General features: G+C 39.7%; 2 protein-coding genes and 1 long non-coding RNA gene across 3 annotated transcripts; 1 reads left to right on the top strand and 2 right to left on the bottom strand.

Annotated features, from left to right (window-relative positions):
- Positions 1 to 15,012: 15,012 nt before the first annotated feature.
- On the top strand, positions 15,013 to 27,719 carry LOC135484923 (uncharacterized). Its single transcript, XM_064766629.1, has 9 exons — positions 15,013 to 15,085; positions 15,192 to 15,260; positions 17,606 to 17,842; positions 19,828 to 20,064; positions 21,891 to 21,965; positions 25,463 to 25,653; positions 25,839 to 26,120; positions 26,705 to 26,866; positions 27,473 to 27,719. Exons 2-9 carry the CDS (start codon positions 15,200 to 15,202, stop codon positions 27,635 to 27,637), a joined length of 1,410 nt encoding a protein of 469 aa, XP_064622699.1. The 5' UTR covers positions 15,013 to 15,085; positions 15,192 to 15,199; the 3' UTR covers positions 27,638 to 27,719.
- Positions 27,720 to 37,098: 9,379 nt separating this feature from the next.
- On the bottom strand, positions 37,099 to 40,525 carry LOC135485623 (uncharacterized). The gene is made up of 3 exons (XR_010446591.1): positions 40,419 to 40,525; positions 38,815 to 38,906; positions 37,099 to 37,309 (listed from the first exon to the last, which is right to left on the bottom strand). It is a non-coding gene; the product is annotated as an uncharacterized LOC135485623 (long non-coding RNA).
- Positions 40,526 to 47,786: 7,261 nt separating this feature from the next.
- Positions 47,787 to 65,441, bottom strand: LOC135485705 (uncharacterized). The gene is made up of 9 exons (XM_064768099.1): positions 65,366 to 65,441; positions 65,155 to 65,223; positions 57,812 to 58,048; positions 56,231 to 56,467; positions 55,092 to 55,166; positions 52,992 to 53,182; positions 51,365 to 51,643; positions 50,110 to 50,271; positions 47,787 to 48,031 (listed from the first exon to the last, which is right to left on the bottom strand). Exons 2-9 carry the CDS (start codon positions 65,213 to 65,215, stop codon positions 47,867 to 47,869), a joined length of 1,407 nt encoding a protein of 468 aa, XP_064624169.1. The 5' UTR covers positions 65,216 to 65,223; positions 65,366 to 65,441; the 3' UTR covers positions 47,787 to 47,866.
- Positions 65,442 to 72,089: the final 6,648 nt, after the last annotated feature.

The raw sequence follows: 72,089 nt of genomic DNA, 5'->3' as shown, positions 1-72,089 counted from the left end.
ATTTTGTTTCTCATAATTAGGAACCTGAAAGACTGTTTCATTTATTCAATATTTGCTACTGACCCCAGATATATCATTGATATAAGTTAGCAAGCAGCATGCTTTATTTTATTTCAGATTTTCGGGCTTGTAAAATTTTTAGAAAAATTCATCCAGTATCTCTGCCTCTTAAAGCCCATCCTTGACAGATACTCCAGTAATCGCATAAGGTGCTTGTTGCTAAAATAATGATAACATGGTCACAGTTTTGTATATAGGTCTTGTCAACATAATGTAAGCATAATGTCTGATCATGTCACTCCGATAGTAATTGGCACATGTCATTTTCAGTGTTAAAGATTTTACCAGAGGTATAGGCATACAAAATCAAAGTAATTCACATTGCAGAGGAAAACAATTAAATCTTGTAGGAAAAATATAAATTTTGACCGAGTTTGTCTGCAGTTTGGCAACATGATTATGAAACTTTTTTGGCCACGGGCTGCGCAGTCATCAGACATGATAATTCTAACTGCTGCTCTAGTTGTTGGGGACATTTAGTTTGGGACATGTAGAGTGGATGAATCATCTGCCCTTCCATCATATCCCGACCAGTGCAGTATGTCATCAGACGGCTTTCAGCCGGGTGTTATTTGGTGTAAATTCCACCGCGTAAATACGCCATGCGTGCGGGATAAGGGCAGCAATCTCGCAAAGAAGACCCCCATATCCCTTCGAACGTCATTCGATCACCCCCCCCCCCCCCAGCCATTGGGTTTGATGTGGTATGGAACAGTTTCTAGAACTGTTGAACTGTGCTGATAGACTTTGGACAGTTCTAACAATAAAATAGAATGGAATGTTCTGTCACTGTTCCAACCAACATCACATTTCAATGGTTACCAAGCCTGAAATGATTGCGGGATGACAGATAAATCACGGTCATGATCAATTATAAACTGACACGCCTGCATCAAAGGGGTCTTATCCACCGAATACTACTACATGCACACACTACAAAGTTTTCACATGTATTACTTGTAACCTTGTTGTTTAGAAGTATAAAAGGAAACTAATCAGAGTAGATTCTAGTTTTAAACACTGTGAGTTATTATTGCTAATTTCCATGTTACTCCCCACCCACTGGATTTGCCTTTATTTCTGACTGATCCTTCCAGATCGTGTCATTTTCCTGGACTATGAATGGGCCGGATTCAGCTCAGTGGCATATGAAATTGGCCACCACCTTGCCTCAGTTTACTCTGGTAAGATTCATTCATTCAAGTTTTCTTTTTTGACTTTTGCACAGTTGAAAGTCCCTAGATATAATTTTCCCTGCATACTGTAAAGAGATAAACCTTTATTTCGTCCGCCTTGAAACCAGGATTTTGAAAACATCCTACTTCTCCATGCACGGTGTCGACGAACTGCTTTTGTAACTTTTGTCAACGGTTTTATTATTACTGAAATCCAGGCGTCAAGAGAAAAAAGCGTGGAATGACACGCAACGCTCTCGTGAAACATACTTACAGTGCTCTTGCATGTACGATCGGAACTGGTAGCCGCCAATTTGAAACTTACGTTCTACAAAACTGCCATCAACAATTGATTCAAAAGGTCAACATCCTTGTGAAGGACTGGATGGGGTTACGCTGGCAACAACAATATATTAACAAAGTGTGTGTGGGGGGGGGGGGGGGGTGAAAAAACAAATACCTGGCACTGAAACCCATCTGTCTTGCCTAGTTGATATCACGGTCGATTTGTGCTCTTTTAGAGTAAAAACCACCTGCAATTTTGTTCATTCAATTCAGCTTTCACCAAAAAACCCCTTTTTTTCTCAAACAGGAACTGCTAAGGATCTGACCGGTTTAATGCCTACAGATTCATACGTCAGAGAGTGGGTAAGCAAGTACCTCAGGAAAAAGGCACAGATTGCGGGCAGTGGTGAAATGGTTTCCGAATATGCTATCAGTAAATTACTCCATGAAGTGGATGTACTAATGCCGGTAGGTTCTAGGCTAAGTCTACATAGCAAAATGTTAAGTAGCACAATAATGGTAACCCCCTGTGAAGTTAAGGACTAACATGGCTAAGGGGAGAAAAACTGTCGACAATGCCACATTCTGTAAAAATGTGTTATTTCAGTTACGTACATTGTAGTCATAGAAGCTATGTATCTCTTGTTTTATCCTATAAAAATCGGTTGGTACTGGCGATCAACTCACTGGGCAACTCAATAGGCACTGCTGCCTATTTGAGTGCAAGTTGCAAAACCCGATTTCAAAGCAAAGATGAGGGTTTGCAAGTTTTTACACTCTTATGCCATTTAAAAAACCCTGAGTTAAAGCAGGGTAAACAATGTATAGAGTGGCCTTTATGATTACATGATTCAATTATTTGTCATCTCGATGCATGGAACTCATTGAATTTTACTCAGGCGCCCGGACAGGCACGTTAAAGGGGGACTATAGGCAGGAGGAGAGGGGCTAATTCGGCCTTCTTCAAGTGACTAGTATACACAGTAACGGCCATTGATCATGTCAGACTTAGCACTAAATACATCGCTTGTACAAGCGTGAATCATTTCGACCCGACTGTGAGATGTGAGAGACCCCTATAGGCGGCTCTGTGTAACTTTATCTTGCCTGCCTCGCTGCTGCCTATATTGTCCCTTAATAGCAACCTCTCCATCCGGGGACTACTTGATGAGCAATTCAAAATGGCTGCACCATAGGCCCTGGTAGAATAAAACACCCCTACCTCACATGCTGTGTCACCACCAGATTCTGGGGGTGACCAGAGTCTTTCAAATAAAGAGTCAGGTCACAGCATGTTTCCTTTGATCAGACAGCTCTCTCGGGCAAATAACTGGAAGCCATGATGAAGCCAATTTTAATTCAGCTGCAAACTGACCTGAGGTGCAAAACAATAATTGAACCACCAAAAATTCAATGAAAAAATAAACTCTGTACATGCGGTATGATTTAGTTTGTAATCAATGTCAAACTTGTGACAGGCACATACTATTGCATCTTATGAAATGACTCAAAATATACACATCATAAAGCCAAATGGCAAATATTCAACAATATTCGAATGTACGTATACCTCACACCACTTCGCCAAAACAAGCTCGTTTTCTAATCTAAAAAACCCAGAAAACTGGGCTTCAAAATCACAAAACAATCAAATATCCTATTAAATAACAGTGACATCAAATTTGAAAATGTCAATGAAAAATGTGATTTCTAAACATGTTAACGTTTGACCACAAAATGCGAGACATTTTGCAATTGTTCACACTTTTTAAATTGTTTACCTCGAACGCGAAATGAAACCTGCTATCGGTGTCGTCGGTCAAATTGACAAGATATGAATATTCCATTAGATGACAACAAAAGGAATCACATGATACCACTAGATGGTCCATTTAGCACCGACAACATACTAAACTGCTAACCACAAATATATGTGATGAGGTGGAGTAGAAAAACGCTTTTCGAAAATTATTCTTAAATCAGTATCATCACTACTTCTCAAAACTGGCGAAAAGTAAAGGACGAAACATATCGCTTTTCATATCAATGTTGTCTTTGACACTATATCTAAATAGTTTTACAGAAATCAGTGAATTTGATTAAGCTGACGTTTGCTTTAAAACGGATCATTTGGTATGGCTATGTTGAGGTGATCGAAGAATTGTACAAGTTCTAGTTGTGCGGAATTGTTTTGGTCAACACGTGTCCCGAGAGAGCTTTGGTTCCCTAGTTGCCTGACTCTTGTTTTTGAAAGACTATGGGGCGACGTAGTATATCTGACCCCTGACCCGTCTACTTGGCCGTTACGTGTCAATACTGTTTCTACACGACAAGAACATTTTTGTGTCCCACCAAATAAGTTTTAAATTGAGAACACGTTTTATGGTAGACATAAATTAAAATACCTGGCACGAACACTAAAAAAAATTCTTTGTCGCTTATCGTGATATAATATTTTGCCACCTGCTTAAAACAGTACCACCATACAAATAAATCCACGTGGCTGTCATTTGATCATGATAACAAGTTTTTGTTGCAGTTAATTCACAATAATCATGCATCAAATGGTAAATATTAGTCATTGATATTCTAGATAGTATCGTATGAAATATTTTAATACAATTCATTGTTTTTTGCCTTATGGGGGGAAGTTAATGCTTTTAATATCAACCAAATGTCAAGAGCGAGAATTCAACACATAGGAGGTGTAGAAATCTTGGGTAAATTTCTTATCAGAAAAATGACTACCCCATCCTGTTGTCCATTCCACCTTTTATACACCCCCAATCTACCCTTTTGCCCTTACCTCACCAGTAGTTCAAAATTTGTTTCAAGGTGAGCAATAATTTTGCTATATTTTACACTCCCCTCAATCAGAATTCAGTCCCTGATTTGACCTGCAGAAATTCAATATACAGTGTCCCTTTAAACACATTAGCATTACAGTACTATCCTGGATTTAAGATCATATTTTGTGGTTTAAGTCTGAAATGTCAAATGTATTGACCTCCCGAGTATCGTTTTGGAGTTTACAGTATTATGTTTGTGTACACTGGTCATGCATACGTGCATGTTGAGTATTGATTTTTCATGTGTACAGTTGCGTCGTGAGGTTCGCATCTCTAAAAGTACTCGTAAAGTTGTAAACACCTAAAAAAAAAAGTCTAAATTATGCTTGAATCTGAAAGAGATGCACTGATTTTAATCATGTACTATTGGAGTACGATCTTGTCTTCTTTTCCGTAACCATTGTGGTCTGAAATATTAACTTTGAAGCGAATTATCGAACTTTGATTGAAGTCCGATGTGTCCGAGTTTGATTCTGCACGGCGCTATGCCTCCCACGGTAACGATCTTTCGAAGCTTGAAAGATCACACTTCACGTCAATATCATGAGTTAGTAATGCATCCATTAGGTTAAATATACATATATTTGTCTTAGGTATTAGTATGAGCATGATTCATGTACGAATTCTAACCTTTTTACGCGAAAATCCAAGGCCTGTACGATGTCAACACTGCGATCTCCGTCAATATGGCCGCACGTGGTTTGGAACCACGCCTTCTGTGTTCTGCATCGGTGATTCATAGGCCGATTATTCATAAACTGTACATACGAATCCTCTTATATTTTGATATAATGTGCTCCGATGATTGACGAATATGATGTATGTATCCATTTGTGGGTGTCGAACTTAGAAATCGGGAAACTTTGAGAAAGTTCGCGGACTTTTTGAGAGCGTGTCTTCACGTGGCCGGCAGCCGCGACGCAAGGACGTTGTAGTACAAAATGTACGGGGCGCTAATCGCGCATAAATTAACAAGGTTTCGAAAACGGAAGTGGTACGACTTTCGTGTTTTCTCCAAAACGTTACATACGAATTTCGTCAAACTTCGGGAACTTAATCTTTGATCTCTTATGAACTTAGTTGTGTTTGTGTGATTAGGGTGTCGAACCTGTGACTTTGAGAACTTTGAGCCGATTTTTGGGTGTGGCCCTTCGCGTTCTCCGTTCCGACGTCCAACGTCATTGCTAGTGTATTTACATGTGGATTCTCCATGTATCGTAAAGTGCGATACGGCCCCCGGTCTTGCACATCATGTGTAGAATATTTCTCATAACTTTTGTTGCAAATCCGACACCCTATACGTATTTTGTATGTATAATATTTGATATCTTACGATGTGGATATCCAAATGAATATATTTGTTGGAATAATTCAACTTACCCATATTTATTGTTAAGAGACACCTCCTTATTGAAAAACAGCCAGAAATTTCATGGGCAGGCCATTCTGCCTTTAGTTACGGTCAAATATATGGGCTGCACAATTCACACTTTCGGGTAATCCATGAGGTGGCGCTAACGTCAATTAAACAGAAGCATGTGTCCATAATTTTTATTGTTGAAAATGGTACACCTTGGCCATGGTTGTGCCCTACAAATGTTGAAACCAAGGAATGACAGTTCTGTTCATCAAAAATAAATGCAATCGAAATGCTAAGGTTGAATCACGCTACAAATTGCGAAACTGTATAAAAATTTATCTCAGGACCGAAATTTGACAACAACAAGTTAAAGATTCCGATCCGTGTATTTTTTTCCTTCATAATAATTCATTGGCATGTTTCAAATATTTTTTTGGTCAGAACGAAAGACACGGCAGGATTTTTTTCCTTCCGAATTTTAACGACCACAGCACTCACGTGACTCCTGCCAGAACGCACGTGACCACTTAAACTGCTGATGTCATATAATCTACTTTTCTCCACTCCCGCACTTTTTCGAAGTTGGCGATTTTGTTCTGCATCATGGCATCAAATCGAGCAGACGAATTGGACAATTTTTTTAATTTCAGCAATTTTGAGGGTCTCTTGAGAGATCTTCGGAGGAACACATCCGGTTCTCCGGATGGTGTTCGCGACCTTGTGTCGAGAATCGTGGATCAGCCTCATGTTCATCGTCTGAGGTCACATGATCACTGGCAGGGGTCACGTGATCACTGGCAGGTGTCACGTGAACATAAATCAGCCAATCACAGTACAGGAATTCTGTTCTAGACCATTAATCGACCAAGCACTGGCCAGGAATCTAGACCATTATTCCTGGTCAATGATTGGTTGATTACGGTCTAGAACAATATTCCTGTTCTCCTATTGATCAAATCATATTCTAGAACACTAATAATTATGTTCTAGAACATAAATCGGCATTTATGTCCACTACGGCCTACCATAGACGATGAAGGTAGTGAAGATGGGATGATCCTTGGATATGAATGACGATATTGAGTGATTTCAGGTTTTTGTACTACTTGCGAAGGGTCCATGCATTTTGAGTTGTCGTTTGACCAAAGAGGCATTAAAATTGTTTTGGTTGAAATCAGAAGCTGTTTCCCTGTAGGTCCGTTAATCGCAGGCGAGGGTTAATGAATGTCATGTCATTTCTATAAAGTGACATCACCATGGGATAACCATTACAATGTACGCCTTGGACGATTTCCATGAGCATGTAACCCTAATCAGGCCTTTCATAACTTGGCCTGGAATGTGTATATTCAATAACCTGCATGTTTGACAAGTTGGTCGTGGTGGCCGGATAAACCCACAAATACGTTTTGTCCTGGCTAATTCGTGTACAATAAAATGCTATACCAAATAAATCTTACCATAAATAGTCCAATTTACATAGTTTTAACCCCATTGTGCGCTGATAGTGCATTGCATTTTCTGCTGGGTCCTACTCTTATTTCGACATCTCACTCCAATGCCATGACGGCAGCACTAGCCGTCCAGCAAGTTTCGACACAGCGGTAGACATTCGACATGAAGCTTAACGTGCAAAGGGCCTACACAACTCGGCCAACGTTGTCAATCTTTTTCAAAATAATGATCGAATTCGAATGAATTGTCGATAGCGTTAACAATATAAAACATAACATTACCTGCTATATTTGTTTCAGTTTTTGAAGGCAAAGTCCTAGTTTTATGCCAACACCCCCGTTCTTTCGCCATGTTGGATTTTCCCTTAATCCAAGAGAAAGCATTCTAGCATGACACACGACTGGTCCTCAAAGAGTTTGGCCATTCGAATGCCTAATTTCTTAAATGTATATGCCTCATTAGCAGTTAGTAGTTCCACTAATTGCCCTGCAGTGGAGCTGATAGAATTTAGATGGTTTCCTGTTTTAGGAAGATCACGGATTAATCACGGGTATTTCAGATTGATCAAAGACAATCCAGAAAATTACGGAAGATCTACAATGTGCCCTTTCCCAGATTATTGTAGTTACAAGTGTACTGATTGGCTCACACTTGTTCGTTTTCAGGTTATGATAAGTTAATGGACGGTCACTGTCCTAATGCCAACCACTGTATAGCTTAAACCTGTCGGTATTTTCAATTTGTAGAATTCGAAGCTGATGGACAATGGTTGTCATTGAGAAATAACTGATCACTTGGACCAACCACCTTACGTCATACAGTGGTTGTGCGATCGATCAATTTCTATAGTACAAGGTCTAAAGGTGAGCAATCACCAGTAAAACAACTATAATAAAGTGAAGTCCTCGTTGACCTGCCATTCTAAACCCCTATGAAATTGACGCAAACGCGAAGGAGTAGAACATGATGACATAACTATTCGACAAATCCGTGATGACGCTTACCCATTGTCCAACCAGACTGAACAAGGTTGAATTGGCATCGAACAACAATGCCCATGGAGGCTTTTGCCGGCGACTTTCCGGCGCTGAACCATATTGACCCTCAAGCCTTGGATCCACTCCGGTCCGCTGACCCAGACTCCGTTACACCAACCCTTGACGCAATTTGCCAGTATAAGTTGGTTCTGTTATTCCTCACTAGATCGCACGCTACCGCCGATATTAACCATTCAGAAGGCCTGTAACAAGAGCGAACTTTGATCACGATCTAAACAACCTCGATTCTGGTCTTCTACGTTCAAAAATGCTGTGTCGAAAGTGTATACTGGCAGCATGCCAAGACTGGATCGGAGGCGAGAATAAATATATGACTCATTCATGAAAAATCCACAATTTTTAAAGCAGCGTTCTGATCAGCGCACGAGATACAAAATTATGACATGGGGCTTGGCTTTCATATTCAAAACCGGTCTTAGATCGGTGAGTCTAGATAGAGTATATTGCCCGAGAAATAAATTTGATCGTTTAGGGCGGGAAACGCGATACTTTCTTCCATTATAATTTAACGAAAAATCGTACCAAAATTTTGTACAACATAAAGGCATCGTGTGCAGCGCACGTTAGTTTGGACTTTTCCCGTGGCCGAATTCAAGTTCAAACAGACGAGAATCATGCCGCCATTATCCAGTGTGATGACGTTGGTCGATCAAGGGTCTACAACGAATTGTAAAACTGATGCACTTACAAAATTGCTGCCAATAACTACGCTACAATAGAAACTACCCTTGTAAACACTTACGGCGAGATAGGGTTATTTTTATCTGTGACGGATGACGAAAGAATACGTCGAAATAAAAAACCTTCACAAAAGTACGACGAAATGATGATACGTGTACTTCAAAGTACTTACGGCTGCCGTGTATGCTGAATGGTGAAAGTGTTTTCATCTAATCAACATCTGGTTAAGAGAAGTGATGATGCATCTGTTGCAAAGCCGGTGAAATATCTGTTATTGTCATGATGGATGGAGAAGGTGCCTTCATCTTACCAAACATTTTAAATAAACTTGGATGAAAACAATGTAAAAAATCTTTATTTATAGTATAATTGTGCTGAAATTAGTTTACCAGTTATTGATACTGTACAATGTAATTGTATAGCACTATCCGTACAAAGGAAACAGCTACTGTAAATATAAAGAAGTCTTCTCTCATAGCATTGTCATCAAGAACCCGCGATAATGATCTTGACGTCTTTGATATAGTCATGCCAAGTAGGAGGCTGACCCGTAATAGCTGTCGTCAGCAGAATACTTTCGCACACGAAAATCTATTTGATCGAATCTAACAACTGAAGTACTATAATAAACAAGATGTAACATGTACACGTATTTTGCAAGCGTATAATCAAAGCGTTTTTTGTTTCTAGTGATTTCTGTAGATTTAGTGGTGTATTCCTGTTTCGCCTATTCCTGTTCCGCCTATTCCTGTTCCGCCTAATCCTGTTTCGCCTAATTCCTTATTCGCCTATTCCTGGTTGGCCTACTTCCTGTTTCGCCTAATTCCTGTTTCGCCTATTCCTGTTTCGCCTAATTCCTGTTTCGCCTTTTCCTGTTTCGCCTATTCAAATGTATTGCTAACCTCCCCACAGACGTAGGAATATGAACCGTCCCTTACTATAGTGTTAAAGGCTATCATTAAGAATAAAGTCTGAAATAATGGATTCAGCGACATGTCAATTATTTCAGTATTATTCGGAATAACTTTGGAAAACTATACATAGCTTACATCGGCTTATGTTTCAGCTTATTTTCAAAGGCAAGAAATAAAATAGTAAGAAAGTTTTACCCTTTCATTAGATTTGAGAAAGGTTTCTTAGGCCTGCATTTTATATTGTGGATTCTCTTTCTTTTGTCTTAGTCAGTAACTGGCTTCGTAATAGAAAGAATACCTATATCTACATTGTTCTTTACTATGACATGGGTTTTACAGCTGATTTTGATCAAATAATTATGCGAATGTACAGTATTATGTATTTTTATCAAAAACTCATGAATTCCTGTTTTTATAAAATAAGCGACTGCTACTTCTATTAGTTTTTACTATGTGTCAGTATGGTCATATGGTCAAATAAGTCCCGGACTGTTCCCGCTTTCAAGGTGACTCTTTCAAAACGGTCATGGCATGGTTTGTTAATAAAGTTGATGGCATTTGATTAGTCAAATAGTCATCACATCGTTAACATCATCCAATTGTCCCCTCACATTTCCCCATAAAATGGACATGCATCCCTAAGGTTCCCCCTGGGAGAGTCGATTTATTGTAGGGGTACTGAAAAGTAGGCGAAACAGGAAGTAGGCGAAACAGGAATAGGCCAAACAGGAAATATGCCAAACAGGAAATAGGCCAAACAGGAATAGGCCAAACAGGAATAGGCGGAACAGGAATAGGCGAAACAGGAATAGGCGAAACAGGAATTTTGTAGGCGAAACAGGAATAGGCGAAACAGGCATAAACTGATTTAGTATGGTATTAGTGTGTATGTCACGTTATCAATGCAGATTTGCCTCAGATATCAGTAGAAAAATGTTCACATCTGTTTCGAAAGTATTTAGCATGTGTCTACAAGTAGATATCAAATTGAATTGCAGAATATTCATCACTTCAACATGAAATGGTCCGGTCTATTATGTTGGTAAAACGTTTGCACGCTCGATCAAACTTGGAAGTCAAAATCCATATCGCATAAAAACATAGGCGTACAAGGTAATACGATTAAAGGGGATGATTGCTTAAGGATCCATCCCTTGGATTGTGATTGTATGCAAAACTACCATGGTGAATTTGTTCATACTTGCATGGATGGCACCATGGTCTAAGTCATTAATCATGGTAAATAATGGATTGAATTTGACCAAATTATTTTCTTTTGTCTCGCTCTAAACCCCCAAAAGTGGGAGAAATAATATTTTACAATGAAATTACACATTAAAGTTGCTGCGACACCCTTCTCAAAGAAAGTGAAAAAATAATTTGACTTAAGAGGTTGTTCACGATCTCAAAACCATTTTACCAAAAAAACTGAGGTTTATACAGAGTGTTCATTGTCACTGTTAAACGTGGTCTTCACGTTTCACGATTCACGATTCACATGTCCTCTTTTGGCCTCGTTCGTGTGTCACCTTGCTCTTCCCGTATTGCAAAATTGAAAAAAATATGATGATGTGATAACAAGCGTAGAAACTTTGGTGTCAAATGTTTTGTAACAAATTTTAGTCATATATCATTGTCAACGTCAGTTTGCTTTGGAATCTGGCTAGTTTCAGTGAATTGGAGAAAGACCAAGAAGTTGGCTTTCGTTCCTGTAGTCCACTCCGCAATTTAGAGCTGCCCAGTGCAATGCATTCTCCAAACCCGCACAGTGACGAAATTTGATGATATTCAATTGATATTCAAGCATATTCTCCCTTCCAGCATTGGCATCCATGTTAGAAAGCCAATGTTTCGGCAAACATGGCGGCAATTTAAGCAGCGGCAAAACGACGTCATGGATAAATTGGGTTCTGGTCTTGCGTGAGGAGAGTTGAGTACGTCCAAAATGGTGGACAGCTCGGACATTTTTCAATTTTTTTGCGCTTTGGGGCCTTTTTTCTCATCAATGGAGTATTTTTGATCAACATTGTACCAATAGCGCGATGCAAAGAGTTAACATCTAAATGCCTACAGTTTTCTTTAGTTGATCAACCGTATATTTCTTTCACAATTTGATTTTGAGTGCCGGAATTTTTCTTTCCTCTCGAGTATAAGGGTGGAATAATTTGGAAAGGTTCTCGGTATATGTTTTTTTGAGTACGGTCTTTTTTTATTTGTTAATGTCGTTAGAGTCCTTCAGGGGGCTCAATAATGTAACATGAATGCGGATTGAACTCCACCAGTGCCTTGTGGCCAATTACAGCTCGCCATACAAACGCGCGATATTTCGGCAAATTTCTTTAATTATGTTGACAATGATCATTGTGTTGATTTAAATTAATTCTTTTCAAACGAAAATAACAGAATTAAGAGACCTTCATTCGACAATCAGGGATAGGAAATCCAACACGACATGTTCATTTCAATCACGACGTAATACTACGTGACACTCCGACTCTATGTAGGCGTATCCCTGGTGCATTTTGAATACGTACATGAATTACATGTCTTACCAGATTATCAGTTTATTAAGCGCCAACACCTTTAACATGACCCGCTCCACCTCTTTGTTAACATAGTTCACAACCACATCGCATGTCTTGAATTGCTCTTCCAACCATGGGAATGGCCAGCCAAGCATAAATGGGCCCATAGTAGTCATATACGTCCTAATATCCACTCAGAAGTTTCTGGGTCGTTTTAAATTGTAATGAAAAGCAGTGTGGCTATAATCTACTTATTCTTTCACTAAGGCCTTTGATCTTTAATGGCCAGATTGAGGAAGCCCTATTATTTTTTACATCTTTTCTGAAAATCCGACCTTTTTGGCAAAGTTTGAGAAAATTCGGACAATGTCGGAAAAATCAGGAAAAATTTAGAGAAACCACTAATAAGTCGGAAAAAGCCCCCTACTGGATGTATTCGCATCCAAATCGCGCCTTTTTTCGACTCTTGTTTGGATAACGAATACTAACACCTACGATGTTTCCTGCCTCCGCCACCGCCGTCCCCCCCCCCTCCTCCCCAGCTGCACCACGTTCCACCAAATGGAATTATTTAATTAGACGGAACAATCACAATGATTTGATGCGCAGGCCATAGTACCATCCATAGAGGCTGGTTACTCTATTGTCCGTCACGCTATAAAGTATGACCTAGCGTTGCCCCCCCCCCCCCCCCCCCCAAAAAAACAAACATACTGACTATTATACACCTCCTGTATCCTTTTTGTAGATTTGGCGTTTATTCATCTGTATTTAATGGACTCATCAATGTGGAAAGCGGTTGGGGGGGGGGGGGGGGATTTGAAGGACAGATATCCAACTACATCTTGGACCTGATAAAATTGCGATAGGCCCCATCTAAACGATATTATTGACGGTATTGATTTAGACATGATGTCAAAGTTGTTGTGAGGTAAGTCAACTCTTAAAAGTGTACCGAAATGGTACTTGGAACGCGATTGTTTGATATTAGAAAATTATTAAGAGTTGTGTGTTGCAATGTAGCTAAGTTAGCAACATTAGAAAGACGAGAGAAATTATGCTCACATTGTTAAATATACATATTTATATCGTACACGTATCAAACCACAGTGCGCCTATAGCAGACTGTTTAGACTGTTTTATACTGCAAGACTGTTTAGATACATGTTATGTAGGAAATGCACGGCGTACATGTAGAATCATAAGTGGTATTTTGAAAAATGTGCTGGATTTGAAACGTTTGGAGAGGTTTTAGCCAGCACTCAAAGAGGTGGGAGAGGTTGCAGCTGTTTCCACAGGGTGTGGATGAAACATCATAATGTTATCGAGAGAAATATCTACAGAATGCCGATTTGGTGAAGGTTTTCCCAACGAAAATGATGTTAGTCTGTCACGTGCAGACTGTGAGTCAGCTTGAGATTTGCCAACAGTAGTTGCACACTGGCCACCTATCGGAAGGGACAACAAATATTACAGCGTATGGTCGTCCACTTTCTTATCATGAAATAATTTATTGAATTATATCTGCAAGTGCATAACAAGGATAAAATTCGTGTAATTTATGAATGAAACAGAAAATCCATATGAAAAATTAAGAGTTAGCAATTTTTTCGCGTCGTATAGAACATTCAAAACTTATCAGAAGATCGTGCGACGATATAATCCTGTCGCGGATAACACAAGGGCTCAGTACACATCCCCAATTATATCTGCAATAGGGTCCGTGTACATTATATATACATACATTTTCGTGATTTAAAAGAAATCAATGCTGGGATTCTCATCAACATTTGCAGAAGTGTAGTCCTATATTTTGTCAATGCCATAAATGAATTTGAAAAAGTTCCAATGATTTTAAATAGTTTTATAAGCGGTTTCAAGAGCTATGTCAGAAGTTAACACGATACGTGGCCATGGCTACTGCCAGTGAGAGAATATCTTTCCGACCCAGTAAACTCCAAAAAAGGAGTTCATATTTCAAAATCGACCTGAATTCTGTTAGTTGATATTATTTACAATCAGAAAGCCAAAAATGATGTTTTCAAACCTAATAACTAACATTCCCGGTGGTAGTTAGGCATAAAATGACTTTTTAGGCACTTTATAATTATTTGATAGCACTAAACAGTTAATAGTGATCTCAGCCCACAAGAAAAAAACGGTTAGTAGTGGCTGCCTTAGCGCCACACTTGGTGCCCTATGATATTAGCCAAAAATAATTTTTGGTAGGTGCTAAATCGGATAACCAGGCGGTACGACAGTAAAACTTAGAGTATAATAGCTGCACAAGTGAAAAATAGTAAGCGGATCGAGTGGGAATCGTACCCGGGTGGTCAGAGTGATAGGCAGGGGCATTAGGCCACTGAGGCAGCTAGCCGGCAAACGAAATTTTCTTCTGATTATCCACTGATCCTTATCATTATATAGTGCTACCCTTACCCCTATCCCCAATCCGCCCTCGCGTACTGTCCTACACTGTACTATACTACAGAGCCATCTACAGTATAAGCCATCTACAGTATATGAATTTAACTAAACCACCATTGCGTACTGCCTGGCTATCGGATTCAGCCAACACCGTTGAAGAGCACCTGGAGTGCTCGTGGAACGCAATAACACGTTTTTGTGACGTCATCAGATATCCATCTATATAAGAAACCGGGGAAGGTAGGCACAATCACCATTCACCCGAAGACTTGCGCTTGGAACCAAAGGCAATATTGGTAAGTAAATTAAGCTTGCAACCCACCTCGTATTTTTGTGAGTTTTCCACGACATGATAGATGCCCGATGATGGGCAACGCTATAAGGCCTGAACCCGATTGTTAGTTTCAGACATGGTAAAACGTCCCCTGATTCTCACCCTGATTGGGTTGATGCAGTTGGCGGCAACACAAGGTAAGACATCTTTCGACTTACTCGACCAGCTTAAGATGAAAAAAAATTACATACTTTTGATCTTGAAATACTCCCATAATGTGAATCGTGAATTTACCGAATTCCGACAACGTGTAGCTAGAGATACTTCTATTAAGTTTGTTCGATTTCAGTACCTGCATTATTAGTGTATATAATAGGCAATTACATTTTTCGACACTTAAGCACGCAAGCAGAATTAACTGGGTGAAATGGGCTGTGATAAAGCTACCAAACCACGGGAGAGTGCCAATGCATCCCTTGTTGTTTTGAATTTCTGTTGGTGGCGATCATGGCTATGGCTGTCTTGATTCATCTGACAAAAGATAAGAAAACTTCCATGTTACACAGAACATCAAAGCGATCATGGCTAGGTTCTTTCTTGGGTCTGAGAGATTGATCGGTAACCAATCCCACCAAAATATTTAAAACTTGCTCGGCTGCAGAAGTGTTCAAATGCCTATAGAAAAACATCTGATGCATGTAATATACGAGGGCGAATCAATAAGTTTTGACATTTTTTGCGGCAAAACTAGAAGTTGCGTCATGCTGAAATCTCAGCACATTGTTGATACCACTCTTTGGCAGCTTACACATAAAAGTCGGGGTTTAATCGTTATCCGTACCGTTGAAGGGCAATTTAACTATGAAAAAAAATTAAAATATAATTCTGTCAGCATTTGGCTTTTCGAAAACATATACTTGTTATACATATTTCCAGAATTCTAAATGACAACTACATTTTCTCTGAAGACATATTTATCAACATACCAGAGCACCGTTCTTTTAATAATTACAGAAATATTGCAATATTTTAAAATTGTCTTATATATTAACGTTAGACAAGGAGAGGTGGTTTTGACAAGCATCCCGCTTGTGACCGATAGATTTTTCCAGATTTTCACCGTACTTTATCATTAGATGATTGGTTAAACTTACCAACCCAACTCTTTGCCTTTAAAAAATATTCGCATCTATTTTATGACGCTTTTTCATGCTCAACGTCATGATAAAACCAGCAAATTCAGTGGCATGTACCGATCTCTTTTAAACAGGCTGCAATTCCCGTAATTGTAGAAGTATGAGGACAATTTTACAAACATGTGCTCATGAAAGATGCATATTTGGAGTAAAAGTGTTGTCAAAAGTCTGTGATAATCCCTTTTGAAATGAATGCCCTGTTGTCAAGACTTATTGATCCGCCCTCGTACTACAAAGACCGGAGGAAGGAGATCATGGAGTCTGAAAAAAGGTCGATGGGCACCCATAAGAAAGAGTTGATTTTTAGGGCCTCCAGAGTCTGAACTTACAGATAATGAACTACAGAATTACTGACGCCCTCTTTTCTTGGCAAGTAAAATTTTCTCAACAAAATCACGTAGTACGACATCAGAACTAGTGATATTCTACTTAACACGTCATCATCCTGTGTGTATGAGTTTGTTTCAGGGCTGCGCTGTTTACATTGCTCAGTGTATTAGTGCATTGCGGAATTTGAGAGCCGCCATTTTTGCCCGCCTGAAGATTATCGTGCCTTGTATTAATGACACGAAGGGTCGCAGTGTTTAGCCACCTCTCACCACTTAATTATATCATGTTAACTCCGATCTCAACCACAGAAAAACCGATCTTATCCGCGCAAAAGGTGTTTTGACGTACCTAGAAGTGGTGTATCATTTAAAAACCTCACCAACACCATATTGTACGTCAATTTTACATGTGTTTCACCATTGTGCATTGGAGGCTGGTGTTTCACATACGAAAATAACATTGGGACGGGATTTGTACAGAAGTTCCCAAACAATAGGAACTAAGGACGGAAAGGACTGTCAATTTGTAACGCATTCATTTAACGCTACACGATATCTTCCATCGCCAAATTGACAATGACAATTATTGAATTGTCTGCAGACCTAACTGACAAGCCGGAATCATTCTTCGACTAATTACCAAGGACCAATATTTGACCATTATCAAATAGATGACCCTTACAAATTGCAATGACATGACGTTGCTTTATTCCCAGTCCTGAATAACCTTTATCCCAGTAATGATACACGTCCACACCACGCCCTGTGTTTTTTAACACCTTTCTTGTTAGGTTCAATTTACCCCAGCTCATGGTTAGTGCTTATATTCCAAAGATTAATTCGAATAAGTGATGCGGTGGGGACGGTCGCCTCTCTGCAATTCCCATTGATCCATGCACCCTGGAGTTGTGTACACAGTGATAACCCGGGCCACTGACTATGTCTCACAATACTGTCACACCGGCAGTATCCGATAACTGGATTCATCAGATTCACAGCGTTACCGTGTACTTTCAGCCAACATCTACCAAGAATTTGCCTGTGCAAATGGCCTCGGCTATCGTACTGGCGACTGTCCAGGAAATTACATTAGCTTTCAAGTGTTGAACCTGCAGGCCTGCAGTGACAAGTGTAAGGCAACCAGCTCCTGCGTGGCCTTCCTGTGGAATGAAGCCAGTCACTGCTACATCAAGAGTAAAAGCTGTACAAGTACAAACACTGCGAATCCAGCCAATCACTTCTTTGATAAGACTGGTAAGTTTTGCATTTTATCAAATTGCCAAATTGTGTTTAGCCTTCCATTGAACAGTCGTGCCCGGAAGTTAACATACACTTGAAAATTCTGATTAAAATCATCAATTTCGTACCAAAGCTACTTTATTTGATAAAGGGTGTATGCCATACCCGTTTTCTTGAATTATATTATATGATTGCATGCAAACATCATGAAAATATCCAGACAGCCAAATATCAAGAAATATTACCTTTTTAAATCCTGAAATTATCAGTATTCAGATGGAACAGAATCATATTCGATTTTATAATCCATTCTTTGACTTTCTAAAAACGGACCGAAAAGAATTCTGTCCACTCGATGATATCGCGAATCTCAAAATAAAAAAATGGCCAAATTCTACGACAACACAGACGATTTCTGAACCTTTAAAAGATCCCACTAACGTCAACACAAATTATCACAAAAGATTGTGCCACAAGGGTATCAAAAGAAAAAAACAATTCATGAAAGTTTTCTAAAATTGAAAATCTAATATGTTATATATTTTGCAATGTAAGAATGAGCTAGGACAGATTTCTTTTACGAATTTTCTACACCGAAAGTCAATTTTCACAGAAAGTCTGAGAATGGATACACCAGAGTACGATTCTGCTGTACATTTCAAGATTATTAACTGCAGGATCTAAATGCAATGCCAATTTTTGCCTGTTACCATACCAAGAATAGGTATGGCATGCAGCAGTTATTAAAACAGGTAGTTGTGGTGAGAATTGTGGAATTTATTCAAAATGTTCAAGTGTATGTTAACCTTTGGGCAATGCTGAAGAATACGGCATTGGATCTTTTTATGGTGTTTTGAGAACAGAACGTAAATAATTTATAACAAACAAGCCATCATAAATTAAGGAAATATTCTTTGTCATATTATTAGGAAAGATCTGAGAAGAACGAGAACAGATTCACAGTAACCCCATTTTCAACGATTGCACATTGGCATCACAGCCATCTACAAGGTTATTAGGTATTACTAATAATGACATTACTATATCTCGTTCATAATGTCTATAAAGGCTGTTTCAAAAAAAGGAAACCGAGATTGATTTGTTAATTTCCTGGACATGGCTAAATATTTTGGATATTGGCAACCACCATTTATTACTTAATGATGCCCTCTTTCTTATGACACCATGCAATCCAATTTACTGTCACAGATGACTGAGAACGAAGCAGTTCAATCAACCATATCAGAACTGTTCTTGCACCAGATTTACCGCAGCGGAACTCCGACAAAAAAGGATGACCAGTGTGTCCCTAGCAAAAATTTTATTCAATGATTTCACATTTCGGTGCTTATTCCTGTCTCAACCTAACCCCAGTGTCCTTCGACATGCCCCACATTCCTTTCAAAACAATTTCAGCTCTGGTTCTTATTGCTCTCAATGCATTCCTGATTACGTCTCTCTGTCCTCTCAGATGTACCTTAGATGTATAACACGACTCATCGCTACACAATGTACACATAAAACACACGGATAGGTCAGACACACTGAGGTACCCCCAGATTCTGGAGGTGACGCAGCATTTGATGCAGAGGTGTTACCACGGTCGAGTGCAGCCATTTTGAATTGCTAATCAAGTAGGCTCGGCCCGGATGAAGAGATTTGCGGACAACGAGGTGTTAGTCTCGAACTCATCGTCGAGCACTGGCCTGATCGCGCGACACAAGCGAGATTTCAATTCTGAATTTCAAACATCTTGTTGTTATGTTATGACGCCAGTATTTGATAGATAGCCTGTATTAGACCTATTAATACTGATATTATTTCCTAAAATTGAACTCCTATTTGGAAACGGTCACTTCTCTGCACTTCTCCTTGAGCCGCCCTGGAGTCTCATATATAATCATAACCCGGGCGAATGACGATGTCTCACAATACTGGCACACCGGCAGTATCCGATAACTGGATTCATCAGACTAACAGTCGTTACCGTGTACTTTCAGCCACCACTTACCAAGCATTTGCCTGTGCAAATGGCCTCGGCTACCGTCCTGGCGACTGTCCAGGAAATTACATTAGCTTTCAAGTGTTGAACCTGCAGGCCTGCAGTGACAAGTGTAAGGTAACCAGCTCCTGCGTGGCCTTCCTTTGGCATGAAGCCAGTCACTGCTACATCAAGAGTAAAAGCTGTACAAATACAAACACTGCGAATCCATCCAATCACTTCTTTGATAAGACTGGTAAGTTTTGCATTTTATCAAATTACCAAATTGTGTTTAGCCTTCCATTGGACAGTCGTGCCCGGAAGTTTACATACACTTGAAAATTCTGAATAAAATCTTCAATTCTTACCAAAGCTACTTTATTTGATAAAGGGTGAATGCCATACCAGTTTTCTTTAATTAAATGATTGCATGAAAATATCCAGACAACAAAATAACACGAAAATATTACCTTTTTAAACCCTGCAGTTATCAGTATTCAGATAGAACATAATCATATTGTGGTCCGTTCTTTGACGTTTTGATCATGACTTACTGTAAAAGGATTCGAAGAAATCTGTCTATTTGCGACTCTAAAAATTGAAAAAATTAAAAAGTGCCCGGTCAATTTTATACGCCGATATTATCCCAAAGACCGGGCGACAAGACGTCTGTTGCACATTTTTGGTTGGTCCCACGTCAACACTATAAATAAATATTCTCACGAGTCCAATGGTATTTGTAACACGTGTATACTCTTTATGATTTCCATTGTTATAAGTTGAATATTCACAAGTGAACTAAAGTGTAAGAAAATAAAGATAGGCCTTCTCAAAGGACGACGGGATCACTGTAATCAGGGTTGGTAGTCTTTTTGAGGACTGTAAACGTCTCCCCGGTTTATGATAGCATTTATGTCGCATCCAGTTTCAACCCCGCAGTAGAAGCCTTGGAGTTGAAAGTGTCCTCCGAGACTCGTACATGTCATGGCCTATCATTATAATACCTCATCAATATTGTGTTTTTTTGTTACTTCACGTCAAGTGAATCCTGCCCCCAACGGTAAGTTTTTGTACAGAACGGTACAACGGTAAGTTTTAAAAAAAATAGGATCTTTCGTGCTATTTTGATATTTTGATATTGCGGATTCATGTTATTTTGCTCGCGATGTGAATTTTTGAATGTAGCCACAGAAAGAAGAGGCACGGCATGCAACCTTTTGTGAATAAAAGTAGTCTTGGTGAGAATTTTTGAATTTATTCAAATTTTGAAGTGTATGTAAACTTTCGGGCTATGCTAAAGAATACGGCATTGCATCTTTGTATAGTGTTTGTGTACATAACGTAAATAATTCGTAACAAACTAGCTAATAAATATGAGTGTAGTTTCTTTGCCATATTTAGGATAAATCTGAGAAGAACGAGAACAGATTCCAGATAGAACAGATTTTAGCCCCATTTAGTGAGCGGACAGAATCCAGTTCAATCCAATGTATTCACCAGATCATCATTTAAATGATTACTCGTATGTTACGTCGTTATCTGCGTAAAGATTTTGTTAATCTAAAATACCTTTTTATAACATTACCAAATGGAGGCATTAAAAGATTAACTGACAGTTGCAACTTTTTGTAATTTGATATGATGATAATACTGAATACCACAATAAAAAAGGCAATTGCGAAAATCGCGGAGTTGGTAGCACTGGCTTGATCGCAAGACCCAAGCGAGTGTTCTAGTAGCCTGAAAATCAAACGTTTTGTTTTCTTGTTATACCGTCAGTATTTGGTAGATAGCCGGTATTCGATGTGATAAGATGGTATAATATTTGTCTTATTTTCCTAACATTGAAAACCTATTAGGCAGCTGCTGTATTTTCGAGGCTGCAATGATTCCACAATAACTCGTCGGAATCCTTTGTCAAAATGAGTCAAATGCACTCCCTTTCAGTTCATTTCTCCCTCCATTTCACCAGCCAGGATGGATATACCGGCGAGTCTTTATTTGTGGCCAAGAACTAGAATTTAGAGAAATAACATTGGCAACGTGGTCTGACACGTATTTGTTTATTTTTTAACATTTAAGAGATTTGCAACGGCCACGCGGGACTCTGCAAACTCACATTTGACAAAGTAACATTTCCTGGAACTCACAACTCAGGTAAGTCACTTAAACAATGAAGTGGGACAGATAGTGTCAAAGGATGACGAGGCGTTTGCCGCAACCTTTCGGATATGCACCAAATACGGACTGAAACTATCAAATGTTGATAGTGAATGAAGCAACTCGACTGTTATGAGCTCCGAGAGAGAACCACATGAATATGCACTGTTTTTTAATCAAAAGGGGGTTCGGGGGTCCCCCCCCCCCCCCCCCCGACATATGTGTTTTGGTCTTTGAAACTTCAGTAATATCCAAAAGACACTTAAAATGGATATAATCCCGAATTGATCAAGAAAACACCGGGCGGGCGTTCGAAAAAAACTTTTTTTTTGAGATTTCAATTTACCTTCAGAACGAATCCAAATCGGCCGTGGTGGGACACGAAGACAGATTATGGAGGAATAGATGTTTTCATTTGGTTTTGCATATCTTCTAGTTTTTCCGAAAGAGTTATCAATATTCGCTAGCAGGCTTTTTATGCTCCCAGATATAAAGAGGGTTCTTTTTTCTCGTGTTCTCTGAACAAACTTATTGAGAGGCCAATGGGGGTTGGGGGGATGGGGGGAGGGGGGGATTCCATCCAATGCCCTGGCTAAAACATGTCAGAAGGCGGAGTTTGGGGGGTCTTCCCCATGTCAACAGTTGCGTGAGTTTACTAGAGCTTGCACTTTAAATATGAATCTGTCAGAGTGCCAGACTACGATAGTCCGGACACCTTTCCAGGGGACATGTTCCATTTCTACACCGTCATTTGACTATTTTGATGATGCAGTTGAGGTACTGCTAAAGAGATAGCCTAAACGGAGAAAACCGTCTATCAAAACATAAAATTGCCGGAAGAAACTACAGCTGGTTCCCAACCAGGGGGTTAGGGGCGGTTTCCCCAAACCTAAAGGCGCTGCGCGCTTACTAGGGCACTGCACTGATGATACTAAACATATTTTGTATGTTTAAACAAAGTGGTTATAACAACATTATAAACTTATTTGTAATATAAAGCAAAAACATATATTCATAAGGGATAGAGTTTCTGAATTCGAGATTTCAAATTATGATAAATGAAATTTACAGCATCGAAATCAGCAAACGAAACAAAATATTGTTTTTCGAGGCCAACATAATAATGAAACCGTAGAACTTAATGTAGTGATATGTTGACTAATTCAGCAAAAGTCTTTGCAAACCCAAGTATCATCAGTTTCGTTATTTTCTGTTTAACACTAATATAGTTAAATGTCATCTTACCGTATCATCACAAATTATTGGTACATGTTTGGTACTCCTCCACTAATATGTGAACAACACCCTGGGGATGTTGATCGGACTCAATCTGTTACCACCAGGGGGCGATATGTGAAAACAAACTAAGTGCGATATTTCGCTTATTAGTGATTCATTTTTGATAAAAAAGGTAGGCCTACTTCTTGCTAGGATACATCACATATCGTATGAGTTTCCGATTAGACCTACTTTTCAAGGTTACGGAGGGCAAATGGTTTAAATTGACCGTCTATGTCTAACTATGGCACATTTCTTAACCACAAAGGTATGAACTTGAAGCTTGGGGAAAATGACGCCCTATGTCAGATAACCCCTGACACCCAATTTCAGTCCGATCTGATTTTCAAATTAGCCACCAGAGGGCAAAACTGAAAAGGTAAAACGTGCAATATCTCACTTAACGGTAATTTGTTTTTGATATTTTTTTATGGCATCTACTCCAGGCAAGGATACATCATGGTAGTTGATAAAGTATGGAATTAGTGAAACCTTGGAAACACTGATAAACCTTGGAATATTCAATGTAAACCATGGAATCACTGTGCAAATAGCGCGGGAAATCGGGTGCGTTCCTTCCACGATTTATACCCTCCCAACTGACAGTCTCGTCCCAGCTGACTTTATTGATAGCAATTTGCCAGTTAGTTCAGAAGCCAACATTTTTAATGTGGAGGATGACGTCATCAATTGGCAATGCGCTGTGGTCGTTAAAATATTTTATTTCTCTTCAATGGAAGCAAAAATTAGTTTTTATGATTGTTTTGTATTCCATAGACGATAAAGTATTATGCTCGGTACTAGATGCACGAGATCATAGGACAAACACACACGTGAATAAAAAAAACCGCTTAGAACTGGTGACGTCACAAAGATCTCTGCATCCCTCGATGCGTACTGGAAGATGTAAGAAATCGCTCACGGCGAAGGAAATTTTCATCCGCAAACTTCGGTAATAAACATACATGACTAGGCTTCTTTTATTCATCGTTTGTAATAAAATATCAGTCAATCATAGACAATTTGGCCTAGACATAGTCGTCAACCTTATCCATGCATAATGCATGACAGGCCCCCAATTTTCTCTGTATCACCCTGTATGAACAGACCGATCCGTAGTTCAAATAGGCCCCGCGTGGTGGTGGCGTATTTATAAGAGGAGCGCTGATTGGTCCATATTATGGGTGTGTGGTGGGCGTGTCTTCCCATATTTGGGAGATCAGTACTGTACACTGGAGGCGAGGTACAACTGGGTTGTTCTAAAATATAGACTATTGAATCGGATATGCGACAGATTTCTAAATTACCATAAAATTCCGATCTGATCATGTAAGAATAAGCTCCAAATGTTGATTCGTAACCACGTTATGTTCGAATGGCATTATTTCATGTTTTTATGCATTTTTAGGACTGATTCCAAGGTTTATCACTGGTTCCAAGGTTTCACTGATTCCAAGCTTTATCAACTACCATACATCATAAGTTTAAAATGTTTTTGATTAGACCTACTTTAAAGGTCACAGAGTTCAAATGGCGTAAATTGGTCGTTATGCTTTTAAAATTATGGCATATTTCTAAAAGTACAGTGACCAGTGATCTCACATTTGGTACACATGTACCCAATCTAGTCAGGTCATCTCAGGGCCAAAAGTTCGATTCGATTTGATTCATCACTTGGCCACTAGGCGGCCAAATTCGAGAAAAAAATTAAAATGTAATAATTGCGCGCCTGACTACTTGCCCGCTTACCACCAATCTGATATCATGGGTACATCTAACCACCACGATGTTTGTGTTGCATGGGTTTTTGATATGGTCCCTACTCTTCGAGGTCACACGGGTTAAATGGCATAACTCTTCCCTTTGGCTATAAACTAATTGCACGTTTCTTAACCAGCATCAATTTTCAGCTAATATCTATACGGTGAGGACAGTAGTGGCCTTTGGCGGTTTTATAGTTGTTATTTTCATTGTACAATATCACATCACACTAACTTCATCACCCTCTAATGCTGAAGTCTCTGAACATTAATCGCAACTTCACCATTACACACACCATTACAACTCACCCATTATAAAATTATCCATCTCAACCTTCGGGGAGGTAAACATTTCTAGTTTGGCTTGCTTTCGTAATAACATCTAACCTGTCTTTAGATTTGGGTGAACCAGGTCTGACTATGGACAGAGATCTACCTATTTTTCTTATTTTACAGGGGCGAATAGGGTCATGAAGTATGGTGGTTGGCCATATTTTCCCGCTTTGTCCTGCCCATACAGGAACCAAGATTACACTTTCACAGCCCAATTGGATTTTGGAATTCGATTTTTCGACATTGACACTCGTGCCAAGGGAGATACCGCTTACGCGAGTCACGCCACAGCTTACGGACGGAAGTTATGGGAGGCAAGTGCAAATTTGAAACACATTATTATTAGATAAGATATCAACACATAAGTGTATATCAAGGTGACTGTATATCAATATGACATTCCTAGCAAACCAGCTTATTAACGCTGCAATACGTTGATGGGAACACAAATAATGACCATCGGGTGCATTCTGTTGATAAGGGAAAAAAATCATTTCAGATTATACGAGACATTGACAACTGGTTGAATAATCCATCGCACAGGAACGAGGTTATTGCCATTCGATTCGACGACACCACAATGCCATCCGGCTTCGGCAGGTTCATCCCCATCTTCAGAGACTACTTTACTGGAGCAAACGGGAAGGTCGGCATCAATGCAGTGACGGGCAGTTGGCCGACTCTTGGAGAAGCAGTGGCACAAAACAAGCGTGTGTTCATTTTTATGGTGGACCATTTTTGTGACAGCAGCTGTAGGAGTTCTCACCCCTACATCCACTCGGTAGGTAGCGCATTTGTCAATGACATACAACATATTAGTGACCAACAAATTGTATGTGCATGTACCCCACCGAACAACCAACATGACCATCAAATACAACGAATTTCTTTTCGAGAATCAATTGGCCACCGTTGGGAAAACTTGGTTTTTCATAGGGTGCCCCTTCAAAAGGTAGCAAAAAAACTACTTAATGCTCTTTTAGCCCCCCAGATTCCCGGAAACGTATATTTAGCGCTCAAAATTTCCAAATGCTTCGAAAGGGGGGGTCTATAAGACCCGCTCGTTTCCAAGATCACATTCGATCCTCTACAGGTGTGATAGCAGCCCCCCCGCCTCCCTGAATTTCTGGATCCGCAGCTGTTAAACAATCCATATTTTTGCGCGGGGGGGGATGTATAAAACTTCCTTGCTGTTATGGAAACCGTGACAAATCATATTTTGGCCATACTATGTTCAAGGTTTCAAATTGCAATATTTAAGAATAAAAATTTGCAAAGCGATATATTACAATCAATTGTTTATTTAGATATAAATGCGATTGAAGTGCCATCATTCCAGAACTGCTATTTTTTTCTCTCACTCAGGCTAATTTTTACGGCGACACATGGCTAGATCTTAAGGTGACGTCATCATGTGGTAGCATGCCAGAAGATACAAGAAGAAAGTGTGCAAGCATAAGCAAGGATATGATCATTGTCTCAGCATTTGCCTCCTTAGGCCTGTGTGTTAATGACATGCAGAAGTTGGTAGGTTACAAAATTATTTGAGGCACTGGGTACCAGATAAAGCTCTACAAGCCTTACTTCGCTAGTTTTAAGAAAATAAAGCGGACTATACTTAATTCCTGAAAACGATACACATTGTGAACGTGATCTGTCTTTTTATTGCTCCAACATCCACTTATCATAATACTCTATCCCATCAAATCATTGGGAGCAGATCCTCTTATCGTGACAATTTAGTTTGCTTACTTCACATAAAACTAAACTTCTCGCCAAGCACGTTAACCGGATGTTATGACTTTAATCATGAGAATTTTCAAGAGTAGTACATATTAGTTAATCTATTGATTCATAGGTGGCCGAACCTACTAACCAGAGCAAAATTTCTACTAAACTATCATTTCAGTTAAGATCCTTTTGGTAACTACGTCAATGTATCTGATTTAGGAACAACAGTTTGTACGAGAACTCTATTTTATTTGAAGTATTCAATTATAAACACAGACTTGCTGTACATAGATAGGATTATAGATATCTATGGGACATGATCTCGCCTACATTTACGTACGTGTGCTCCGAGCGTTAGTGCTATATATACCTTACTTGAATGTTTCTGTTTATTTACTTCAGTGTAACCGGTACATCAGACCCAGTGCCATGTCCTGTTACAACGAACGGAAGAAGCGAGGGAAGACGGTGAACTTCCTGATGGCAGATTACGTCAACCAAGCCAATACCAATGAAAATGTCATCACCGTCGCCAACGAACTAAATCAGCTCAATATGGGAAATTAAGTTTAATAAAATGTCGATTTCTTCGTTGTTTATCAGTGTAAGAATCACTTTCAAATAAACGTATTGACTGCGCAGTGCGAAATATGTGTTTCAAAGTGTTTTACTGCACCTATCCAACCCCAACATTTTCTGTGATTGTACATCAATTAATCTGTGGTACAGGGGCAGTGCACCTTTCAGGTGTTCGACTGTACGATTAGGCTTTGAGACTGAATTTCAGCTATCTTATCTAGCGATAGATCCGTGTAAAAGACGGATAATACGACTTCGAATTTTTTAATGACATCTTGTCCATGAATTGGCTGATGTACTTGAAAGTGTTCCCAAGTTTCGATAAATCACAGTGCAGTGGCCAGAATCGGTGACAAATTCACAACCAGCTTCAGGCTAGATATATAGCGCTCATCATAAAAAGTTCGTCTTGTTGGCTGTGACTCTGTCTGGAGAATCCTCTGTATACGTGTCGTCTCAAGGTGTCGACTCATCACCGATTGGCATTATCAGCCTGGGGAGGCCTCTTTCAAGGTCCACCTCCAGTTTTATTTGGAGACATATTCACGACAGGCAGGAAAGAACTAGCGTTGTTCGAAGTTTGCCCTGCTGGTAAGAGCAAGCTACAAGAACCTTGTGTCCATACATGAGCCATTCGACATCCAAACATACACCGCGCTAATATAAACCCGTTGACGTTGTTATTTACCACCATATTGTTGAGCCACCCAGTTTTCATGGTTACGTTATTTCTGGAAGGAAAACCCTATGACAAGAGTTATTTTGATAACATAATATACCCCTCAACCACGTGAGTGCTATGTCAAATAAAATGCCCGATCTCCTGGTTTCCACATTGATTCTTGTTTGGCACGGGAAAAGATACTCCTTCTATTGATTATGGCAATAACATGGTCTGAAGTAACGTCAATAAATTGACTTCTTTAATTAACTGAGTGACTGTGTAATCCCCATAGATTGTCGTCTGCAATGACTGCAGCCGGCAGTGCACCTGATGCCTCGGCTCTTGGTCAGAACCGGAGTTTTTAATAGTCAATTGTATATTCGGACGAAGAAGTGTGGACATGAGCCGAGCGCTTGGCACTGGCATCCGAAACTGTATCGGTAAGGTTTTCATTAAAACATGGTAATGCAAAGATCAATTTACCAAACTATGGAAATAATCTACGCCAACACATCACTCTAATTTCTTCGGTTGATCGCCAGGTTGGTCTCAACATAGATTCTTATGTTTCTCAATCCAGAGTCTTGTAAATGTATTTGAAAGACTCTGGTAAATCTATCTTTACATTACCATGTTTTGAATAAAAGCCTTACCGAAACAGTGCGGAGGCCTTTGATTGAATTGTGTTCAGACTTTTTCGTCCGAATATATTGTATACGGATCTCTGGACACTTTGTTAGAAGTGCGCGCAGCCTGCGGTGTCAGCAGAAAATGCCTCGCTTTCGATTTGTTCATTGGGGTTGGCAAGTATATATTCAAATCCATACTATAGGTGTATGGGTATATCCAGTACATATAAATGTATATAAATGATCCCAATGCACAACTGCTCATCACGGACATTCCCGGGTGATCGACTTTGGCTTTGCTGGGGAATGTATATTTAGCCCGCCAGCTTTCACATAACTTCCAACTTTTCAGAGAAGATCACTCCAGTCAGGACATCCCACCCCTGGATGAATACGAGCATGCGCCGACTGATCCGCCGGAAAGGCCCGCAAAAAAGCGTGGAAATCAGGAAAATAGATAAAAGATGCACAACGGTGCATGAACCTAGAGGGACCAAAACTGAGAACCAAACTGTGCAGGGCCAACTGAACCTTACTTGTAGAAGCGCCAACTTGAAAGATAACCCAAGTTAGTTCTGGCAGAACACCAAGGCCGCAAAAGCAAGAAGCATCGCAACACGAATGCAACATCTCAAATTGAACAAAGGACATATCAAATGCGATGATCAAGCCAAGTGTGGAAAGCCCGACCTGTGATGTGCACTCAACTCCTTCTTCCGAGGTTAAGCTATAGCGCTGAACTCATTCTATGTTATAGCGCTGCACATGACTTTGGCATTTTGTCTTCTCGATCAGTTGTGCAAGATATAGCGCTGCACCGTATCAAACTCCATTTAGAAAGTGTAAGTTATAGCACTGCACTGAATTTGGGATTTGTCTTCTCAGTTGTATGTGTTAGTTAAGAGCTACACCTCTTAGAGATAAACTTATCTGTGTGAAGACTTGTTCACTCCTCATTTGGTCAAGGGTGCAATGTTAGTGTGGTCATAGACTAGTCATAGTGACTAGTACCAGCCCAAACGTCGGTCTTCTACAAGTTGACACGGACACACCACGTTGACAGTACTAATATTAAAGAAGTTTAGAATCAACATAGATAAGAAAAAACATATATATAGTCATCACAAGTTATAGTCATTTAGAAAAAAATCCATTTAAGAATCTGCATTCCGGTTTATCTTGTTGCCATGTCCATAGGCCGCGCCATGTCCGTCCGGTTTCCCGTGGCTGCGAAAAGGCTGTGCACCAAGGACAAAGCAAGGACCGTCGTACTGGTTGGGTCTATTCTTCTGACCGCTGCAAATATCCATTTTTTTCCACACTATATGCAGTACATCAAGGATAATACTGAACGCTATGAGGCGGAGATACTTTTTGATAATATGTCGATCAGTAGACATTTATATGTGTCTTATTTACTGCGTCGTGCATGTGTCTCTGGAAATCCCCTCCTCATATATTTATATCAAAAAGATGACTCAACACACATTTGTATCCTTCGATGCTATAGTTGTGGTCGTCGTAGATTTTACATGTCTGTTTGTATGAAATTATCCGTTCTTGACACCAATAAGACTATTAAGCTCAGCTGGTTGCCACTATTAGTTAAAGCTGAACTGCATGAACAAAAACAGAAGCGTCCATGTTTAAAAAAGACCACCGCAAGGACACCGGAAGTGCTGGATCATGAGTGTGAATACACATACAATTACACGTAGGCCATGTCCAACCATACTGACGGAATACAATGTACATCCATGTTCGTGTGTGTGCACTGATGAAAATGAACCTGAAAGAAAATAGTTACAAGTTAGAATTATGGAAAATAGATGAGAAAAAAATCCCTTCCCCATCGAAAAAATCAACCTACACCGCTATTTGCGAGGAGGACGTACTAGATACGCCAGCTCTCACACCCTGGACGTGAAAAATCGATACTAGGCCAAGTACAATATGAGCACGTGGACAATCGAAAGGGGCAAATACATCCTAAAACCTTCCTAAAAGTAGAAATATGATCTGTAAAATCACACGAACTCACAGAAAGTATATTAACCTGAACCCCATCGTGGATTATCCGATGAAAAGGAGTTTAAATACAGAGAACTCCTGCTATATTCCGTCCTGAAAGCCTCCTCACCAGATTCCGTAACGCCATGTTTTTCTTCCTCGTAGGCCTACATACGGCCTTCTTTGATCAACATGACGTAGGCGTGGTTCGAGGTTGATCAATGTTATTCGCAATCTCTCATCCAGTGGATAGTCAGATTGGCCTTGCGGCTTGAACGTCGCGCTCAGAAATCAGAAGCCAAGAGTTCGAATACGCTTGATACCATTTTCTCATTATTTTTTAAAAGATAGACATTTTTTGCAACATTTGCCCCTGAATACTGTCATCTCGTCTGTGTACCGTCGTTCGTTACATGTATTTCGTAAGAATACGCTCATCTTCATTGTATTTTTTATTTTATGGTACGAAAATTTTTTTTAATTTTTTTATCTCCCAATACTGTAATCTCGCCGGTGTCCCGTCTTTTGCTAATTAACGCTATTATGCCTAATATTATCAGTGCAGTGTCCTAGTAAGCGCGCAGCGCCTTAAGGATGGGGGGGGGGACCCCCAAACCCCCTGGTTGAGAACCTGCTATAGTTCCTTCCGCCAATATTTTGTTATGATTGACAGTTTTCTCCGTGTATCTCTTTAGCAGTAACTCAGCTCCATCATCATAATAGACGGCAAAGAAATTGAAAATGTCCCCCCCCCCCGAAAGGTGTCCGGACTTTCGTAATCTGGCACTCTGGCAGATTCTTATGTAAAGTGCAAGCTCTATTGAACTCGCGCAACTGTCGATATGGAGAGCCCCCCCCCCCCCCCACCACCCCCGTCCTTCTGACATGTTTTATCCAGTGCATTGGGGGAAGGCCCCTCAAGCCCCCTATTGGCCTCTCAATAAGTCCTTCCGAGCTGCTTACCCCGGGGCGCTCGAGTGGAACCCCCAAACATTCATGATGGTACAGTCCTGTGACACGTTTAACCCAGAGCGAGGAAGAGGTACTCCTTTGATGGTACCCTAGCCCCAACACTCAACCATCATTACCTTTCCTTTTCACTGGAATGATATTGGCAAGACTGCCAAGAGGTGGTACTGGTGGCTTCCTTGAGACAATTGCAAGAAGTTTTACCTGGGCAACCAATTCAATGGGTCAGGGATCAGGTTTTTCCCCCACCAACATGTTGCCGAATGGTAAATGCATAAAAAAAATTGGTTGGAAAGGGTTTTTGAAGGCCAAACGACTGGAAGAAACTTGACTCTTGAGGAACACCAGACTGATGAACAAAGAACCTGAGGAACAAAGAACCCTCTTCATATCTCGGAACATAAAAAGCCTGCTAGCGAATATTGATTATTCTTTAGTAAAAAACAAGAAGGTCTGCAAAACCAATGGTACCACATAAAAACATACATTCCTCCTTAAGGTGTCTTCGGATCCCACCACGGCCCATGTGGAATTCGTTCAAAAGGTTTATTGAAATCTCAAAATAAACTTTTGTTCCTCTAAAGGCCAGAGACATCTATTAGCCAGTGTGTACATTCTGTGTACATTTTAATGAACATAGGTTGGTGAAAAAAGTACACTAAGGGTGCTTTAATTCCCACCAAATTGTATATGTGTTATGAAGAGGCTTTTATCAAAATAAGAGTAAAAATTCAAAACATTCCAAATCCAATTGCATGAGAAAAATTGATTTGTGTACAGCATTGCCATCAAATCGTCTCTCGCGGACTGATATGGGCCTATAGAATACAAGTTCTAAACTGGCCAGTGACACAATATTTCCTTAAATTACTTATCAAAAGTATATCCCTGTTATGGCCTGGCTCTGCAGATTAAGAATCCACCAAAGATTGAAGAATAAATCCACTTTCACCCATCACAGTCATGTATTTACCACAGCTTCCCAGTTCAGTACGGACTATGTGCCATTTCCTCCAGTGGATAAATACATGTCTCTGCCCGAAACGCCTGCCCGTTTTTTGCTTCATTAATTCGGGATTATATCCATTTTAAGCGTCTTTTGGATATTATTACTAAAGTCTCAAAAATCAAAACACATATGTCGAGGGGTAAACCCCCAACCCCCCCCCTGAAATAGAATTTTGATTAAAAACAGTGTGAATATTCATGTGGTTCCTTCTCGGAGCTCAGAATAGTCGAGTTGCTTCATTCGCGCGTTTATCTCTTTTGGCGGCCATTTTAAGTCAAATTTAAGCCATTTGAATCGAATCCATGGGCATGAGAAACATTGTTTACATTGGATACGTATGCACGTTAACTACAGTAGCGCTTCGGCTTTTCTACTGTGCGCTTATTATCGCAGTTGCTTAGCCCATGTATTCTAATCTTGTGCGAGAACAAGAACAGGTCCTTGTCGGAGGTTGCAAACAACAACCCGGCTCCGCAGTTTGTGTCGCCTTAAGAAATGAGACAGGGATGTAGATGAGACAGGAATGAGACAGGGATCCCTTGTAAGGCCTACCGACAAGCAAATCTCTGTGCCACAAGGGTTGTGAATCCGGGGGGTTGGGGTGGGGGTATACCCTCGACTTAACCCTGAAGCCCCGTGTGAGATAACGAAAATAGCTGAATGTCCTAATTATTGTACTGTTTATTCAGGCTCTTGGTCATTCTACTTGTAGAGATCCACCCCTGTCTCGTTCATAGAGGCAACACAAATTGCGGAGCCAAATTTTTATTTGCAACCTCCGACAAAGACCTATTCTTGTTCTGACCCAAGATTAGCGTACATGGGCTAAGCAATTGCGATAATAGGCATACTAGCGTTAGCAAAAATCGGGATACAGGCGAGATGACAGTATTGGGAGACAACAAAATGAACAATGGAATTTTTGTACAATAGAATAAAAAATGCTATGTAGATAGGGGATTGCGAATAACATTTGATGAACCTCAAACCACGCTTACGTCATGTTGGTCAAAGAAGGTCGTGAGTAGGCCTACGTGGAAGAAAAACATGGCGTTATGGAATCTTTTAAGGCGGCTTTCAGGACGGAAAGCAGACATTCTCTGTATTTACGCTCGTTTTCATCGGATAATCCATGATGGAGTTTAGGTGAATATTCTCTCTGTTAGTTCTCGTGCTTTTACAGATCAAATTTCTACTTTTAGGGACTTTTTTGGACAGATTCGCCCCTTTCGGTTGTCCACGTGCTTGTATTGTACTATAGGCCTAGTATCGATTTTTTTCACGTCCAGGGTCTGAAAGCCGGTGTGCAAGGGATAGTAGTCCTAGGGCTGATAGTCCGTGTAACAATAGCCCGCATTGCTAAATGTTTTGGTTAGGGTTAGCGGTACAATAGATCATGCTGCTTAATTGATCAAATACAATGCTACCGGACTATGACTCAAGGGGGACTATATCTGCTGTCACACCGGCGTATTGCATTTTATCTTGTACGTTCTCCCCGCAAATAGCGGTGTAGGTTTATTTCTTGACGGGGAGTGATTTTTTTCATTTGTTTTCCATAATGTTTTCTTTCGTGTTCTCATCAGTGCACACATTCGAAAATGGAAGTACATGGTATTCCGTCAGCATGGTTGGAATGGTCTACGTGTAATTGTATGTGTACCCACACTCATGATCCAGCACGTCCGGTGTTCTGCTGACAGACTTACGGCAGCGCCACTGTTTCGCCGTGGACTATCATGTTTCTGGCTGACTTCTGAAGGGTGTTTCGGGCGTTTGAAAGCGCATTTCTCTCGTCCAGGGTCTCCCAGCGCGATGGTTTTTTTTAAACATGGACACTTCTGTTTTTGTTCATGCAGTTCAGCTTTAAGGCAGTTACCTTCAAGATTATAGCATTAAGCCTCCCATCTAGAAGGTCTATGAAACACGTGCAAGATCATAGAATGGACGTTACTGTATAATTTTTTGGCGGGTGTTCAATTAAAGCCTCTCGTAGTCCATAATTATCCAATTAATGGTTCATGAACAAATTGGTATTATTCGTTTAGAAAGTACCACTCCTTGCGTTACGCATCCTCTTGACCTCACTGTCCGGAATGCACAAGGGCAGCCGACGCGAATTCCAACGACATAATTGCCGTTTAAATTTGTTGTCATCTATCATATAAGGTAAAATAGGGTATTTGTAACCCCGGTCAAATTGTAGCCCCTGATAATGTTTCTGATTCATATTGCGGTAACTGCGGAATTATTCAGCCAACCAAAGCATGGATATGAAAGAGGTGACTCTTGAGTATCACAACATCAATAGTTTTGGATTATGCAATATGTTATGTAAGAGCTTTGGCTATAAGAAGAAAACAAACCAGACACATGCACAAAAAAGTCGGATCGAACTTTTTACAGGTCCACATTTTCCATACTTGCAGAGCATTGATATATATGAAACTTGGTTGAGGTGATCAGTATTGAGTGTAGAGAATGTTGTATGCGGCATTTGATGTCATTTCAGAGACACTTTTCTAACCAATGTACCCTCGGGGTATTTGTAGCCCGTTGGTTCGGGGTATTTGTAGCCCCTATAAATAGCTCCATATACCATGTCATAAATCATGAAAATGATAGTTTTTTTATTCTTTTACTCGAATTATATTATTTGATCATAAACCTATTCAATTTTGATACAATGTTAACCCTTCATGTGCCAACAATGATACATTTGATGTTTCATACTAGTTCCTCTAAAATTATTTCGAAATAATTTTAATATTTTCAAAGTTACTGGTGTCTCTCGTTAAAGCAATTCCATTGACTAGATAGCAGCATTTCTCATGGTACATTACATTATCATTAAGTGATGCCAGCTATATTTGGTGTTGATACATGGCCCATAACTGAAACTAAAGTTTTTAATGGCGCATGACAAGACCGCCATTCTATTCAGAATATCACAAGCTATTGTCTGACACAAGATGTAATGTACAACAGAGGTGATAGATAGAACGTTGTGTTTTTACACCATTCTAAAATCAGTCTGATTTGTGACGATATTGTTTAAATTGTTGGTAAGTAATTGCATCGAACACCACTTAATGTGTTCAATAAATATCGTTTGATACCAGCAAAATCTCGTCGTCAACCTTGATTGGAATAATATTGAAAGCTTTATTACCAATAAAGACCATAAACCAATGAAAAAAGTGTTCTCATACATAAAAAACATGCAATTTAAAATTTTAGTCAGGGGCTACAAATTCCCCAAGGCCACGGGGTATTTGAAGCCCCTGACCACGAGTTTTGTATTGTCTCTCAGAGGCATTGTTTAAGATTAAGTGTCCTTAATTGCAGTCTGTACAATTGGAAGAAGTGCCACTACAAGGTGCAGGCCGGTTTCAGTGAATCTGCCTGGTAACAAAAATTATAGGTAAAAAGGGGCTACAATTACCCCAATTTTACCTTATAATTACTTACAAAGCTGCTGCAAAGAAGTATGGCATTTATTAGTGCATGAGGACGAGTCCAACATGGCCGCAACAAATATAACTCTGTCGAAACTAACCCGACGTAGCACAAACATTTGCCATGCAATAATATAAACACAGGCAAGTGTACATTTTACCACTCCGATCCCTCGGTCATTCTTGTTGTAACAGGAAACCTTCGGATTTTATCAATCGGAAGTCGACGCAACAGACACATTTCTGCATCTGTTTCAATGAACGCAGTCTGGCAGTGGCGGTTGTCGTTACGATGTATTCATGGGGTCGTGCCTTTTTTCCCGTGCTTTTTCACGATAGCCAAATATAATCAAAATGTCAAGGACATCGAGCGCCTTTATATTTTGCCTCATCAATGAACTTGCTGAAAACAGTTAATTTGTGTCTATCATGTTTAAATTGCAGTTGGGTCTTCGACGGTCTGGCGGCGAAGATAGAAAATGATACATAAACAATAATAATATTGAGTTCTTCTATGGCGCTTTTCCATCCTTCTCTGTTCAAGGCCAATTTGGCAAAATAAACGGTAAGTTAGAGAGGGAAACATTTTTGTGACTTTCAGAATCCTTTAGTCTCCTATGAAAAAGGCCAATGATCAGGCCTCCACATTACATGCAATTGCTCATGGACTTGATCATAGAAGGAATAATAAATAATCCAAACAATAGCTGTCTTGTTAAAATGCTTTATTTCTTGTTCTACATGTACCGTGACGCATCCGTAAGACGTGATGGAGGCTACATGAAGCACCAATCAGCCTCTATCTCCACTTCTTCAAGAGACTGAAGTCCGGTTTAAGTGGTTTAACCCAGAAGCCACGCTTGTTGGTGCGCCTTTTCACGAATGCTTCGAAAGCATAGTCTATTTCATCGTCTTCTACTTCTGAAATGTATGTATTAAAATATGACGCATTAAAAGAGAAGTGTATTGAGAGAATGCTAAGTCGTCACTAATGCACGTGAATGCAAGCCCGATGCACCATCTGCAGGAGAACTCTGTTAACTTCTCGTTTGTCCCGGAGTTGCAGTCACGCATACGCACCTGCACATGCGCATCTTTACCTTATAAACAAAAGCGCATAATTGAATCCTCGGACCCCATACACTACTGTACGTCACGTAAGCCCCATATCTCGAATTACTCTTCATTTATGAGCGAGAGACAAAACGCAGGAGTATTAAGGTTAAACGAACGAAGGCACTGTTGGTATGATATCGTTTCACGGTACATCGGCAAAATTAGCAGCAGCATATATCGGTTGGTCAAAAAAGGGCACCGAACGTTAATGGTTGTTAACAACTATGGCTACCAAGATATCCAGTGTATTATATGTTAATTACTGGACGATAGGTCCTAATTGTTTTTTACGTAATTCTGAATTTTAAGTATAACACATTTATATACTTTTAGATTTACTCCAAAGTCAAAATGTTGTGTCAAATATGCTCGCTAAAGACCAAATGTTTTTCCAGAATCTCAAAAGGATCAGTGTCTATCCTGATGAAAATGCATGCATTTCCTAATTTATATTTCTTCCTACTTCATTTTGATATTCTCCTTAATGTTTAAGTACGTGTAATGTCAAATAAAAGAAATGCCCGTCAAAATCGTAGCGTGTAGTCACCTATGCAAATTGCTTTTAGTGATGAATTGGCTCACCATCCTGCTGCGATACCACCCAAAGCCTCTTCTTCCATGCATGAACTGATGGAACTATTGTTTAAAGGGACAATATAGGGATGCAAGGTAAAGTTACACAAAGCCGCCAACAGGGGGCGCTCACATCTCACAGTAGGTCGAAATGATTCACGCTTGCACGAGGGATATATTTAGTTTAGAGCAAATGCAGCTCATAATCAGTGGTACAAGAATCGTCTGAATCGGTCGACGGGTGTCTGATCTACAGCTGCCGAAAGAAAGGGTATATTTCTGATGTTTAAGCTGTGGGTTTTTTGAAGTAATCTGTCTTTGATGATATCAGTGGCCACAAGAGTGCGAATTTTCAATAATTTCATTTTGATTACATTTTGATTGTACTTTAAAAAGCGGGAGTTTAATTTTATATGAGTTTTTCTTTTTAGATCACCCGATATTTTTTCCCTACCCATAGAACCCTAGAATAACTTTTGATTTTAAATTCTTAGGCATTTCAAATCATTATTCCAAAAGAAATACACAGGCCTCGTTTGGACTGCAGAGGTCAAGCCGGGTCTTTTTTTATTATAACGATCATTATCAGACCACACTCATCAAATCGGTCATCCCTGGGTTTTACATTTATCGCAGGTCCCAACGACCGACTCTGGCAATGACTCTTGCAGACAAGCGATTGATATATTGCATGCAAACTATGCGTCTGCGAGTCGCTTTACGAACTGATGACATACCTGCCGCCGACACTTGGCTGATTACCAGGAGTACCAAAATGCCGAATAGCATTAATGGGAGTCGTTGCATCTTCACGTTTTTACTACGAATTCTGAAATCAGAGGGACTTCAGGTTATGATAGGCAGATTTTATTCCAGCAAGAAGACTTCAAACAAGATTCAGCCCCTTTCACAACTACATATAAATGCAAAAGACTATTTAACGTGTGTAGGCCCAATAGCACGAAGCACATTGTTCGAGTGCTCGCGGTTTATTGGGTGGCACACAGGCCAATCGGAGCCCAGAAAAGTGCCAAATAGTACGAGATGTAGTACAGTGCGAATCGCGGAGAAAATAGTACTTTTTTTGTCCGTCAGCAGGATATCGCTGCTACAGCATTACAAAATTCCTTGAATCGGATGCTAGCGACGTTCTGATTGGACGAATTTATTTCGTGCCTTGAACTAAAATGAGACGAAATATCTCTACCGTGGAGGTTGTGTGTAGGACCGATACACCACGAAAAAACGTTACCATAACGATATAAAAAATAAAGTTGTGTTCCACCAGTTGGAATGTTTAATGTTAAAGCGAACACCTAATTTCCTAAGGATCGGGTATAACATATACAGCCCGCCTCGAACAATAATTGAGAACAGTGCATATTCAAAACCAAAAAATTACTTCTATCCAAATATCTAAACAACTAATGCATTCACTCTTGTGAGAATGGCAAGCCTTGAATGACCTGAAAATAATTTCATCCCTCAGCACCTTCACACGGTGACTGATCAAAGACAAAATTATTTTTGGTCGCGTATTCGTAGTTAATCTGGCATATGGAACGGATGGCGGATGATTACTTAAAAAGCTGTTGCCCCAACTGATTGCAAATAATGCAAGAGTAATCGCCAAGAATACACCCTGCAGTTATGCCTGAGTGAAATCGCGTACTACGAATAAGATAACTTTGACTTTGATTGGAGACCGTACATCAGTGCCCAGCGGATAGGACTGTTCTTAGCAAGATACGTAAACAAGAGCACATGGTTTGTCCGAGCAAAAATAACATTGTTGATAAATCATGAACCCTCTCACTGCATTCTTTTCCAAAAATGTATTCCTTCAGTTATCAACCGAGACTGCTGATAATATTATCACCCTGCAGGCATGGCAGGATGGTGAGTTTAGGTAGCTGAGGGCTCTTGGGTGGGCCTACTAGTTTGACCAATAAAATTAATGAAAATACAAGAAAACAGCCATTAAGTGATCGAATTTACTCACTTTAAAAATTAGCTGAACGTGTACGGAATGTATGTGGCCACATGGTGAAACATGTTTTACACCAACTAAATCCATATATTGTCTGTTTGTTGTTTTTTTTCGCGAGTTTAGCAAACCCAATAGTAGCCGATCGAGTCCCTCCACCCCTCCCACCAAAAAGACCACATCTTTACATGTTTTCCTTCTTACTCGATCGGCTGATATTTGTCCCTTAACTCTTCCTCAATGTCTCTAAGTTTCTGATTATGTGGGAGTTCACTTACATGTAGCATCGACTGGGCTGATCTGAGAAGCAAACCTTGTTTCACAAGTTCTAATCATAGACCCTATCTTACTTACCGGGTGCTGATATAGCCTTGCTTTTCCAAATTGTCAATTAGTCGGAAATACAAACTCACACGTTTGAGAAAGTTCGTGTGGATGACTGCCTTGATCATGCAAGTTGGTTTATTACAAAATAATGGGATATATATTCATAACATTAATTCAACAACTGCAAGCCGATGACTTTTTTTGGGTAATTATCAAATTGATGCGAATATTGATAGGCAGAGATGTGCCAACCTCCATTTAGTATGCTGAATTAAGACGATAACCTTTTATTGGGTTGTCTATTTTACGTGGTTAACGGTCTGGCGGTTATATCTGCTGCTTGAACGCAGCGCCTTGAACAGCAGGCCCAGTATTTGTATACCCAAATAACATCAGTTCATCAGTACACGCTTGCCGGGAGAGCGATTTTTGGCTACGGAATATTTCGGGTAAATTCGGAACCCTGGAACATGAGGAACAAGAGATGCTCGAGACGGCGTAATGCTCGGAATTAAGAATATTGGTTCTCCGGGGCTGGGATGTTCAAAACAAGGGTAACTTTAACGGAGTCGTTAGATTTTAATGGGATTAACTGCAAAGATAACGTCCTTAATGATGCCTAACATAACTGTTAGGGATAACGCGTCCTTTGTGCCATTAAACATCCGGACCCTGGGTGCTTCTGCGCTTCATAGTTAACAACATTTGAAAGAAAAATCATCATGAAACGTATCAATGAAGATCCAGTCTAACGCATTCACCCTTTCAGAACGAGAAATGTAAAACGGCAGACCAATAATCATGAAAATTCATTCACAAATACTAGTATGATTTCAAAACGAACTTCCCTCGGTATAACGGCCACTACAAGCACGGGCATTGGATTCCTAACCATGCAGTAGAAAGATGCAAGGTTATTTTGTGAAACACTGCTGCTGGGAGCAATTGATGACAATTCGACTCGATATTATTCCGGTGGGTAAAGGTATTGGACAGGTTTACCTTTGCATCAAAATGATATGTAAAATGAAAGCTCTAGTAAACTCACACAACTGTTGACATGGGGAAGCCCCCAAACCCCGTCCTTTTGACATATTTTAGCCAGTGCATTGGGGGAAGCCCCCCCCCCCCCCCATTGGACTCTCAGTAAGTCCTTCTGAGACGTTTACCCCGGGGCGATGGAGTGGAACCTCAAACCATCTTGATGGTACAGTCCATAAGTCCTTCTGACAACCATTACCCAGTCATTTCGTGCTATAGCTAACTCCCACCATGACCCTGCCTTCTGATTTGCTAGAGCTAACTCCAACCATGACCTTTGATTTTGATGCCGTTGTTTACCCCAACCATTACCCATCCTTTTCTTGCTATTGCTAAACTCAACCATGACCCTTCCTTCTCATAATACTATAGCTATACCAACTATGACATTTTCTTTTGATGCTTTTGCTGACCCTAACAATTAACTCAGTCTCTTCATGCTGTAGCTTACCCAAACATTGGCCCTACCTTCTCATATGCTATAGCTAACCCCAACCATGACCTTTGATTTTGATGCTATTGCTTACGTCAACCATTACCCATACTTTTCATGTTAAGGCTAACCCCAACCACTGACTCTTAATTTTGATGCTATCGCTATAAACCCAAACCGTGACACTATTACACTTCGTCAAATAACCATAATGACTCACCCGAAAAAAATGAATAAATGCATGTTTAGGATTCCAGCTCTTTCTAATGACATACTATACTTAAACTAAAATTTGGTAGTTAACATATAATCGATTAATCGATGAGTCAAGGAGGGTATACTTTTTTGAGTCACCCTGTAGTACACAATATTTTTATGTCTATTCTCGCACGAAAAATATCTACGAATCTTGAAAATCTATAGACGGGCACTTTTAATTTCTATAAACGTCATAAATGCCTTGCTCAAAGACACAAAGACGAAACAGTAGTGACCCTTCCGAGAATCGAACCCACGACCTCCTGATTATGAGCCCTGTGCTCCAACCACTACGCCACTGATCTAAAAGGTTTAAGAAGGGTCTTTCCCTCAGAGTTGGTGATGCGGACGTTGATCTTGTTGAATCTGTTAAGTATCTTGGTATAATTTTTTCTTGCAATGGATCCCTTAAGAAAGCAGAGCAAACATTAACAAGCAAAGCAAAGCAGGCAGTTTTCCAGTTGAATAAACATTTTAACATTTATCAGGGTACACAAGTAAAGCACTCCTCAGTTTATTTGATCTTTTAATAAAAACACAACTTCTGTATGGTTCTGAAGTTTCGGGTGTTTATCTTTGTCGTAGAAAGCAGGTATTTGGTGGGGGTTTTTGTCTATGAATTGATTAATACGAAGTTTCGTAAGTCAGTCCTAGGAGTCCGGCGTCAAACGTGTAGTGTTGCTGTTCTTGCTGAGTTGGGACGTCTTACTTTATCTTTTACTATTTTTGTAACAGTTTCAAATTTTATACATCATATTACATCAAAGAATAATGAGTTAGCTCAGTTAACTGTGAGAGCTGAGTTTAAGAATTTGCAATGTGGAATATCCAGGTTTTTTTACTTTCCAGCTAGTATACTTAAGTTTATAATAGGGGTCGACTTGGTAGATTTAGATTTAAATGCAATCAACACTTCGTTTGTGGAGAAAATGAGGTTGAAGATTAGGGACTCGTTAGAACGTATTTTGATTGATGAACTTAAGTGCAAAAGTAAGTCGGAGTTGTATTCTTCTCTCAACGTCAATTCCGGAAGAGAACGGTATTTAGATTCAGTGGTTAACGCTAACTTTAGGAGAGCCATTTCAAAGGTTCGTGTATCAGATCATAACTTTGATATTGAGTCTGAGAGAAGGAAAAATATACCTAAGGAAAAACGGATATGTTCATTGTGTACCTCAGGTGAGATAGGGTCGGAGTTTCATGTGATAATGGAATGTGCCAGGCATGATATGAAAGAAATTCGGACTAAAGCTCTGGAGGAATTAAAATTATTTACTGGTATTTTTCGGGGGTTGGACAGACAGATATGCTGGGTCATGACGTGAGTATAAGTCATATAGCAGAGGCCTTTCTGTGGAAAATTGTGAAATCAACAAAATAGGGCTGGGGATATTTTGATTCTATTATCACAAGAAGTTATTCGGTTGTTTGTTTTTTAAATGCATTTGATTTAGCTAGTTTACTTGTTATTTCATTGATGTTCAGCTTAGTATTGCCAGTATCATGTATATACATGATACTATTATACTTTATATGTCGTGTGCCTTTTTATATGGTGACTAATAAAGTTCATTTGAATTTGAATTATATGGATTTATTGATGAATACATTTCAAATCGGACAGAAGCCAAGCAGAAGCCGTCTTCAGAAACCGAACATTCACCGAGACCAAAAACGATCAATTTCAGAACAGATATGAACTGAGGGTACGTAGTTAACAGATAAATTTACAAAAACAGAAAGTTATCCACTCGCTGGTCAATGTTGTTTTTACTTTGTGTGGAGAGAAATCGCATGTTTGTTATCTTTTTCGTCACGTCTTTTTAAAAAGTTTTTTCTTTCATTTTCACTTTCCTTCGCCGCCGCCACTTGCTCCAAACTCTGTCGGTACTTCGGTGCATTCCTTCATTGAGTCGAAAGGGGACGGTAGCAGTGCACTATAATGCTTATGGGTCTACGGCAAGAATTTTCATATTGATGGACATATGGATTAGAAAGAAGTTTGTTTACATTTTCTATTATTCTTATATATACTCTTGACTCACCGATCTAACGCCGGTTCATTATCTCTTGGCATGACCGCCCCCAGCACAATGTGCATTGAACAGGCCAAGGCCCCTTCATACCTGATTGGCTCAGGGCATATCTGCCTGTCGTTCTGAACCTTTGTTGTGAAATCTACACAAAAAACGCCAAGGGCAGAGCATAATGACACGACCATCAGAAATGTTAGGCAACTTGGTGTCGCCCCCTATTGGCTATCTCGATTGAACAATGATGAATGGCATCGAAGGAAAATGGCAGTATATGAATGGAGGCTTGGCATATTCCAAAACGGTGTTAGATCAGTGAGTCTAGTGTAAGGCACCTTCTCCATAGAGCTATACCCTACACTACACTATACGCGAACAATGGCTTCACAAAGGGTGCATGACCATGAAACTATTGTTCGCGTATAGTATAGTATAGGGTATAGCTCTATGGAATAGGTGCCTAAGGCACCTTCCCCACAGAGGTATACGGTATACTACACTATACGCGAACAATGGCTTCACAAAGGGTGCATGACCATGAAACTATTGTTCGCGTATAGTATAGTATAGTATAGTATAGGGTATAGCTCCATGGAATAGGTGCCTTAGGCACCTATTCCATAGAGCTATACCCTATACTATACTATACGCGAACAATAGTTTCATGGTCATGCACCCTTTGTGAAGCCATTGTTCGCGTATAGTGTAGTATAGGGTATAGCTCTATGGAGAAGGTGCCTTAGACTCACACCTGTTGTGTGAGTTGATAGAAACAAGCCCCTTCCATTACAGTGTCAGAGGGGTAAAATGGGATAAAAATAATATATGCACGCCTTACGCCCCTCAAAATGGACTATTCTTCTGTATGTTCTTTTTTGTGTCGTCATTTTCTCTCCAGGTAAGCACGTATTTTTCTAAGGCAAATCGATACCTTTCGCTGCCATGATTGTTCGTTGCCTTTCAACATGTGTATAGAAAACGGGTAGGAGACGCCGTCCGATGGTCATGGCGTCATGATCATCCGTCCAGCCTTTGATTTTTTAATTAACTAGTCTTGGGTCGAAGAAACTGCAGTACATGTATATCAACCTCTGATTGTAATCAGCACTTCACATACGTATATTTCGACGGCGATTTTAGTGTGATAGGGAATTCATGGTTTAGCTGGTACATGGATCGACTTGGCCCAGCGGGCTGATCCTAGATGTCGTTTAAACGTTTTTTTAAGGTCTAAGTCAGATTTAATGGCTGGATATCATAATTCTGATGAATGTGCTTAACATCTTGCAAGCCAGTCTGACAGACAGAATTTAGATTAGTTAATTAATTTTGATAAGGTATGTTTAATAGATGAGTTCCTTCACATGCATCCCAGGCACACCTGGCAAGTCTGGCAGACAGAATTTAGATAAGCTAATTAATTTTGATATGTATATTTTATGGATGAGTTCGGTTCCTTCACATGCATCCCAGGCACACCTGGATGATCATGATGAATCATATGGCTGTGTACATTTTGATAAATTGCCCCATATTAGCATTTTTTATAATTTATAATTTATTTTCTTAACTTTTGGAAAATGTTTCAATGGATATAGGTAGGAGGGGTGTAATACATACCTTTACAAAGTTTTAGACACAGCTTTTCACGCATGAGCGAGCAAGGGCAAATTGCCTTAACCAAGTAAAAATTGGTTTGCACCGCAAAGGCCGGAATGGCATTTAAAGAAATGAAACTGACATGGAGGCAAAAGAGTTAGTGATGTAACCTGGAAACTTTGTGAAAAACCAAGCAAATGCGCCTAGTCTACCTTGCCATGGTCTTTAATCCAATTTGAATGCCATCCCTTTTCACGCGAGGCAGTTTTAAGATGTTTTATGCAAATTGCCCCTATTCCCTCATGCGTAAAAAGCTGGGTCTAAAATTTTGTAAAGGTTTTTGTCTACCAATATCCATAGAAACTTTTTCCAGAAATTAAAAAACTAAATTATAAATTATGAAAAATGCTGATATAGTGGTAATTTATGAAAATGTAAACTTTTTGAAATTTGTAATGGTTAAATGATCGGAACTTCATTGTTAAACCATATGAATAGTTTATGTTCTTGAATGAAGCTATTCTATGCAGAAATATTACTATGATTACGTCAGCATTGGATATTTATTTGCTAGGATGTTTTACCCCCCCCCCCCCCCGAACTCCAAGTCTCGAAAATTATCTCAGGGGCGTTTCCATTGATCCAGCTTCGTGAAATTAGCGTCTCAGCCTCAGACGAAGTAGCATTACAAGGTCCAGGCAAGCTTTGGTGTATTCATAGCTCAATTGCCGATAGAACTGAACTAATAGGCAAAAAGGAGGTTCATTTTCTCCCATTTTATCTTCCTATGGAATCAATACCAAGGTAACATGCCCATCAGAGAAATTGGTGTCGCTCACCCATTGTCCATCCCGATTGAACAATGTTGAAGAGCATCCAACGACAATGCCCTCAATATCTAAAGGCCTGGCCACATTATATGATTCTGCATGTTGCGACCCGACAGTCTCGTCGTCCGGGCATGCAGTCTTGCGATAAATACGTAGTGCGACGAGCGTCCTCACCATACGATTGCATCAGCCAACTGAAACTCGCTAAAGTTCAATGGGACGGTCTTCACGTTCATCAGTCGAGAAGTCTGCCATGATTACTGTAATCATGTAACGAAGTGAAAAGTACTGATTGGCTATCGCAAGTGAATCGCGTCGCAACCCTTCAAAGACCTCATGACCCGACGATCGGGTCGCTTTGCAAGGATGTTTGCACTACATGACTGACGACGACTCAGTCTCATAAGAGTGGACCAATTTTTGCAAGACTGGGTCGTGCGACCGCTGAAGACAGCCAACGACAGGTCGCAGACTTGTCCGGATTGGAGAGGTTGTGCATCATTTACGACTCCTACTCAGACTTCAAGAGTGAATTACTGTCATCTAGTGAAAACTTCGATTTAAATTAAATGACGAACGTTTTCATATTGATCAACTCCGTGTACATCAAAATTCCAGATCGGACCTGTCCATAAAGAGGAAATTATGAAGTCGTATTCCAAGTCGTAGTGATTGCCTATGACTTGAATGACGACTTCATTATATCTGTTTTATGCACAGGTCCAATTTGGAATTTCAAAAATGATTGTGCAGATACAGGTAATTTATCAATTTGAAAGCGTTCAACAATTCAGTTAAATTGAAGATTTCACTAAATGACTGTCAGCTTCAAACTCAGTTTAAGTCGGAGTGGGAGTCGTAATAGTATGCATCCTCTCTATTATCCCACCCGATCGGCCGACAGAGTCTTAAGAGGTGTACCATGAAAAAGCAGGTTGTGAATTTGTCAGAGTCTGACCGCTGCACTCATTTATCGAAGCTGGAGAACGCTTTCGAACACATCAATCAATTCATGGACAAAATACGTATTAATTTACACGGAGCTATCGCTAGATAGCTGAATTCAGTCTCTGGGCTGAATCGTACATTCGGTCATCCGTTCTGAAAGGTGGGCAACCGCTGTACTACAGATTAATTGATGTGTCCAATGACAGTTAATGTTGGGGTTGGGTAGGTGCAGTAAAACATTTTAAAACACATATAGAGTCAAAACTTTTATTTGAAAGTTTCAAGAGATTCTTACACTGATGAACAATGAAAAAAATCGAGATTTTACTGAACTTAGAGTCCCATATTGAGCTTATTTAATTCATTAGAGACTGTGACGACGTTTTCATCGGTCTTGGCTTGGTTGACATAATCTGCCACCAGGAAGTTCACCGTCTGGCCTCGCTTCTTCCGTTCGTTGTAACAGTCCATGGCACTGGGCTTGATGTACTTGTTACACTGAAGTAAATAAAAAAGCAAAAAACATTCAAACAAGGTAAGGCGCGAACGCTGGGAGCACATGCACAGAGGTAAATCTGGGCGAGATCATGTCGCATTGGTATTTTCTAATCTAGCCTTGGTACAGCAATTCTGCGTTTGTTATTGAAAAAAACCAACGATTTTTTCTTTGCGTCAGTGTCATTGGCATTAGGTCGCCTACCGTCTTGGGCGACGACACGATAATACAACCACAAAATACCTATTGAACGTGATGAATAAATGATCTTGAATACCTCTGAGGCACGATCTCGCAGGTAGTTACTACTGTGCGCCCCCAGCTTCAGAAAATAATATTTTGTAACTGACACTGCTGGAGACATGATTGTGGACAACATCGGATTCGCGTCAAGAATTTAAAAGGCCTCAGCTGAAAATAGCGGTCTGTTGAATGTGCGCGATAATGAAAGGAATGGTTGGTAAATACATTTTCGAAAGTGTGCAAAACACATGTTTTGACTAGACACGCCCCCCCCCCCCCAAAAAAATGGATAATGCTTTAAAATTGTAGATTTCTGAAAATATCTTCAACACTTATAAATACCAGAGTCTTTCAAATAAAGAGTCAGGCAACTAGGAAAATACGTGGTTTCAACATCAAAGCAACCGACAATTCCGAAAGACGCGCGTTGGGACAGAGCTGTCTCGGGTCACGTGGTACACCCAAGACAATTCTGCACAACTGGACTTTGAACAATTCTTTGATCAGCTGAACATGGCCGTTACAAACACCCCGTTTTAAAGCAAACGCCTGCTTCAAAGTCACTGATATCTATAAAACTATTCAGATATAATGTCAAAGATAACATTTATATGAAAAACGACATGTTTCGCATTTTGGTTTTCGACAGTTTTGAGGAGAAGTGATGGCACTGGTTTGAGAATAATTTTAGAAAAGCGTTTTTCTACTCCACATCATCACATATTTTTGTAGTTGGCAGTTTAGTATGTTGTCGGTGCTTAGTGGACCATCTAAGGGTATCACATGGTTCCTTTGTTAAACACGCTGTTTGGCTTAAACCTTATAAACATTTATGATGTGTACATCAATTTTTGAGTCCCCTCATAAGAAACAATTTACACTATTATGTTGCCATTGATTACAACCGGATTATGGATTTTTGATAACAAATTGCAAACAGATGAGAGTGATAATTTATACTGCATGTATTTGTAACCCGATAAATCATATGTGTACCTCATGTGCAGAATAAATATTTTTCGTTGGATTTTGATCATTCCATCATTGTTTTACACCTCAGCTCAGTTTGTAGCTGAATTAAAAAGGGCTTCATCGTGGCTTCCAGTAAATTGCCTGAGAGAGCTGTGGGATCAAAGGAAACTTGCCGTAACCTGACTCTTTATTTGAAAGACCCTGTTAATACCAACAAATTAAGACTCAATATTTCAAAGTGTGCAGTTGTCCATTTACCCCCAGCGTGTGTGTTTCACCTTTTGAAAATAAGTTTCAGTGAATTTGAATGACCCATAAGCATGTGATAACGTGTTTTTGAATCCGTGACAGCATTTCGGGGGCATAGTAAAAATGATCTTGTCGTGAAGTAAGGTGCTTACTTCACAAATACAGAGTTCTCACAAAAATTGTTGCTCCAAAACCAGATTCATTGACATAGTAACCAAAAAAAACAAATGGGCTCGAAAATTTGCATCCTGGTTCAGGACTGAAGAAAGCAGGTTCGGCCACCTAGGAATCAATAGATGAGCTAATACTTACTGCTCTGATCATTGGAAATTCTCATGATTAAAGTCCTTACATCCGGTTTACGTGCTTGGCGAGAACTTTAGTTTCATGTGAAGTAAGCTACTCAATTATCACGACAACAGAATTTGGTCGCAATTGTTGGGTAGAATATTATGATAGGTGGAGGTTCGATCAATAGCGGGACAGATCAATCTCACAATGTGTGTCATTTTGCAGGAATCAAATATAGTCAGCTTGATTTTTCTCAAAACTAGCTAGGTAAGGCTTGTAGGGCTACAGTAGCCTATTCAGTGCCTCAAGTAATCGTGTAACCTACCAACTTCTGCATGTCACTGACACACAGGCCTAAGGAGGCAAATGCTGAGACAATGACCAAATCTCTTGTCGCGCTTGCACACTTTTTTCTTGTATCTTCTGGCATGCTACTACATGATGACGTCACCTTGAGATCTAACCATGTGTCGTCGTATAAACTATCCTGAAAGAGAGAAAAAAAAACTATTTTTAAATGATGACACTCAAATTGAATTTGTATCTAATTAAGAAAATTTACGGAGGCTTTTTATAATTAATTTTTATTCTAATAACGTTAGGTGTATTTGCCTTCGCTGGTTTAAGCCTGTCCACCACCCTGAAAGCTGTTTCGTGGAGTCGATGTTATCAAGATTTGTTCTGATGACCCTTCGATGGACTGTTCAATGCGAATTTAGCCCTAGGTGCGAGCGGGCTATGTTCAAAAACAATAGACCGTGCAGTGGGCTAGGCCTGAATGCTTTTAACAGTGAGGTAAAATAAGTTTTAGTAAACAGTTTTGCTGTAAGTTTTCTATTAGATACGACTTATATTTCCATTGACAATTCCTTTTTAAGTGACGCTATATAAAAGAATATTATAATTTAAACAATTTATTGTAATGTATCGCATTGCAAATTGCCATTCTTACATATTGCAATTTAAAACATTGCTTGAACATCAATAAAAAATATAGAACAGCCAAGTTATGATTTGCCACGGTTTTCATGAGAGCAAGGAAGTTTTATACATAATTGTCCCAGAAAGAATATGGACAAAATAATAGCTGCGGATCCAGAAAGTCAGGGAGGGGAGGGGGTGCAATTCCACCTAGAGAGGGCCGATTGTGATCTTGGAAACGAGCGGGTCTTGAAGCCCTCCTTAAGAAGCATTTGGCAATTTTGAGCGCCAAATATGCGTTTTCTCGGAATCTGCATGGAGGGCTAAAACACATTAAGTAGTTGTTTGCTTCCTTGGGATGGGCGCCCAGAAAAACCATCCCACTACGACAAAAAGGGGAGTTGCCCGCTCATCATGCGCAACCCCTAAATCCACCATTGCCAAATACTAATATTCTGATTTTTGTGTCATCGAGCAAGTTAATTAAGCTCGATAATTTTTGGTGAGGAGAAATTAAACAACATGTTTTCCCAACGGTGGCTAATGGATTCTCGAAAAGAAATTCGTTGATGGTCATGTTGGTTGTTCGGTGGGATACATGTTAATACAATTTGTTGGTCACTAAAATGTTGTAGGTCATTGACAAATGCGCTACCTACCGGGCGAATGTAGGGGTAAGACCTCCGACAGTTGCTGTCACAAAGCTTGTCCACCATAAAAATGAACACGCGCTTATTTTGTGCCACTGCTTCTCCGAGAGTCGGCCAACTCGTCATCGCATTGGTGCCGACCTTCCCGTTTGCTCCAGTAAAGTAGTCTCTGAAGATGGGTTTGAACCTGTCGAAGCCGGAGGGCATTGTGGTGTCGTGGAATCGCATGGCAATAACCTCGTTCCTGTGCGATGGATCATTCAACCAGTTGTCAATGTCTCGTATAACCTGAAATGATTTTTTTCTCTTATCAACAGAATGCTCCCGATGGCCATTATTTGTGTTTCCACTTATAATCAACGTACTGCAGCGTAAGAAAGCTTGTCAGCACCAGTCCTTGATTACTCACTTGGGACCATGGGTGCCTCAGGCATTGTCAGGCGGCTCGTGCACGTAGAGCTTCCATCAAGGTCATCCACTCCCATTGCGTTTATTTGTTCATGCTTTTTTGGGCCTCACGTTATCATGATTTGCCCTGATAAGCCTTTGATAAGACAGTGGAACAAAGGGAATTTAGGCTTAAGTGCAAGTGGACGATGTTTAAAGACAAAAGACCGTGTATCGGGCTAGGCCTGAATTTTTTAAAATGCCAAATAAATGGGCAAACTATCGCAATTCCTTTTTTTCGGCAATCTTCCAAGACCCATGTAAAGCCTTTCCTTGTTTTAACCTTCCCCGTGTATCGGCTCCGGTTATCCTTCGGTCTACCCCTCATCGCCTTCTATGCATGTGTTACCAACGAGAGAGCCGTTACCAATGACAAGTCTGACAATAATTGTAGGAAATTAACCCGCGATTTGGTGCTTAACATAAAACAAAAATGGAAGGGGCCTTTTAAAATAATAATCTTTTTTTTTAAACGTAACTTACAATGAGCTCATGTTCAAATTATAGACTTCTGGGATTTCGTGCCATCTGGGTTGACCCAGGGTTCACCTCAACCACGGATTTATAGAAATCAGTATGTCCGTGCCTGAGCGATCTTCTCAAGGCATTCTTCTCAGTTTCGAGAATTCTTTAAGACATTGCATTTTTATAGCAGCCGTTCAACCAGCCCTACACAAGTAACTAAGACAGCATGTCTCGCCGTCTTCTTCCGCATGAAATCAATTTCTATAATCGTGATTCATCAGCTAAACTATGTTGTGGACAACGTAATAAACGCAACCAAAAGACGAACAGTTTTTGGATTCGGACGACGAAGAACCTCATGGACCCGGGTCATTGAATCCTTTTGGAGGCAGTATATGCGGCGATTGTTATGCCTAAAAGGTACATATATTCATGAAAACATTTGCAAGGCAGGTGATCATTAAAGCCTTTGGTACGCAGAGAAGGGCCGGGGTGATGATTCCTAAACCTCAACGGTTTGGGCATCATCACAAGCGAAAGCCAATATATGCCTGTGGAAATTGCACGACAACTCTTTCGGCCTATCACTCCGATCAGAAGTACAGTATCTTCTCATTGAGCAGCCTTTTAGGCTGACTACATTTTGTCTAACGGCTTTCTCAGAGCATGCACCTTAAATGTGGAATTCACTGAGTCACGACCTGTATTTCAAATTTGCACTTGCCTCCCATAATTTTCGTCCGTAAGCTGTGTTGTGACTCGTGTAAGCGGTATCTCCCTTGTTACGAGTGTCAATGTCAAAAAAGCGTATTCCAAAATCCAATTGGCCTGTGAAAGTGTAATCTTGGTTCCTATACATACAGGACAAAGCGGGAAAATATGGCCAACCACCATACTTCATGACCCTATTCGCCCCTGTAAAATAAGAAAAATAGGTAGATCTCTGTCCATAGTCAGACCTGGTTCACCCAAATCTATAGACAGGTTAGATGTTATTTCGAAAGGAAGCCGAACTAGAAATGTTTACCTCCCAGCATTTGATAGGCAGGAAGGTTGAGATGGATAATTTTAGAATGGGCGAGTTGTAATGGTGTGATGGTGAAGGTGTTTGATGTTAAGAATGTGTATGTGGTGAAGTTGAGATTAATGTTCAGAGACTTCAGCATTTGAGAGTGATGAATTTGAGTGTGATGTGATATACAATGAAAATAAAAACAATGAAACCGCCAGAAGCCACTCTCCTCACCGTATAGATATTTAGTGGACAATTCATGCTGGTTAAGAAACGTGCTAGAAGTATATAGCCAAATGGAAATGTTATGCCAATTAACCTCTGTGACCTTGAAAAGTAGGGGCGAAATCAAAAACACATGTGACACATATCTAATGGTGATAAGATGTACCGATGAGATTTGTGGCAATCAGGCAAGTAGATAGGCAATAACCACATTTTAGGTTTCTTTTCTCACGAATTTGGCCGCCTGATGGCCAAGTGATGAATCAATCGAACTGAACTTTCGGCCCTGATGACCTGACTAGATTGGGTACAAGTGTATCAAATGTGAGATCAATGGTCACTGCAGTCAAGAAACGTGCCATAGTTTTAAGAGTCTAACGACCAATTTACGCCATTTGACTTCTATGATCGTGAAAAGTAGGTCAAATTAAAAACCAATTTAACGTATGATGTATCCTTGCTTGGAGTACCTACCATAAAAATATCATCGAAAACATTAGTTACCGATAAGCGAGATATTGCACTTTTCAGTTTTGGCCCCCTGGTGGTCAAGTTGAAAATCAAATCGGACCGCAATTGGGCGTCAGGGGTTATCTGACATAGGGTGGTCATGTGTACCAAGTTTAAAGTTCATAGCTTTAGCGGAAAGAAATGTGCCATAGTCCCGCCCTTACGGCCAATTTACGCCATTTGACCTCTTTGACCTTGAAAAGTAGGTCAAGTCAGAAATCCTATGCGATATGTGATGTATCCTTGTAAGGAGTACTTTTTATTGAAAATGAACCACTTATAATCGAAATATGGCACCTAGTTTGTTTTCACATACCCCCCCCCCCCCGCCTGGTGGCAAGAGACGAAGTCGGGTCGAAATTTTAAGGGTGTTTTGCACATCAGTGGGGGGGGGGGGGGGGGGTACCAAACATGTACCTAAGTTTACTTTAGTTAAGTTTACCGCCAAACGGTCGAGGAGGAAATACCACTTACGGACTGACTGACACACGGAGTGATGGTAAACGATAATGCAATATCTACCAACATTTTCAGAAAGCGGGGAGAGACAAAAAATAACCAATCGGATGATAATTGGGTTTGCAAAGATTATTTGACAAAACCATTCGGGACTTTAGCTGAATTAGTCAACGCCAACGTATCACTCTATTGATTTCTTCGACTTATTAAGGTTAGCTTCGAAAGACAATGGTTTGTTTTGTTTGCTGATTTCGATGCTGTAAATTTCATTTATCAGAATTTGAAATCTCGAATTCGGAAATTCTATTCCTTATGGATAGCGCCAATATATAGATATCATGAATACAGAAATGTGTGTTTATAATGTTTTATACAAAATATATTTATAAATACATTCATGTCTCCTTTATCCCATTCATTGGTCGTTAAATAGCAAACCAAGGCGCACTTTGATGGTGTTGCCAAGAAAAAAACTACTTACATTTAGTGACAATATCACAACGTCTATCCACATTTGATAGTTTCAATATGTATTGGTGCATATTCGAATGGCGACGAAAAACGCGTCTTCATGATCCTTGGACACTATTTGCCCCACTTTTTTTTCAAGTGACTTACCTGAGTTGTGAGTTCCAGGAAATGTTACTTTGTCAAACCTGAGTTTGCAAAGTCCCTCATAGCCGTTGCACCTCTCTTAAATGTTGAAAAAGAAACAAATACGTGTCAGACCAGTGTTGCCAATGTTAAAGTGGTGATTTCTCTTTTGCCCAGTAACTAGAATTAAAATTAAAAGTGGTGATTTCTCTTTTGCCCAGTAACTAGAATTAAAATTCTAGTTACTGGGCACAAAAGACTCGCCGGTATCCATCGTGGCAGGTGAAATGGAGAGGCGAGTTGCCGTAGAATTGCAGGCCGATTAGGAGCCAGTTTTTATAAGAAGCAGACATTGGATGATATATGACCGTCTCAGATTTGCCTGATTTTTTGGGTGATTGGCCAATGGGTATATAGAAAAATCCTGAAATTCTAGGTAACGAACTTTTTTTTATAACAAACTTTTATTTTTCTACGGCCTCTGGAACGGTCACTGTTTTGAGGGTCAAAATTGGACTTCTTAAATAATTGCTTTTGAAGTTGAAATATCTCAATGCGCCGATGACTGTCCAGCTTTATTTTGATAGATGTCGATCTATGATGGAAGGAGCTGCGGAAAATGGAATTGTAATTGTAGTGTAGTGTATGCGCCACTACACTACAGCGCAATGCGCCACTACACCAAGCGCATTGCGGATGTTGTCAACATTCAGACGATCCATTCTGTCAGAATAAAACTTCTCTAAGCAAGTCTTAAAATATCTTTTTTTAACTCCCGAGTTCAAAAAGTAAGAAGTTCCATGACTTTTGAGTTCTAATGAAAATAAGTTGCACCAAACGTCACAGGGTTCATCCGTGGCTCAAGTGCATCATTCCACGTGGAAAGGATCGATGCATGTAGAGCTAACGCGGGTCGAATCGGAGTCAATATCGGAAAAGCGTGACAATTCAGTCAGACTTTTTTTTCCTTTTTTGTGCAATTTGTTGATGGAAACTACTTGATGTGTAGAATAGGAGGTGACTGGGCAGCCGCCGGCTTGGTGTTATTGCACTTTATAATACAAATGGTCCTTTATAAAGTGTATGTAAACTTCCGGGCACGACTGTTCCATGGTAGCCTAGACTTAACACAATTTGATAATTTGATAAAATGAAAAACTTACCCAGCTTATCAAAGAAATGATTTTTTGAATTCCCAGTGCTTGTAGTTGAGCAGCTTTTACTTTTCATGTAGCAGTGACCGACTTCATTCCACAGGAAGGCCGCGCAGGAGCTGGTTGCCTTACACTTGTCACTGCAGGCCTGCAGGTTCAACGCTTGAAAGCCAATGTCATTTCCTGGACAGTCGCCAGGACGATAGCCAAGGCCATTTGCACAGGCAAACGTTTGGTAGGTGGAGGCTGAAAGTACACAGTAGCGACTGTCCGTTGAATCCAGTTAATTTATAGCGCCGGTGTGGCAGGATTGTGAGACATAGTCAGTCGCCAGGTTATCATTAAATAAGACTCCAGGGCGGATCAAGGTGAAGTGCAGAGAGGCAACTGATACCAATTAGGAGTTGAATATTATGAAAATATTATCAATATTATCATGTCTTTGTTTGGTAAACAAATTTGATGACGTCCTGTTTTTCTTGAAGATAATAAGGCTCCAGAGATTGGCTCGGTGCGATTGGTTTTTATTCATAGTCGATTAACGATTTCCCGAATGTCACTTGCGATATATATTTTGTTTCTCAAGGGGCGAATTGCATGAATATGCCATGTTCAAAATACAACAATTACTTTGGGTGAACTTCTGAAAGATAATCGTGTTTGAAGGCTACATTTAGATTTCAATAAACATGGCGATATAATTAATCATGGTATAATACACCTTCCATCATAAACAAAATACGCGTTTTGATATAATAGTGTAAATTGTTCAATTTCAGAATACTCGAGGTTATTGAAATATAATTAATGAACTAAAGTGGACAAGTTGTTGATCTCTCACCAAAACTACCTTTCTTTGGTAACCTGTTTAATGGTAACATGCAAAAATTGGCATTGCGCGCAAAACATTATGAAAATGTCACAATATCAAAATAGCTAACTCTTCAGATAATGCAGTTGATAATCTTGAAATGTAGAGCTGAATCGTACTCTGGTCTATTCTTAGAAATCTGTGAAGTTAAGAATGACTTTCTGTGTAAAACATTTGAAGAAAAAAAATCTGTCCAGCTCTTTCTGATCGACATCGCAAAATATCAAACATCTGGGATTTTCACGAGATTTTGTTTCTTTTGATGCCCTTTAAAATGGCACAATCTTTCGTGATCATTTGTGTTCACGTTTGACGTCGTCATGGTAGCGGAATCTACACGTTCAGAAAACTTCTGTGTTGCCGTGAAATTGGACACACTTTGAATTTTTGAGATTCAGAGTAGACATATTTTTTTCAGAAAGTCAAAGAATGGATTTCAATATCGAGTATGATTTTCTTTTATCTGAATATTGATAACTGCAGGATTTAAAAGGAAAATTTGTTCGTGACAATTTGTTATCGGGATATTTTCATGATATTTTCATGCAATGCATGTCATCCAAGAAAACAGGTATGGCATACACGCTTTATTAAATGAAGTAGTTCTGGTAAGAATTGAAGATTTTATTCAGAATTTTTACGTGTATGTAAACTTCCGAGCACGGCTGTTCAATGGAAAGCTAAACACAGTGGTAATAAAGATACAATGCATAACTTACGATTCTTATCAAAGAAATGATTCCGTGAATTCCCAGTGCTTGTAGTTGAGCAGCTTTTACTTTTCATGTAGCAGTGACCAACGTCATTCCACAGGAAGGCCGCGCAGGAGCTGGTTGCTTTACACTTGTCACTGCAGGCCTGCAGGTTCAACTCTTGAAAGCCAATGTCATTTCCTGAACAGTCGCCAGGACGATAGCCGAGGTCATTTGCACAGGCAAATTCTTGGTAGATGTTGGCTAAAAGAACACGGTAACGACTGTTAGTCTGATGAATCCAGTTATCGGATACTGCCGGTGTGACAGTACATGTATTGTGAGACATAGTCAGTGGCCCGGGTTACCACTATGTACAAAACTCCAGGGTGCATGGATCAAGGGGAAGTGCAGAGAAACGACCGTCCCCGCCGCATCACTTATTCGAATTAATCTTTGGAATTTAAGCACTAACCATGAGCTGGGGTAAATTAAATCTAAAATTCACCACTTTCTTATTTTATGGGCGCCCATCGACTTTTTTTTCAGACTCCATGATCTCCTTCTTCCGGTCTTACGAGGGTGGTAGTACGAGGGCGGATCAATAAGTCTTGACAACAGGGCATTCAATTAAAAGGGATTATCACAGACTTTTGACAACACGTTTACTAAAAATATGCATCTGTCAAGAGCACATGTTTGTAAAATTGTCTTCAAACTTCTGCAATTACTGGAATTGCAGCCTGTTTAAAAGAAGTCGGTACATGCAACTGAATTTGCTGTTTTTATCATGACGTAGGTCATAAAATATAATAATATAATAATAAATATAATAAAACAAAAGGCAAAGAGTTATCGATGAGTAAAACAATCATCTATCATGTCTATAAGTTGTGTAAATATCGGTCACTTGGGCTTACCAGGTGCACCATTGTTATACAATATAATATTGATGACACGTTTGCAATGTCGTGAATTCTGGTCGATTCTGCCAAGACGCCAATCGCCATTCTAATAACATTTTAGCCTAAAATGGGTCGAATGCGCGTTATGCAATAAAGGATATAGATTCAACTGCTGGCTATCTATTCCCAGTTATTTTTAAATGTCTCACGTTTCATTCTGGTGGTAAATTTGGTGGAATTCTGCTAAAATTCATTCCGGTCACAAAACGGGAGGCTTGTCCTTTTTTAACGTTGATAAGACTACGTTAAAATATTGTATTATTTCTGTAATTTTCAAAAGAAATGTGCTCTGGTATGTTGATAAATATGTTTTCAAAGAAAATGTAGTAGTGACTTTATAATTCTGGAAGTTTGTATAACAAGTATATGTTGTCAAAAAGGCCAAATGTTGACAAAAAAGCACTACCTGTTTTTGGTCATATCAATTGCCCTTTAACAGTTAACGGATAACGATACAACACAGACTTGTATACAGTAGTTCCTCACATAGCTCGCCGTCTGAACCAGGCCTGATTTAAAATATTTTCTTCCAGTCCAGCGAAGGTGTCCATAGCGATGATGTCCATTTTACTCCAACAATACACATCGATGATCCGACCGATTAACCGACTTGCGCGTTTACGGGATACTCAGTTATGTCAGTCCAGGAGGTTACCTGGCGTTTGCGAGCAATGTTGAAACATGTTACATGTGTTGTCAAAGCTTCAAAATATTGGGCTGTTTAGTTAGTATAGCGGACTATCCATGTTCACCTAAAAATCCTGCAGCACTCACAAACGCAAAATCAAAGCTGCCCTTAGAAGTGGGAAGTGCGTTGCAAACGATGCTTATGACGGATGAAATGTTGCTACGTAGATGAAGAGAAGGCAGATGCATAATTTCAATGTCAACTTGCGATTCCTTTCACCGGGATAAGGGTACATTTTATCTGATGAAGCAAAGAACAATTTTGTTTATTCTTGAAAATCTGGCTCTTCATTTAAAAAATGTAAATCATCTTCCTTGCCATTCTGTTAAATTGCAGCTAAATTGTCCAAATTCTACTTGTTGACCTTCATTGTCGTCAATAATTGAGCAGACGGTTATCTCCAACTCTAAAAGCAGTGCGCACAGCATCAGCACTGATCCTCTCCCAAGACAAGCTGGCTATTTTCAAGACCTCTCGAGGTTCGATTGGGTGGATGATCATCAGTTTAGTGACGATGAGGATTTGCATTTTGTTTGCCGAAGGAGAGCCAGAATTATAAAACCATTGACCAAGTACAATGTCTCTTTTGTTTCTTTAAAGGTGGGTGTATATTTTGGGTGACATAATGGACCAGAGCAGGCATGAAGCGAAGCGGCGACTTTATTATGGGGTTTTATGGCATCAAAATTAGGCTGCTTGAATTATAAGCAGTCAATTGTGACAATAATCTCATGAACGATGTCCCCAGGCAGGATCAGTTTCATGAGATCAGAAGGACGTGGTTCGTAGGAAATACACTATGGGTAATTTCCTATTCATGACACTTGAACAACAATGACAAGGGTTTGTTGTTAGCCACTTTATACATCAAGAAGTCATGTCCGTTTCATATTGGTATAAGAGAAAACATTGTGTCTTCCCTGAAATTTTCAGCAGCCTGATACTTGTAATTCCTGAATGACTGGTCCATCTGCATCAGCCAGTCGCCCATTTATAGGGTGCTCCTCATAGGTATTATGTAAAAATTACAACAATGGGATACCCTGCACCCTGCAAATCGCCAATGTTGTAACTGATTGTGATAGGAATAAAAAGTAACCACTTTCTGTTTAAGTCCGCCTCTAAGTTTCACCATCATTTTGCTGAATCAATGATTCCCGCCATTGATAATCAGACTGAAGCTGTTATAGACCTAATTAGGATAACTCCAGATTGAGTCAGGAAAATGATCTTAAATCTAGATGTATCCAAACAAGGTGGTGAAGATGGATTGTCTAATAAAATGCTCAAATTAGTTGCTACCTCCCTGTATACACCCCTCTGTAGATTATTCAATATACTTGTGGATTCAGGGCATTTTTCTACCTGTTGGAAACTTGGTATGTAGTCATCCCAATGTATAAGAATAAAGGATTCAAAAACTGTGATGATAATTATAGGCCTGCAACTCTGTTATATGCCATCTCAAAATTATTTGAGCGAGCTTTATATGAAGACATTCTTCATCACCTACAGGTTAATAATCTACTGTATGAACGCCAGTCCGGTTTCCTTCCTGGTCATGACATACAGAAGCAACTGTCTGATATTGTTCATAAATTGTTAATGAATAACGAATCTAGACACATCACAAGAGGAACCTTTCTCGATATTTCTGGTGCATTTGATATGGTGCCATTTCCTTCTGGGGAAAAAAGTGTTTTGCTATGGCATTAGGGGCAGAGTTTTGGATATTTTACAAAATTATTTGAAAGATCGCACGCACTATCAAGGCGCGAGTAAACAATTCCTTCTCGGATGTTTCTTAGAAATGTTATATAAACTCAGGAGTTCTGCAAGCGTCAATACTGGCTTCCCTCTTTTTTCTTATCTACATAAATGATCTTGCTAAAGTAATTCACAATTGTCTTCTGTATTTGTATGCTGACGACGGTACTGTTTTTAAAGGTAGACCCCGAGGTAAACCCAGCTACATCTCAAAACCTGCTACAAAGTGACCTTGACAGATTAACTGCTTGGTCTCAAAGTTGGAAACTCAATTTCAAAGCTGAAAAGAGTAAAGAGGTTATTTTTCATTCGCCAAGGAGGAATATCCAAATTTATTTTGTACAAACACCAATAGGCTTTATCTTAGATAGTTGTCTGACCTTTAAGGAACATCTCACAAACGTTATAGTCAAGTGCAACACTCTGTTAAATACTCTGAAGGCCCTAAAACTAAAACTTAAGTCTCGGCACTTGGAGAGGCTCTATTTCTCATTTCTCCTCCCCCATTTGGAATATGGAGCCGTAATATTTGACTCAGCAAGGGTTAGTACACTGTCTAGACTTGACCAGATTCATTATAGGGCTGGCCTGATAGTCAGCGGTTGTATTCAAGGCACTGCTGGTAATCAAGTTTATAAATCCCTTGATTGGATGTCACTTTCTCAGAAAAAAATTGAGACATTGAGGACAGGTCGCAGGCCTTACTCTGTGGTTTGGGTAATTTCACAAAAGCCAGTAATATCCAGGCTATGGTTAGGGTCAGCAAGTTTATCAACAATATTGGCACTATTGTGAATGTAAATTAGCCTTCTTTTTTATTCTTTTTCTTTTCTTTGGTGTCTGGCCCTTTCCGTTCTTTGCTTTCCTGCAACTTGTCGTCGATCTCACTCAGAGCTCCACTCCTCTATGCTTCTCTTCAAGCCAATGTAAATTTGTCATTTTACTTTTGTCCAGGGCTGCTAATGCTTTTAAGCAATAGCCCTGAGTTTCTATTTTTGTACGTGTAATTGTCCACATTGGTAGTTTTAAATAAAAAAACTATATACTAGCATATACATGTACATACATTAGAACCCCCCCCCCCCCCATTGTGGACACCACTGCCAGGCGGACACCTCCGCATTACGGACATGTTCGTTCAGTCCCGATTTTTTTTTCTAAGTCATTTGCTTTAACCAAAACCTCTGTAGGGCGGATACCTCTCTACTCCGAATTGCGGACACGGCCATGGTGACTTTTTGGTCCAATCACCTCGCAATTACGGACAGTAAACAAAAACAATGGCTTCCCGTGTTCACTTAGGTAGTCGATTAGAGTTAGACCTAACAGATGAGAAGTTTGCGTAATTGATGAACATAATTAGACACTAAGTTCAGTTAATTACATGTTGGAGTGATTGAATGTCCGTTGCTCTCCTAATTAAGACCGAATGTATTGTTTAATTATCTTCACTGTGCATCACATTGCCAAGCTACTGTATATTGTAACATTAAGTGCAGTCAATTGAATTGTTTGTCCCCTTGTGCTCTAATTACAAAGAATAAAGCTTGGTGTGTGGCAAATGCTTCTATACAACTATAAGGATGTACGCTGTCTATGTAGTATGTAGCGTGCGAACACAACCTGCATATATCAGTGTTGGCAAATTAATATTGCCTCCACTAGAAATGCCAGAAAAGTACATTGTAATTTTAAGTTCGCATATAAATGGCATCAAATTATTTGAATTAGTTGACATTTACAACTAAATTGAATATATAATACATGTATGTAGGCTTCACGACCCCCGTGTTCATACACATGAATCACTTTTTGAACAAACTAAATGAAATATGAAATATGCAGGCTTCACGACCCCCCTGTTTCTTACATATGAGTATCATTTTTGGACAATAATGGCATAACCTCTCTGTTAAGGACACCTACGCCCAGTCCCATGGGTGTCCGCAATAGAGGTTTTAATGGGTATACGTATTTCTGAGGTCATTTTCGTTTGCTAACCAATTTCAGAATGTCCGTGGATAGATTCGATATCGACGCGCGTTTTGTGACAGTGTCCTCGCGTACGCATGCCCTGAAAGGTGGGCCTGAACGTAATCATCTAAATATCGAATCTTTTGAGCTGATTGATAGGCATGGAAATGTCGCCTTGGGTTCGGGATACGAATCGATTCATCCGTCATCGTGGCCATTAATGTACATGTACATGTACAACGGCTCTGGAACAGCAAATACTGAGTACAAGAGCGATAATTTCATAATCACCAATAATTCACATGAAACAAGTTCAAAATTCTGATCGGACAAACGCTTCACACAAGTCTCTATCTATCGATGTATACTATTGAGTCATCATTATCCTGCTACTATTGTGTGGGAATAGTTAGACCAATCATAATCAAATTACGCCTATAATCCCAGTCGAAAGGTAATCAATGCCCGTCTCGAACCCGCTATTGTTAAAGTAAAAATTTACAACTTCACTGGACTCAGAAAAATTTTCAAATCAGGCCTGGGTCAGACGGCGAGCTGTGCGAGGAACGGATGTATGTAAGCTGCAAAAGAGTTGTATCAACGATATGCTGAGATTTCAGCATAATGCATCTTCCGGTTTTCCTTTGGCAGCAAAAAGTGTCCTAACATATTGATCTGCCCTCGTGCATTACAGGCATTATTTTTGTGCTATATATAGCCATTGTATTATTTCGACACTTTTGCAGCCGTGCAAGTTTAATTAGTCATTAGTTTCAAATCAAACTCTCAGACCCAAGAAATAACTCAGCAATGATCGTTTTGATGTTCTGTGTAACATGGAAGTTTCCGTCCCTTATGTCAGATGAATCAAGACATCCATGATACACCGCCAACAGAAATTCAAAACAATTAGGGACGAATTGTCACTGTGGTTTGGTAGCTTGAGTCCCACAGCCCATTTCAACCACTTAGTTCTGTTTGCGTGCTAAAGTGTCGAAAAAGTACACAAATAATGTAGATACTGAAATCTAACAAGCAGGAAACAAATCAGCTACATGTGGCCGGAATTCGGTAAACTTATGATTTATCATGGGAGTAATTCAAGATCAAAAGTATATAACTTTTTTCATCGTTAGTACGAATATATGGCTTACTGGACTTTGCGCAATATTTCGCCAAAAAACTATTCTACGCAACGGTACCTTGGTGACTTTTCCTATTCATAATACACAGCCTGTCCATCCTAGATCGTGGTTACATGGGGAGTAATCGTTGTAAAATTAGGCCAAACGCAAATACAGTTTACGCGGGTACCACTATGTTTACGATGCGAACAAGCCGTGTAAGTCATTATCCAGCATTTTTTTCATTTAACATTTGCGGGTACAGCGTCACAGGGAGCAGCATTGAACGGTAAACAGGTTCACATCATATTCAGACAACGGCTTGTAACGGCCATACAGGAAACGATTCGTATCAAAAACCGACGATCACAACTATTCGCTTGCTGAGAGTATACATTACGCGCATACATTACATTCAGACATTTGAGCTTCCAATAATTTTGTTAATTTACGTGAGTACATTTTCAATCCCGAAAAGTGTGATGAAGTTATGCTTTTATTTAGTAAAAATCGGTAGGTATGTCCAACAAGACATGTGTCTCAGCTGCCTGGGTGGGTGTGGGTCATCACTGAAAAGTCGTTCTCTGCAATGCATGCAAGCACTGCGTGTGTGTTTGATTTGTGTACACAATGTACGTTACCCTCTCTACTTCAAATGAATGAACCTCATAAGGGTTTGATTAATTAATTGTTTGTCGTACCTTCTTCGATCGAGGTCCGAACAAATTTTCAGGCTAGAGTACCGGGGTAAAAACATAATGGTCGCTCCCCCATTTCGCTTCGTTTCGTTTCGTTGCGCAAAGTCCAGTAAGCCCGAATATATTTGGTCGAGTAAGTCGAAAGATGTCTTACCTTGTGTTACAGCCAACTGCATCAACCCAATCAAGGTGAGAATCAGGGGAAGTTTTACCATGTCTGAAACTAACAACCGGGTTCAGGACTTATAGCGTTGCCGATTAGGAATGAATCTGTCGTGATGGGGCATCGAACATGTCGAGGAAAACTCACAAAGTTACGATGGAGGCTGCACATAAATTCATAGAGCTTAACTTAATTTACTTACCAATATCGCCGTCGGTTCAAAGTCTTCAGGTAAATGGCGATTTGGCGTACAATCCGTGGCTCTTATATAGGACGGCAAATAAATTTGATGAATTAAAAATGCATTAGACGAATTAATAATGACTGCATTATTGCAATGACGTCAATCGAATGTATATTCGTTGAACAGCTGCTATCACCACTGAAACCATAAAACGAAAATAGTCGAAAATAATGTAACATTTGAAACGATAAAACGAAAATAGTCGAAAATAGTCGAAAATAATGAATGTGCCGAATGTTTTTTTCTTCGGTTTATATCGACCACGCCTTCAAGGGGAGGCATTTTTTCTGAACTGAATGCGTCATGAGATCACCACGACGCCGTGACTGCTTTAAGAATAATAGTATCTTGTCAGTGCTTAATGGACCATCAAACGGTAGCATATGGTTGTTGTCTTCTAATGGGATATTCATATTTCATCAATTTTGATCTACGATGATGATTATGATGATGATGATGATGATGATGATTACAACGGGTTTGATAGCAAGTTTAATTTCGCGTTCGCTGTGAAAAACGAAAAAATCAGAAAAACGAGAGGTCTAAGGGCCTGGCGCTCAGCTGGATGACCTAATAACATAGGACTTAGGGTGGAAAGTAGTAAATATCGGCTTCATACTACTGTTTGGAGGTCAAGAGAACACGTTATACCACTAAAATTGCCAATGCAGAGCTGCCAGCTAGATGAAATATGACTGAACTAATCATCCATGGTATGTTAATTTTACAGGAGGCAACAGAAGATATCACTAGTTCAGTATGTTGTATCGGTAGCTTTACAGACAAGAAATGTCAGAGAGGATGTGACTTCTCCATGGACAACTGTAGGATGTCCAGGCTGGGTTGTACAGCACAACCAAGGATACGAAATGCTGTCTGTAATCTAGAGGTATCCTGATAACAGAGGTCAAAATAAATAGAAATGACCAGTTTGGGACTAACACCCTTGTTTTTTTTTAAATAAAGGTAGAGATTACAGGAGTCAAAAATATTAACTTTATTGAGAGAAATTGACCTGTCCTGCAGGTGATTGGAATTTACAAAGGGTCGTTTTTCATTACATTGTGCTCTACTGCGTATCCCTAGTGAGTCGATCGGGAACCAATCTATTTTTTATTTAGACCAGCGATGACGTCATTTCTGGTGATTCCCTACGTTGTCCAATGAGCGCTTTTTAAAGTGTGCCATTTGGCATGCATTAGCATGCAATGTATTTTATCAGCGCTGCCAATTGCCGAATAGAATGCCGTAGCTCCGTCAATTTTGAATCTATTTTTATAGGAGTAACATTATTATGTTGCTTGGAATGTCTACTTTTTACTCGTGTAAGAATCGTAGTACTAAAAACTAAAATGCAAACAGAATCATGCCGATTCATTGCACATACTGAGGGAATTCTCCACTTCAAAATACATCGCGAACAGAGCGTGCACTTCTAATATCGTTTTCACAGAATTGTCGCCAAATTTTCAAGAACTAATTTCTGAAAGTAGTCCCTTAAGACCTCATGACTACCCACTGAAAGGAACTAGTGATAATATCGCCTACTTGTCTTCTTTTTAGCAGAAATGTGTTTACCATATTGCAAAATTAATCTTCCATCTTTAGACAGGTCACAATGGGTATGCAGTAATAAGCCTGGTTCCTTGGCCAATTCCATGCGCAGAATACAACTGCGCAACTATCCCGGGCTTTTGAATTGTCAAAAATTCAGTGAAATGTGCCTGTAGCGCCAACTGGCGGTGAAAACTAAACTAATTCCAAATAAAAATGAAAAATTATCAAAAATATTCGGCCGGATGTGAAAATAGTATTTCCTCTGTGGACCGAGGTATAAAATGAATGACGTTTAAACTTCCCGATGACCTCATTCGCATAATGTAGGTCGGATCGCGCTGATTTTTTTCATCTTGGGTTACGCCTAATTTAGCAGCGTCAACGAAGTGCCTAGGCCTTGCTGTTACAAAATGCCCAAAAGTGACACGGATGGAAGAAAGGACTGACACCATTCCCTTAGTAATATTACCAGCTTCGCTGACGTCAGCTGAGCTAAAAAGTAAAATGTCTCGACTTTTGTGGTCAAACGTTAACCAGTTTAGGAATTGCAGTTTTGTTTTATTCAGATATTTCTAATTTAATGTCATTGTTATCAAATGGTACATTTGATAGTTTTGTGATTTTGAAGCCCAGTTTCTTGCTTTTCAAGACAACTTACCTGGACATCAGACCCAGTCACAGACTTCAAGAGAAATGAATGATGACGTGCCCGGGACAATTTTCCAAAACGAGACTGCGTGACCGGCGCACTGAGTGACTATATAGGAAATCTGACACCCAGCTGGACGAATTTGGCAACTGACACTGATTGACGTAATAGGTCTTTCAGCGGGAAGTAGGTATTTTGGGTTGGAGCAAAAATTATATGTTTATTTTCGGCCACGTGCAGGTGCAGGGGCGGACCATGATGAAGCTGCGCCTATGACGAGAGAGCTTGACGCAGGCAGATCGGCCGGCGATAGCTCGGCCAATTAAAGATCCTCGCAAGGGCCACTTGGATAATTGGCTACTAAGTTGCTCTGGCTACGCCACAGGCACGTGAAAAAAAGAACTCAATAGCCCCCCCCCCCCCCAAAGATTTTGAAGCGCTGTTTTCCCCATCGATGAGCTTGTTTTGGCAAACATTAAAGCGCAAAGTGGCGAGAAGTAAATCGTTCCAATAAATTGTTGAAAACGCCATTTAGCTTAAAAATGTACATTTTGAGTCATCTCATCAGATGCAACAGTATACAAGTGTATGTGCCTAATTATGGATTTTTTATCACAAATGGGAAACTGATCAGTGAGTGCATGCAGCTCAATTGCGGTTCAATAATTGTTTTGTATGGCAATTAGCGGCTAATCAAAATTTACTAACACATCAGCCTAAATTGTTAGACCATTCACATCAACACCTAGCAACAATTTATATTGAATGTATTTGTTATCCGATTAATCACATGTATACATGCCGCATGTACAGAGTACTTTTGACTCACCGATCTAACACCGGTTCATTATTTCTGGGCATGACCGCCCCCAGCACAATGCACATTGAACAGGCCAAGGCCCCTTCATACCTGATTAGCTACAGGGCCTATCTGCCGGTCATTCTGGACCCTTGCTGTGAAATCAACACAAAATACGCCAAGGGCAGGATATGATGTCATGACCATCAGAACTGTTAAATAACTTGGTGTCGCCCCCCTATTGGCTATCTCAATTGAACAATGTCGAATGGCATCGAACGACAAAAGGGGGCTCTATGGGGGCTTGGCTTGCATATTCCAAAACGGTGTTAGATCATGATCAGTGAGTCTAGAGTATTTTTTCGTTAAATTTTTGATGGTTCTATTATTGTTTTGCACCTCAGCTCATTTTATAGCTGAATTACAATGGGCTTCATTATGGCTTCTAGTTAATTGCCCGAGAGAGCTTTGGATTAAAGGAAACTTGCCGTGGCCTGACTCTTTATCTGAAAGGCTCAGATCAAATTTAGAACAAAGGTAATAATCAAAAATTTGTCAATTCAAGATGGCGGCCGTCAGTGGGTACTTTTCAGATGTCTCCAGTACTTAAATTGTTCAACACATAATAAAGTACCTGTGTACCAAAGTTGGTGCTCATACAATTTTACGCGATTTTCTCCCTATGCCTGGACTATATCGTAAACCTTGTGTTACCATTTGAATCTTGACTATATCTAAACCAGTGTAAAAAGGATGATCACCAACCATTTACCTTTAGGTGGCCTAACCACAAAAAATTGAATGCAGAAGGAATTTAAAGGTCTGGAGATTTTGGTTATCGCTTCTCTCTTGTTCATCGGTTTTCGAATAAACTTTCCTTAGTCATAACTGTTGTTGCGAACTATTTTGCTTTCTCAAATGTCTTACCGATAGTTGTTGAAAATACGATATTTCGCTCTTTGCCCACAACATAATTTTCGGTGACTTAATTAATGTAACTGATATTTGCAAAGGGCGCAGCCACCTACAAGCATGATCAATTATATGAAACCACCTCGCCCTTGGGATAGTGGCGGACTGCCAATCATGATAGGTAGCAAGGAGTTTTATTTCTATAGAAGAAAATGCTTATTTAGACATCCTGCATGTCACCAAGGCCGCAGCAACGTTTTTATGATATCTCAGTCATGTCTAGTTTGTCCACACACCCCACCTTCGTCACTTCGATCCGTTACATAATTAACTTTTGATATATTTTGTAACCACTGCGTAGGAGTGTCAGAGTTCTCACACAATAGAGAACTCAGCCGAGTTAGAGCGCGAGGAATCGGACTCTTGCGCCGATCGGTACGAAAGCCCGGTAGGTTAATTTAAACTCAAAATATGCAATATTCAAACCTCGACCTGGGACGTTTGCGAATGTATGTTTGATGTTTTCTTACTCGAAAATAATTCACTTTACTATTGAAGTTAACGGTTCAATATTGAAGATGAGGTTTGAATACTAAATATTGAGTATTGAATTTTTTAATGTGCCTATGGGCATTCGTACACTCAGTTCACCTCTCGTGACATCATCTGTGACCAAATTCGCGACGCGGATTCGACACTCAAGAGCGTTTAGGCGGACCCGAGGAACTCACGTGACCAAATATTAGAGCAGGTGACACGACGCATAAAGACCAATAGAAATATTCACATTACTAACTTGTGTGCCATGTCAGTTCATCGACCCATACAAGGTCCTCGACGCATATACCGGGTACAGTTATTGTAATGTAGTTAATATTTAAATAAGCGTCTAAATTAACATGTCGTCGTTCTTGGCTTTTGGGATTTGGTTACAAGAAGTACATTGTACACAGAAAAATGGGGTCTGATTGTAAACCTGCTTATGACAAAGATCGTTGTTTTTCGTAATACAGAAGAACTACTAGTAAATGAGAAGTGGTATTTTAATGAAGAGGAGATCGAAATTGTTCCCATCTATAAATATCTAGGTCTGTATTTCCATTATAAAGGTAAATGGTTTTATCACATGGAACATACTGCAAGTGCAGCTAACAGAAGTTTATTTGCCCTTCAAGACCAGTTAAAGAAATTCTACAATATCAATGTTAACGAAAGATTAAAAAAATTTGATACATGTGTTGCACCAGTTTATAAGTATGGAGCTGAGATTTGGGGCTTTGCAACAGCCAGATGTGTTGAAAAAGTTCAGACAGATTTCTTGAAAAAAATACTGTGTGTTAGAACGAGTACTCCAAATAATGCTGTACGAATTGAATGTGGATGCCTGCCGGTCCAGAAGGATTTAGAACTATCTATTGTCAAATACTGGTTAAAAATTTTGAATATGAATGAGGATCGCTACCCAAGAATATGTTGTGATGGCTTACGTCAGACGCGTGGTAAAAACTGGTCAAAGAGTGTTAGTAATTTACTGTCTATGTATGGTTTTAGAGATGTATGGTAAAACCAGGGTGTAGCGAACGAGAATGTGTTCTTGAGTGCCTTTAAGCAGAGAGTGTATGATTGTTACCAACAATCATGGGAGATGGAAAGTCGAGGAATGAGTAGATTGAATTTGTTAGTAGAAACGAAAACTAGCTATGTTCTCTCAAATTATCTGAATGTTGTAAAAGACGAGAAACTTAGAATAGCGTTAACAAGGCTAAGATGCTCTGCACGTAAGTTATATATTGAGAGTGGTAGGTGGCGTAAGCCAAGACCTATACCTAGAGAAGCAAGAATATGTAAATTCTGCGACCTAAATGATCTCGAGGATGAATATCATGCTTGCCTTAGGTGTCCTTTGTATAATGATCTAAGAACCAAATGGATCCCAAGATTCTATAGAACTAGACCCAGTATGTTTAAGTTTATTGAATTACTTAATTCGGACAATAAGAAAGTTTGCACTAAAACTTTGTATATCATTTGTTTAGAAGACGAGATAGCCTAAATTGATGGTGTATGTATCCTCACGCTGCCAAAATGATGTAAGACACTTATTACCTTGTACTACTGTACTTTAGGCCGACAGGCCTTGTAGTGTAATAATAAATAAATAAATAAATAAATAAAATTACCTGTCTGTGAACTTTACGTGCCTCGCTTCTAATGGCACATGCACTCTTAATTTACCTAAACTGACTATTTCATTATTGGGTCGCCAGGCGATGATCATCGACGTTCGTGTGGTTCATGCGAATATGCATGTCAAGTTTTATCGTATTGACTTGCATGTTACTAATAAGGTACCGAGGTCACGTCGAGGTCATGTAGAAGAGGTGGATATGATATGAAGAGTTACTCGGTGGACAGCAATATATCAGTCAAAGCAAGAAAGAGTAAATTCATGGTTTTCGCTTTTAACAAAACGGAAACCTTAGTTGAATATACAATGTATTACATTTGATAGTAACCAACTTTTCCCAGTTGAGTCAGAACCTCATCTAGGAATATTGCTCGGGCCAAAAGCCGAAAGAACTCATAGGGGTTAATGAGTTGTACCAGAGGACGAACATGATTATGGCATATTTTGGACATGCAGATGCCTTTAACCGTTATTCCCTGTTCAAGAGTTTCGTCATGGGCCTATACGGGTGCCAAAACTGGGATATGTCTAATAATTACCATGATTATGTATTGAGAACCTACACGTGGCATGGCGA

Source organism: Lineus longissimus, chromosome 3 (assembly GCF_910592395.1).
Source record: "Lineus longissimus chromosome 3, tnLinLong1.2, whole genome shotgun sequence".
NCBI lineage: Eukaryota > Metazoa > Nemertea > Pilidiophora > Heteronemertea > Lineidae > Lineus > Lineus longissimus.
The sequence above is the reverse complement of the archived record's forward strand: the minus strand, read 5'-3'. Positions and strand labels throughout refer to the sequence as shown.

Coding starts and splice junctions, on each gene's coding strand:
- LOC135484923 (XM_064766629.1), top strand. CDS start 15,200: ATGGTAAAACGTCCCCTGATTCTCACCCTGATTGGGTTGATGCAGTTG. Junction 17,843..19,827: donor TCACTTCTTTGATAAGACTG/GTAAGTTTTGCA, acceptor GTGTACTTTCAG/CCACCACTTACCAAGCATTT. Junction 25,654..25,838: donor ACGGACGGAAGTTATGGGAG/GCAAGTGCAAAT, acceptor AAATCATTTCAG/ATTATACGAGACATTGACAA.
- LOC135485705 (XM_064768099.1), bottom strand. CDS start 65,215: ATGGTAAAACTTCCCCTGATTCTCACCTTGATTGGGTTGATGCAGTTG. Junction 58,049..65,154: donor GCAGTTGGCTGTAACACAAG/GTAAGACATCTT, acceptor GTGTTCTTTTAG/CCAACATCTACCAAGAATTT. Junction 53,183..55,091: donor TCCTGGAACTCACAACTCAG/GTAAGTCACTTG, acceptor CTTATTTTACAG/GGGCGAATAGGGTCATGAAG.